General features: G+C 37.1%; 2 protein-coding genes across 2 annotated transcripts; one reads left to right on the forward strand and one right to left on the reverse strand.

Moving 5' to 3' along the window:
- The first annotated feature begins 12073 nt into the window (after positions 1–12073).
- On the forward strand, positions 12074–14487 carry LOC145807310 (uncharacterized). The gene is made up of 8 exons (XM_082905283.1): positions 12074–12145; positions 12308–12511; positions 12591–12683; positions 12993–13265; positions 13375–13461; positions 13676–13748; positions 14113–14348; positions 14443–14487. Exons 1-8 carry the CDS (start codon positions 12074–12076, stop codon positions 14485–14487), a joined length of 1083 nt encoding a protein of 360 aa, XP_082761409.1.
- Positions 14488–15566: 1079 nt separating this feature from the next.
- Positions 15567–39456, reverse strand: LOC114321757 (epoxide hydrolase 2). The gene is given in 3 exon segments (XM_082906159.1): positions 15567–15935; positions 28103–28344; positions 38607–39456. Coding segments are annotated over 3 exon segments (1026 nt in total). The 5' UTR covers positions 39147–39456; the 3' UTR covers positions 15567–15691.
- Positions 39457–72089: the final 32633 nt, after the last annotated feature.

Below are 72089 nucleotides of genomic sequence, written 5' to 3' on the forward strand. Positions count from 1 at the left end.
ATATCAGTCATTCAGTTTGTGGCTCATAATTCATGCCATATAGAAATTCGGAAACTATAATAGTCATATGTGGTATATCCAATAGCAAAACAGTACAGTAGGTCTTATCAGACCGAACAGTCAGTTGATGGCCATCATATCAGTAAACAGTAGTGGTTCCAACATGGGAACCGACAGAGATCTCTGTGACAGTAGCAGTAACAGTTCAGTAACAGTATATTGCTATGGATGCCACGAATACAGTTCACAAATAGGACATCATTCATTTAGTAACGGTATCATTTCAGAAAACAACATAGTTCAATTGTTCGGAAGATAATCATTATTGAACATATCTTTACAACATTGTTACTCACAGAGTTCTGGGCTACAGATAAGCTAGAGCGTCTCTGGAATGCCAACCCTACACAGTTACAGATTGAACACACACTAAGCTACACAATTGGGAAAAATAATAACTTAATCCCTAATTTGCCTCGGTGTGGTTCTACATCAATATCCTCATTAAGATGCCTTAAACTAGGCCTAGGAATGCCTAGAATGAAATGAGAATATAAAGATGCGCTTTAAAAACATTTTCAGAATTTTCAGAAAATAGAGGTCCCGCTTGAGCGGACATGCAACAAAAGGGTTCCGCTCGAGCGTATACTTCCCCGCTCGAGCGGACTGTAAAACAGTCAAAAGTGCTGGATGCACGAATTTCACGCTCGAGCGCCAGTCACCCCGCTCGATCGTGAGTCCAAAATCTGGAATTCCCAGATTTGAACCTCAAGCTCAAAATCAACTTCAAATGTGTCAAATTTGATCTTTTTGGGCTAATTTTCTGGAAAACACTTCAAAACTCATAACATTACATGTTTCAAAGATCCATTTAAGAAATCGAAGCCCAAAGGTAGTTTAATTAAACCCAATTTCAAACCAAATTTCATGAACATGACCTCAATGCAACATGCATGAGTTAAATCAACTTTAAAGCCTCAAATACATGCTCAAGTGAGTCAATTTCTTCAAAGACATGATGAATTCATGGATTTTAACACAAACATGGACATGCATGCAAGATTCCCATGAAATCCAACCTCCAAACTCAACAATGTAAACATGCATGCATGATTTGAGCTACAATACAACATACTAGAGCCAATTCTAGACTTAGCTCTCTAAACTACCATGATCCATGCTAGATACAACTTAGATACACAATTAAGAGAGTGATTTCTCTACCTTACGTCTTCAATTCAAGTGTAGAAGCACAAATATGCAAGAATCCCTTCAATTTCTCTCAATCTCCAAGCCAATTCTCAAGAACTCAAGATTTTCTCCTACCCTCTCTCTCTCTAGTCGGTTGTGACTCTCAAAATGGGTTGATGAAATTTTTAGTCAAGAGTGTATGAAGTGGAGAGGAGTTGCCTAGATTAATCCACTAGGTGACAAATTGGTAAATAGGGCCAACTCTTGTAATCTAGCTTATTTTAATCTAATTTAATCATACCAAATCGCATTTTAAATAAATATACCATTAAATCACATAATTTCTAATGATCATAAAACATTAATCAATTTCTGATTTGGCCGCCGATAAGGCCTTCAATTCGTAGTTTAAACACAAAACATGAACATATAATTTACCAGTCAAACAGAGGGAAATGCAATTAAACTCATATACTCAATCAATCAGTTCAGACTTTCAGTCAATTAGTCAATTAACATGCTTAGTCTCAGTTTAGCAGCAAACAATGGTGAGGTTTGTCACAATACTCTTCTAAGGAGTACAACATTGTATACCAAATAAATCAACAAAAAAGACAAAAAGAAAAGGAGGGACGAAACAAGGTACCAGAAAGCAACTTCACCACAATAGCTATCCCACTGCAAAAGCATATTCCTCTATGCCATAAAATATTTTATGGTACCAAATATATAGCAAAACTGGCCCGCGTGTAAGGACGAAGATTCCCTATTCAAAATAATTCAAACACATTTATTTTTCCGCCTTTGCTTTATGTCTATCATTCTGCAAAAATATTTGCTTTACAGCCACGCAAACCACCAGAAAAGCGACACGTGTATAGCACTATCTGGCAAAGGAATCAAAAGTACTCACACCTGGGCCCGGGTGTGACTTCCTTTTAACTACATCCATATACGTGTCCATAAGTACAGCAACGGACGGCTCAGATCAGCGGGATGGGAGGCGCTAACCATTCTCTCATTTTTGGAGACATTGCATCTAACCAGCTACTGTCATGATTAATGAAAATTTTTATTAATTTTATTTATGAAACCACTCAAAGTTTTATTTACTTATTACATTTCCCTTATTATCAACTATTACATCTTGAGTCACATCACTATTTTTTACACTAATGATTACATTTTGTAAAATATTAGAAAATTCTGCTAGATCCATAACAACTGATCCTCTACGATCAACTTCCTCTTTGCTAACACCAACCTCTGAAATTGACGAACCAGGATCAACATCACTAGTGTCATCACCATCTTTGCTCTCAAAGTTTTATTTACTTCTTACATTTCCCTTATCATCAACTATTACATCTTGAGTCACATCACTATTTTTTACACTGATGATTACATTTCGTAAAATATTAGAAAATTCTGCTGGATCCATATCAACTGATCCTCTACGATCAACTTCCTTTTTGCTAACACCAACCTCTGAAGTCGATGGACCAGGTTAACGATTATTATTTCTCTATAGATATTTGATTTCAAAGCAAGGCTAACTGCTTACGGTTTGAAGCAACTTCGCTAAAACCAATCTTGACAATTTTTCTATATTAAACAAATAATATTTATAATGCGCAAATCTGGGGTGAAGAACAAAAGGTTGAATCCCTTCCACGGAGAGTTAAATCATAAAATACTAATAATTTGTTTTTACTAGTATTGCTAGCATGTTTAACTGAAAAATAGGTTTTGAATTCTAAAAATGAAGCTTTAACTTAGCACACTAAACATACTTTATGAAAACAATTTGGAATTTGAAACCACAAATCACTCATAATGTAGCTCTCTATTAATTTGAAAATCACTTGAACACTACACAAATTTTCTTTTCTGTCTTCGTTTCTTTATTCTTATCAATAGGACTTTAATTCATTACCTTGCATACTTGTATGAATTAGTAATATGCTTTTCTGATGTTGTGTTTATTGGTGGGAAATTTTAAGTGTTCTAAAATAGCATAAAAGGTTGTACATTCTTTTTCTTTTGAAAAATTTGGCTATCTTTCATATTGGCTCAATGGATATCTGTACGTGTGTTTATTTGGTGGGTTTTGGTGGAAACGAATTGTTGTACTTAGTGGGCTTGGACATTAAATATCCTTGAGCACTTATCTTGAAAGGAAAATGTTCAAGTTCAATTTCAAAGCCTAAAGAATAGTAAAACAAAAAAAGGCCTTATTTTGGTGTAGCTAATGGGGGGTGCTTAGCTTTTTTATCTCGAAGTTTGTGCCAGAGTGTTTGTGTTGTTTCTATTTTCATTTTCAAAACCGTTGTTCTTTCATAATATAATCATCTTCTTGAGTGATACACTGACTACGAGAGATTGAGAGTAAGGTGAGGTAATGAGGCAATTAGTGATTACCTATAAGCAAGAAGCCACTTGGGAAAATAGAAGCTAAAGGCAAGATTTGAACTTAAAAGGCCTTGTGGAAGGTGTTCTTCATTAGAGTTCTATACTTAAGAGGAATAGCAAAGGCGAGGTGAGCTTATATTTAGATATAATTTCCTAGACATTATTAACTGTTAGTTGCTTGCTTACATGTTTTAAGCCCTGTAGATGTCTTTATCCATATCTAATCTTTAGAAATCAACCCGTTGCGCTTAAAGAACAGCAACCAGAAATAACTACACAAATTGAGTACAATTTGTTTCTTGAATCTTTAGCCACCTTAAACACACTTCCGCATTACCGTCTCTTTTTTTCCATTTGATGTTGTTTTCTCTCTTAATTAGTGGGGTTTACTAGGCTAGGGTCTATTTTTCTTTTGTTAATTAAGAGGGGTTTGAATGATGGTTGTATCTTTGGTGTTGTTTTGGATGGTTCTTCACCAACTTTGGTGTTGTGTTCTTCATTTAAGTATACATCCTACTACATCATTATTGATTCTGCAGCTGGACTGTACATTATTTTTCTAAGAAAATATATTTGTCTACAAAATGATTCCCTATTTTAAGCTTTGTGCAATTGGTAACAATTTTGGAAGAAAGTGGAAAAGAGAAAATATAGAATAGGTAAAGAAACAGTGATTTTGATGAGTTTTTAACAAGTGAAATGTAGAATCTTAATCATTGCATTGCTTCAGAAAGTATCTTTGACATCTTAATCTTAAGAAGAGGACAATTTGAAACAAATGGGAAACAAGCAAAGCATGAAAATAAAAGAAAACAGAGGAGAGAGAGAGAGATAGATAGAAAGGCAAGAAATGGGTAGGTTTTGGCCGCTGCTAAACCTTAATTTTCTTGCAGTGAATGTAAAGTATCAGCCAAAAAAATAAAATTCGTTAATAATTACTCCCTCTGTCCTATATTGTTACTCCTTATTTCCAATTTAGGATGTCCTATATGATTCCACAAGTGTTGCTTGTAAATTTGTTATTTGAAAGAAAAAGCATTCAAAGCATAACACAGAGCAAAATTCATTTCCCATTTGTTCCTAAAATGACAAACCAGTTGTGTCCCAAGAGAATTGTCCTCCTTATGCTTAATCACCATGGTGGCTATTTTAATTAGGAATATACACGATGCCTTTGATAGGTTTTGAATCCAGCTTATCTAAATACATATTTATACTCTCTCCAAATAATAATAACAAATAATAAAATAATAAAATAACACTTTAGGAAGATATGATGCATACTAACTACTGGATTTGGGTAATCATAATGTACTAACCATGGATATTTTGGGACTTAAAACACAAAACACTAAAAGATGGAGACCTTAGATTCTATTTTGGATAGATAGAGACCTTAAATAATGATATTGCATTGACTTCGTAATACTTAAATTCTTTTATATATTTTCTCTTGACATGAGTTGCCTTATAGTCATGCATCAATATATTGAATATATTATGTTCTTCATTGTTGTTAGTATCTTATAGTTCTTGCAAAATCAAGTTTAGTTTTTTTTTGTCAATCATAACTTACAAATACTTGTTATTGATATATGCATGTTTTAATGTTCTAGAAACACTTTGGACACTTATTTAATCGAGATTGTTTACTTATAGATAAGACATGGATGTATCGATCAAGATTAAGTGACGCATACCAGAAAAGAGTTACATGTTTCTCGATTTCGCATTTGCTAATGCAAGTTATGAGGACAAGATCATATGTCCATGCATCAAGTGTGGACATACACTTCCCGTCACTCGGTCAGTTGCATATGATCACTTAGTATGTGATGGCTTCACAAAGGGTTACACTAAATGGGTTTTCCATGGTGAAGCATCATCTGTTGTTATAATAGGTCTTGATACGCACATGCAGAATGGGCCACAATTAAATATTGATACACATGGATTAGTACACGAGGCATTTGGAATTTCAAATGACGATGACAGAGTCGATGGAGACAACCCTGAAGACCTGGGAGATAAACCAAATCCACAAGTAGAGAAGTTCTACAAGTTGATACATGATGGACAAAAGGAGCTTTATCCACAATGTAGAAATTTTACAAAGCTCTCATTCATCCTTTAGTTATTTCATATCAAGAATTTAGGCGGATGGAGTAATAATTCATTCACTATGTTATTAAAGATATTGAATGAGGCATTCCCAGAGGGTGTAACACTGCCTAATACTGTTTATGAAGTTGAGCAGATAGTAATGGAGTTAGGACTTAGTTATGAGAAGATTCATGCATGTCCCAATGATTGCATGTTGTATAGGAATGAGCACAAAACCGATTCTGAATGTTATGTTTGCCATACATCTAGGTATGTAACAGACCAAAATGATTCAGGCAACGAGGCATCCACTAAAAAAGGCAGCTATAAAACATCTTCTAAGGTTCTACATTACTTTCCTTTGATACCAAGGCTACAAAGGTTATTCATGTCATCCAAAACAGCATCATCTATGATATGGCATAAAGAAGGTTGCAGTAATAATGGTTGTATGAGATATCCTACTGATTCTCTAGCTTGGATGACTTTTGACCACCTACATCTTGGTTTTGCAGCAGATTGTAGAAATGTCAGACTTGGTTTGGCATGTGATGGTGTGAACCCTTTTAGAACATTGAGCAGCACGTATAGCACCTGGCCTGTAATTCTTATACCATATAATTTGCCTCCATGGATGTGTATGAAGCAGACCAATTTTCTATTATCATTGATTATCCCTGATCGTAGTGCACCTGGAAATAATATTGATGTGTATTTACAATCTTTAATGGATGAATTAAAGGAATTATAGGTGGATGGAGTAAAGACATATGATGCATCGATTAAACAAAATTTCCAATTGTGTGCAGCATTAATGTGGGCTATCAGCGACTTCCCTCCTTATGCTTATTTGTTAGGATGGAGTACTAAGGGGAAGTATGCATGCCCTTCATGCCACAAAAACACATGCTTCCAGTGGTTGAAGCATGGCCGAAAACATTGTTACATGGGTCATCGTCGATTCTTGGACAAACGTCATGCATTTCGAGATGATGAACGATCTTTCAATGGTACTAAAGAAAAAGAACTGCATCCAATCCTTTAACTGGTTCTATGGTATTGGATATGTTACATGGCTTCAATATCACTTATGAAAAGATAAGTACTAATTTAGAATTATCATATAATTGGAAGAAAAAAAGCATATTCTTTGAATTACCATATTGGAAGGATAATCTAGTGTGTCACAATCTTGATATGATGCACATTGAGAAAAATGTATGTGAGAGCGTGCTTGGAACACTACTGAATTTATAAGGGAAGACAAAGGGTAATCTAAATGCACGTCTTGACTTGAAACTTCAAGGTATAAGGCCTGAACTCCATCCAAAAGAAAATGCAGCAAATAAAACCATCTTGCCTCCTTGTTTCTCATTAAAGAAACAAGAAAAAGATGTTTTTTGTAAATTGTTGAAGACTGTTAAAGTTCCTGATGGTTATGCAGCGAATATTTCACGATGCATTGACTTAAAGCAACATAGAATCTTTGGACTTAAAAGTCATGATTGCCATATTTTGATACAACAATTACTCCCTTTAGCAATTCGAGGAATGTTGAGTTCACATGTGACTACACCTTTGATTGAGTTAAGTAATTTATGTCGGGAGTTATGTTCTAAAGTTGGTTTGGCACAAGACTTTATACGTCTTGAAAGGCAAATTCCGATAACACTTTGTAAGTTTGAAAAAATATTTCCCTCTAACTTTTTTGATATTATGGTGCATTTGGTGGTTCACTTAGCGTCTGAGGCTAGATTAGCAGGACTTGTGCATTATCGTTGGATGTATTCTATTGAGAGGTAAAGTTTATATTAAATTACATATTTCTTTACCATCATTATGATATTTTACTTTTGTTATTATCGAACATCATTCAAAATTTTATTTTTCGAACTTACCAAAACATAGGTACTTGAGTAAATTAAAGTCATATGTGCGAAATAGAAGTCGACCGGAGGGTAGTATGGCAAAAGGATATCTTGCAAATGAATGCTTGACATTTTGCTCGAGGTATATGGAAGGTGTTGAGACACGGTTTAACCGGATGTCTCGAAATTATGATGAGGGGGGTAATGGTATAGAAGGATTATCTATTTTCTCAATACCTGTCCGACCATTAGGTAAGGGCGTGATAGACACAATGGATGATGGCACAAAAGAAAAGACACATTGATATATGCTATTTAATTGTGAGACAGGCAACAAATTTATTGAGTAAGACACTCCACATATGTAATCAATTATTATTATTATTATTATTATTATTATTATTATTATTATTATTATTATTATTATTATTATTATTTTACATACTTTTTCCACACACTCACAAATCTTTTATATGGCATACAGACAACACCGTAGACTTGTTGCTTTACAAAATCCACGTCTTCGTGAAATGGCCATTGATCGCATTCATAATGAACATTTCCAACATGGTTTGATAAACATGTAAGTAGTGTTTTGAAGTTCCTTCAAATTTGACTTGATATTAACTTCAATTTCATTCCACACTTCCAAAAGTTATGTCATCAATTGTCTGAAAGCAGGTTGAGGAATTGCATAATGTAGGGGATAGTCAAATAACTGAAGAGCTTAGATGTTTGGCTTGTGGTCCAAATAGAATTTTCACAAAATATAAGTGATACTTGATAAATGGTTTTAGGTTCCATACTAAGGAGATCGAGTGAAAGAGAAAAACTCAAAATAGTGGGGTTATTGTCACGGCAAAAACATGAAACTTTGCAAGTGGTAGAGATGAAAATCCTGTCTCTGGAGATGTTACATTTTATGGTATGTTAATAGATATAATTGAGTTAGATTATTTGTTTGGGAAGAGGGTTGTGTTATTTAAAGGTAAATGGGTGTCACAGTCAGGAAAAAGACAAGATAAAGATTGCACATTAGTCAACTTTGCACGATTAATGAAAGATGTTGAGCCTTTTGTGTTGGCTTCTCAAGCAAAACAGGTAATGTATGTAGAAGATCTCAAACACAAAGATTGGCAAATTGCTATCAAAATAAATTCGAGAGATTTTTATGATATGAATGTGGGGTCTTCTGTGGACAATGTGGAGCCATACTTGCAGAGTGTTGTATGCAATACACAAAGTGGTGATGGAGACAATAATTTTCATTTGGTTAGGACGGACATGTCTACTGCAATTGTAGATGCACCACTTGTTCAGGTGTTGAGAGACAACGATGTTCATGATGATGGAGATGAGGAAAAATTAGATCTTATGTGACTGTTAAACTTGTTGAACATTGTTAGTTATTTATATTTGAAAACAATTTTATAGTTTTCTTTCCCTCTTTCTTTATCATCGTTTTTGTTAATTTAATTGGTTGTTTGAAGAATGAATAATGCATTTTTAATTTAACTATGTGTAATAACCCTCACCACTGATTACTGACAACCCCATTGATTACTGTTAAACTGAGACTGATTATGATAAGTAATTGAATTGACTAAAATACTGAACTGACTGATTGAATGCACTAGTTTAAATGCATGTCTATCTGTTTGACTGTTTAATTATCTGTCCATGTTTTATGTTATAAATTGCGAATTGAAGGCCTTATCGGCGGCCGAACCTGAAATTGATTGATGTTTTATGATCATTAGAATTTATGTGATTTTATGACATATTTAATTAAAAAGTGATTTGGTATGGTCAAATTAGACTAAATTAAGTTAAATTACATAAGTTGCCTTATTTACCTTTATGCCATGTTAGTGGACAATGCTAGGACTTATTGTATCTCATGTACCACACTTGACCAAAACATTTTCATCAGCCATTTTGAGTTCTTGACCGGGTAGAATGAGAGAAATAGGAGAATTATAGAATCAACTAGGAGATTGGCTTGAATTGTGGAAGAATTGAAGTATAGATTGCAAATTAAGCTCCCTTATCTTGCATTGGAGACCTAAGGTAGTGTAATTACCCTCTTGTTTATGATTTGAGCTTGTTCTTGCATGATTCTTGTTTAAATTAAGGGTTTGAGTCTAGAACTAGCTTAAGTTGTTGAATTGAAGCTTAATCATTGCATGCATGGCATACTCTTGCATTTTTGAGGTTGTTCTTCATAAATTTGCCACATGCATGTTCATATTTTTGCATTGGACCATGAACTTATCTTGGTTTTGAAGGAATTGGCTCATTTGAGCAAGTAATTGAAGCTTTGAATTGGTTTAAACCCATGCATGTCATGTTTGAGTTATGTTCTTGAGTTTTGGTTTGAAATTGGATTTATTTGAACTAACTTTGGGCTTTGATTTTTACAATTAAGCTTTGAATCATGTTAAACTATGAGTTTTGAAGTGTTTTCCAGGAAATGGGCCCAAAGGAATCGAATTTGATACATTTGAAGTTGAATTTGAGCTTGAGGTTCAAATCTGGGAATTCCAGATTTTGAACTCACGCTTGAGCGGGGTGACTGGCGCTCGAGCGTGAAATTCGTGCTCCCAGTACATTGCACTGTTTTGATGTCTTCTCGAGCAGGGTAATTGACGCTCAAGCGGGACCTTGTGTCTTAAGCTCAAGCGGGTGTCGAGCGCCCAATCGAGCATGAATTTCACCTATCCAGCACTTTTGACTGTTTTGCAGTATGCTCAATTGTCTAAGTATGAGCTCGAGCAGAAACCTTTGTCTGCATTTACGCTCGAGCGGAGTACCTACGCTCGGCGGGACCCCTGTTTTTTTGAAAATTCTGAAAATGCTTTTAAAGTGCATCTTTGCATCCTCATTTCATCCTAGGCATTCTTAGGCCTAGTTTAAGGCATCTTAATGAGGATATAGATGTAGAACCACACCGAGTCTAAGTAGGGACTAAGTCTTTGTTTCCCGAATGTGAACTTAGTGTGTGTTCATCCTATAAACCGTGTAGGGTTGGCATCTGAAGACGCACTCTAGCTTAACTGTAGCCCAGAAATCTGTGAGTAACAACTGTGTAAAGATATGTTCAAATATGATTACCTTTTGAACAATTAAACTGTACTGTTTTCTGAAATGATACTGTTACTGAATGAATGATGTCCTAATTGTGAACTGTATTGTGGCATCCTTAGCAACTACTGTTACTGTAACTGCTACTGCTACAGAGATCTCTGTCGGTTCCCATGTTGGAACCACTACTGTTTACTGATATGATGGCCATCAACTGGCTGTTCGGTCTGATAAGACCTACTGTACTGTTTTGCTACTAGATGTACCACATATGACTGTAATGACTGAATAACTGATATACTGATTAAATTGACTGCTTTCAATACTGTATGGACATTCATTCTTAACCTCTTTACGCATTATGTTATTCACTGGGGTTTAGCTCACTGCTCATATATATATGTAGGTGTTCAGGCACCGAACCGTTGCTAGAAGCGTCGGGGTAAACTCCAGTTTTGTCAAGCCAACCTATGTGCCTCACTGCGAGGTTTCGAGCCTGCCAAGCTATGGCTTAGGGGTGTTTTAATTTCCCCCGTCTGTCTCTGTATCTGTTTGTAATGTTGTATAGACTGATAACGCTGTACTGTACTGTCTTAATAGGGATTAAGTCCCTGGCCTGGATGATTGTAAATGTTGTACAAACTGTTTTGCACTGATTGTATATATGTATGAAAAGTCTTTTTACATACAGACTGTCACAGCTCATTGGACACTATTTACTTACTGTTTTAGCTTCCGCCATGCCCCTGTACTCTGTATTACTGTATTACTGTTAAGTAGGCCTTCGGTAATCTCGGATTATTGGCCGATTACGGTGCTAAACCCATAGGGGCGGGTTTAGGTCGTGACACTATGTTATTTTCATATCTGGCTACAAAATATTTATTAACTATATGTTACATTTAGTCACTATGAAGATAGCAACACAGTAAAAGTGAATACACAAATTTTCTTTGTTAATTTTCTTCAAGTATTTTGTTCATTTGTAAATAATTTATTTGGATCATTCTAAGTTTACAATTTGACTTGTCTATTTTGCTTGAATCATACTAGGATTAAGCTGTAAAGCAAAAAGCCTATGGACCCATATCTTCAGTTTCGCTCAGGCAATGTTGGTGAGTTTAGTGAGTCAACTCCATCCGAGATTCAGCCAAACTCTAGTTAGCCCAATGATAATGCCGGTATGCAAGTTCAAACCTTATAACAATGTCATATTACTTCTGCATATATACTGTATTAGTATTATTATGCTAGTGGGCAAAAGAAAACTAGAGGTCCTACTTAAATTCGTAATATTTGGGGTACTTGTGATGATGAGCGCCTAACAGTCAATTGGAACAAACTTGGCCAACCTGATGACAAATTGGCAACAAAGTTATCATCGTTTATTGGAACTATCGTGCGTGATGGGAAAAATGCACCTCATTTACAAGAATTGGCATAAAGTCCCAGAACATTACAAAGATCACATATGGGCACTTGTACAGGTAAATGACATAATATTGTGTGAAGATCGCATGTGAAAAGTAATAAACATGAGTGATATGATTAAAACAACACTCTTTATAATTTTTTGTATTTTTAATTTTGTATGTGGACAAATTAATTTTCTATTATTTTATTCTCTCTCTGTCTCTCTTTCTTTTCAGTCAAAGTTTGATATTCCAAGTCATGCTAGGACTTGGGTTATGAAGTGCTCTGGTAAGAAGTTAAAAGACTGGAAGGCAAACATAAAGAAAAAATATTATAAAAATCACTTGAGTTTTGACCAACAAAAGCATTATAAAGATAGGAGAGTATATGTTGATAAGTGGGAACACCTTATTAAGTATTGGGCCATCGAAGAAGTAAAGGTATATTTGATCTGATCATTATATGTTCTTTTACTTGCTATAGTTTGGGCACTATTAATTTGTGCATTTGTAATTTTAGGCACAAAGTGATAAAAACAAAACAAGTCGTGCAGAGCGAAAGTATAATCATACTACTAGATCAAAAAGTTTCCCACATGTTCGAAAGGAGCAGGTTAATTAATGTTTTCATGTTCTATATTTAATATGATAATGTATGCATGATGTGACAGAATGATACAATTTATATTTTGGAATATATTATTTTGTAGAAGAATAAGTTGGGAGACTCTCCAACACGTGCTCACATGTTTAAAGTATGTTATACAAAGGAGACTGGAACCCCTGAGGCAACGAAAGCAATGATACTATGTACCAAATAATTATCTGTCCATTTGAACTTGTAGATTAGTTAAAAATCCCACATTATAGTGTTAAGTGATTGAAATGTATATATTAAGTTATGTTTATTGGAACCTTATAGGATGAAATGAATGAGAGGACAACTTTAAATGCAAATTTATCAAATAAGGGTCCAAATGATACATTTGGACAAGTGATGAGCAAAGAAAAACATGGACGAGTTCGCATGTATAGATTAGGTGTCTCCCCGTCTAATTTATGGAGAGATACATCTGGTCATAAAGCAAACCAAGACATAACAATGAATGTTATGGAAGTTGAAAATTCAGAGCTAAGGTCCAAAGTTTCCCATGTTCAGCATGCTCCGAATAACTTGGCAAACACATCTAACCAGGTAATTTTGTTGATGGAATTTATAAGTTATTAATGTTTTCCTACACATATATATACATACATATATCTATGTGTGTGTTTGTAAAATTAATTAGTTCAAATTTGGTTAGGTCACAACAGCTTCTAGTCTTCTTGACATGGTAACTCGACATCAAACATGGTCCTTGTCATTGATACAAAATGCTTCTCTTACTCAGGTATCCACTAAGAGCTAATCATATATATATCACATTACTTCTAGCTTTATTTTAGAATAGCATGCAAAACGTGTCTTACAATTAACCAAGGAATGAATATTGCCGACCTAAATTCCATTGTTTAAATCTACAGAAATTGTGCTGCATAGTCAAAATCATGACATGACGAAGCTTGTGCTTTTTTTAAATTTTTTATTTGTATTTTCTTGTGAAGTTTCAACAAGACATCTCTCCATCATTTATTACCGCATGGGCACCTTTTGATTCTCTCAAAATATTGCTTGAAAGTAATTAGTTGATTGTCATTTTTTACAATTATATTTGATTTACATTGTTGAGGTTAGGGGATCCTGATATTAATAATGAGCATGGTTTTGATTGTTGTTGATTGGTGCCGTTGGTTGTTATTGATTTTTTAAGCTATTGTTTGATATGGTCTAAAGATTTACGGTTGTTACTTTTATATAATTTGTTGTAGTGTGGTGAACCAATTAAGTGATTAAATCATTTGATATCTACTAGAAAAATACATATTATTTTATGTTGTCATTATCTTCACTCTAGCACTTTGTACTAGTTTATTTTTTAAATATTATTTATTAATTATAACTATATAATTACTTAAGTAATTAAATCTTGATTTACAAGTAGGAGATATAGTTATTTTAAAAAGTATCATTAGGCCAACAGAAACAGTTGCAATCGGAGTACTTAAAAGTACAGACGCATCTAAAGAAGTAGAAAGGGAAGAACTAGGACCTGACTATTGGGAGGTACATGTTCAAGTGCCAGTCAAACCTAATGAGAGCTTGATCCGATCATATGGACTTGTCAAAACAATTGGACAAGCTATTGGAGCTCATGTTGCTTGGCCTACTCCATTTGTGGTATATTTCTTTCGTAAATACTAATTTCTTTAACAAATTTATATTAACTTAATATAGTTTTAATTACCTTTATAAGTTTATCTTTTGGATGCAGATTTCGCAACTTATGGATGTTAGCCGAGAATATTTATACAAGTGAGGTTGAGAGTTTGGAAACTGATTTTGTTTTGATAATTTGTCTCTCCGAAAGATGGATATCACCATGGCTTTTCAAAACTTAAGGTTGGAATAATTTTCTTTTAAATTTTTTTTTTGCTTTAACTTTGTTAATGTGGTAGAATATTTTATAATTTTGGCAAGGGATTTTTATTGCAATATAAATAAATTTATATTTCAATAATAAATAATTGGTTGTGTTTTGAATTTTTTTTTTTTTTTGATGTGATGATCCTATGGTGGTAATATTTGTTTATAATTATGAAATATTACAAGATGAATAGATCTCAAATTAATATAGGATTTGACAATTTATATTCAATTGTTTATAAAATTGATTCAATTTTTAAACTCATTTACACATGCTTAGTTGTAACTTTTAAAAGTGTCAATGAAGAGAACATATAAATGGCATTTTGTGATAGTGATAGTAGCTTTGCAAAGTGTCACTAAAATAAGTTCTAATGTTACTTATATCCATTTAGTGGCACAAATGAATTGGATTTAGTGACATTTATATTAATTGTAAGATAACAAGCGTCATTAAAAATTCATGTAATGACATTTTTTAGATTGCAATTCTTCTTTAATGGCACTTGATAGCGTCACGAATAGTGTCTACCATGACATTAAAGTGTCACTGAAAGTGTGTAACCTTGATGGTTTAATGACACTTAGAAGTGTCACTAACTCTATTTTTAATAGCGCTTGATAGTGTCACAAATGGTATCTATCATGACATCAAAATGTCATTAAAAGTTTTTAGCTATGATGGTGTAGTGGCACTTGCAAGTATCTACAGTGGCACGGATACAAATGGCACTTGTTCAAAATGCCACAAGACTAAAAAATGTCATTATAAGAATAGTTTTGTGACACTTTCAAATGTCACTAAATTAAGAAAATGTTGTAATGAGCTCTCTATCACACTAAATAATCTTCCATATACCATCCAAAAATATTATTTTATTTTATTTTTATAGTCAAACATTAAATTCGAGATTAAATTAGAAATCCATTGCCAATTAATAGACATACTTTTGAAAAAGTCGAACAACCATCAAAAAAAAAAAAAAAAAAAGGCCATCACTGTCGCCCACTTTAATTAGAAGTCGTTCACGAATTATTCAAACAAGTACATGAAATTTAACATGGTAGGTGGGGTGCACACTACACTCTCTTCATATTTAAAATTTGCAGATGAAGTCAACAATGTGAACGCTAATTTGCTCTGGCTTTTCTTGATTAAGAAAGTGAGCCACTCCTTCCATCACCACCACCTCTTCCAGATTCGGCACCTCCTTCTTCAACCCGCCATTTATATATTCTTTCGCTCCGGGAAGAGTATAAGTTATGTCCAGATCACCGATGATAAATTTCACTGGTACCTTTATTTGTACTCCGGTTCATGTCGCTGTCAACTCCCAATTTCTGTCGTCATGACGAAATACCATAAACAATATCATAGTAGAAACGAAAATATAGACACCAATTTTATTACAGTATTTCTCACCGTCCTCTCTCAGAAGGTGCCACATTTTCCAATTCTTCTTACAAGGCGATTGTGAACCTCACTGGTGAGTGAGGCAATCAGAAATGCAATGATAAAGTTGGTATCTTTTTAAGTGTAGCATTATTACTTCAAATTCTTAAAATAATTCACTACAACATTTTCTTAGTTTAGTGACATTTGAAAGTGTCACAAAACTATTGGTTTAACGACATTTTTTAGTCTTGTGGCATTCTAAACAAGTGCCATTTGTATCTATGCCACAGTAGATACTTGCAAGTGCCACTACACCATCATGGCTAAAAACTTTCAATGACATTTTGATGTCATGGTAGATATTATTTGTGGTACTATCAAGCGCCATTAAAAAAAGAGTTAGTGACACTTATAAGTGTCATCACATCATCAAGACCAAAACCTTTCAGTGACACTTTAATGTCATGGTAAGCACCATTCGTGACGCTATCAAGTGCCATTCGTGACGATAATTTGTTGTAGAACAATTTGATCCGCTCTTGCGGAGACTCGAACCGCCAACCTCCCGCACCATAAACCTTATACACCACACTCTTCCCACTTCACCTCTATAGCACCACATGATTATATATGCAACATATATTATTTATATAGTACATACATCCATATTAATATAAAAGTATATGTATGAACATAATTATTTTATTGAACATAATTGTCATGACCCGAACCCGCCCCTGTGGATTAAGGATATAACCGGCCAGTAATCATGAGATTACCTACGACCTCAAACCAAACCAAACGTATTTTAACAGAGTTAATGGGGGCCAAACGGAAGCAATTTAAAATTTTATCCATAGAGCTGTGCTTACATGGCACATCATAACAAACCATACATATGCATATTAATAACTCACAACAAAATATGTACTACATAAGGTTCTGTACATACAGGATCATATAAGTCTAAGTCAACCCATCACGCCTATATACAATAGATGCAAAGTCTTCACCAACATGACATAATATAAATACATAACAAAGGGGCGAAGACGGGTCTCGTGCGTGAGACACAAGGGCTAACTCTCCCAAAACCTTTGTTGTTCCACATAGACTTCACTGGGGCTGGGTTTGGACTTCCCTTGGCTCACCTACAAACACATGAATGAGCGTGAGCAAAAGCCCAGTGAATAATATCAATTAAAGAAGCTATACATACGATATGTAGAACAACATGCTTCAAATGGCCTTAGGCCCAATTCATTTTTCTATTTAACATATATACACAATTTAGGTCAAGTGACTGCAGTTCCAAACAAACTGGCCTTTGGCCCATTCAAACTTACATTTGTGTCAAAACGGCCTTTGGCCTATTCAGATGACAAAATGGCCTTCGGCCCATTCACTCATTCATGTCAAAAAGGCCTCTGGCCCATCCATTCATGTCAAAACGGCCTCTGGCCCACTCATTTGGTATAGCAAACATTGTCTGCCAATCGAATCAATGAACTTATAAAACTTATTTAGAAATAAGCAATTGGACAACAACATATTTCAGATATCTCTGTTAAGATATTACTCACAGTGATCGGTTGATTGGTTTGCCCTAGAGCTCGACCCTACACATTCCATAAACACAAAAGGGTCACAAACAATTCAATCCATTCTTTAATTCACATATTCCTCTTTAGGCTTTATTCTTATCCCTTTAATTCAATTACAATGCTCAATGTGTGCCTAAGAGTACTTAGAAGTGAAAGAGAACAGAAAACGAAACACAAAATGCCTTTTTAAAATTTCAGAAAACAGGGTCCCCGCTCGAGCGGACACATGAGGTCTGCAAAAGCACTAGTTATGTCAAATTTACGCTCGATCGTGAATTATGGCGCTCGAGCGTGAATTATGGCGCTCGAGCGGAAGGCCTCACTACATGGCTCCCCGCTCGAGCGTGAACTTCCACGCTCGAGTGGACGTCATGTCTGCAAAAATATACTAGGAGCACAAATTTCACGCTCGAGCGGCAGTTTCCCCGCTTGAGCGGACCTCAAAATTCTGGAAAATCCAGAACATGTTCTTGAGCTCGAATTTAACATTCAAATCAACATTTCTTGCACATTATAGCTCAAACTTCACATAATCATATACTAACATGGTACAAACACCGAATTACAACATTATGAAGCTCAATTTCATGAATCAAACACACGAATGTCCCAAATTACACCAAACTTGCTTTCATGATAACAATTCCATGTATCTCAAACTCATTTCCTCATAATTTGTACATGCATGTGGAATATAACTCCTATTTCAACTTAAATGGTGCAAATGGTGATCACAAGCATGAGTTCTAACCAAATTTCTACATGGATTATAATTTTCATACTCAACTATACAAATTCATGGCAATAACACACATGCATGCACATATGGACTTTCAATTCAACAAAATCAACTTAATTCCTTGCCATGAGCTACCATATCACTTGAATTCACAACATTACAACTCAGACTCATGAATTTACTTACCTAGAGGCTCAAACTTTTCAATATAAAGCAATTTCTTGAGTAATCTTCCAAAATCTCCAAGCCTCAAGACCAAAACCCCAATCTCCTAAACTCTCTCTCTCTAATTCGGCTTTCTCACACTCAAGAGCCCAAAATCAGCCAAAAATGAATCAAAAAGAGGGACGCTGAGTGTATATGGCCTCTTATATAGCCCCACTAAGTCAATTTACCAATATTAAATAATTGAGCACTTAATTAATCGTTCTGAATCTAATTATTTTTATTCGAATCAATTTTTAATTAAATTTCACCGTTGGCTCTAAAAATTACGCTAATCACAATGGCGTAATCGATTTCGGGTTCTGCGGCCGATAAGGCCTTCAATTAATTTCCAAGGCAGATAATCAAACAGATATTCCTACGGTGAATAGATAGAAATTCAAAACCACATATTTTTACATAATGGCACACAAAATCATATTAAACACATAATCACATTCATGTTAAGGGCCAATTAACATATTACGGAACAGGGATATCACAGTCTTCCCCCCTTTAGGAAGTTTGGTCCTCCAAACTTATTTTACTTTCGTCGGGAAACAAATATGGATAGCGTAGTCGCATTTCCTCCTCTTTTTCCCATGTAGCATCCATCCGATAGTGTTCTTTCCATTCCACTTTCACCATTGAGATGGACTTGCTCCTCAACCGTTTCACTTGCCGATCGACAATTCGTTCCGGCCATTCGACGTATTCTATATTTTCATCAATGGCTACCCGATGATAATCAATCACATGAAACGGGTCTCGGAAGTAACCCCTCAACATCGACACATGAAACACATTATGGATTTGTTCAAATCCCGATGGCAAAGTAACTCTATAGGCAACTGGGCCAAGTCTTTCCAAAATTTGAAATGGCCCAATGTAACGGGGCAACAACTTGCCCTTCTTTCCAAACCTGACTTGGCCTTTCATTGGAGACACACGGATGAACACATGGTCATCAACCTCATACTCAAGAGGTCTTCTTCGAACATCTGCATAGTTATTTTGTCGGTCCTGAGCTGTTTTGAGCCGTTGCCGAATAATTTTGATTTTCTTAGAAGTATCTTGCACAATTTCAGGCCCAAGCAAAGCTCTATCCCCGACCTCTGTCCAACAATTCGCTGATCTACATCTTCTACCATACAAAGCCTTGTATGGTGCCATACCGATGCTAGAGTGGAAGCTGTTATTATAAGCAAATTCCGCAAGTGGCAAATAGTCTTCCCAACTTCTCTGAAAGTCCAAAGCACACATCCGAAGCATATCTTCCAAAGTCTGTATTGTTCGTTCTGATTGCCCATCTGTCTGTGGGTGGAATGCAGTACTGAACCTTAGTTCTGTCCCCATAGCTTCCTACAAACTCTTCCACAATCTAGATACAAATTTTAGATCTCTATCCGACACAATAGATACCGGAACTCCGTGTAAATGGACAATCTCATCAACATAAATGGTAGCCAGTCTATAAGCATTAAACGTAGTTCTAACTGGTAGAAAATGTACAGATTTAGTCAGTCTATCAACTACAACCCAAATAGAATCCATACCTCGAGAAGTCCGAGGTAGGCCAACAACGAAATCCATAGTCACATGCTCCCACTTCCATTCAGGAATAGGGAGAGGTTGAAGTAGACCGCCTGGTTTTTGATGTTCAGCTTTGACTTGCTAACATTGAAGACACTTGGACACATATTCTACAATCTCTTTCTTCATTTTAGGCCACCAATAGGTCTGTTTCAAATCCCGATACATTTTATTGTTACCCGGATGCATAGCAAACACAGATCTGTGGGCTTCATCTAAAACCCTTTTCTTTAGTTCCGAAATATCTGGGACACACATTCTGTTCCGAAATCTCAACATTTCATTCTCATTGCCAAACTCTGTTTTCGGGCTTGTCTCAAATACATCTATCACCTTCTTGAGGAATTCATCCTCTTTTTGTTTCTGTTTGATTTCATCAATGATTGCCGGCTCGGCTATAATAGCGGCTATCAATCCGCCCTGTTCACACATTACCATTTTAATTTCAGACTTCTCAAAATCTTGCAATATCTCTTTCTGTTCAGTAAGCAAACAAGCCATACTCCCCGTTGATTTTCTGCTCTAGGCATCAGCAACTTTGTTAGCTTTCCCGGGGTGATACTGAATCTCTAAATCATAATCCTTTATCAGTTCCAGCCATCTCCTCTGTCGCATATTCAACTCCTTCTGCGTGAAGAAATATTTTAGACTTTTGTGATCCGTGTAGACTTCATACTTTGCTCCATACAGATAATACCACCAGATTTTCAAAGCAAAAACAACTGCGGCCAATTCTAGGTCATGTGTTGGATAATTCTTCTCGTGTGGCCTCAACTGTCGAGAGGTATAAGCAATAACCCTTTCGTTCTGCATTAACACATAACCAAAACCTTTATAAGACGCATCATTGAAAATTACAAAATTCTCCGTACCTGAAGGTAGTGTCAAAATTGGTGCAGTGGTCAATCTTGTTTTCAGTTCATGAAAGGCAGCTTCTCTATCGTCATTCCATTCAAATGATTGCCCTTTGCGTGTCAACTGGGTAAGAGGTACAACTATCTTTGAAAAGTTTTTCACAAACCTCCTGTAATACCCGACTAAGCCCATGAAGCTGCGGACTTCTGTCACATTTGTCGGTGTAGGTCAATTCACAATTGCCTCTATTTTCTGCGGGTCCACTGAAATTCCTTCCTTGTTGATTACATACCCTAAGAAAACAACTTCATCCAACCAAAACCCACATTTCTTTAGTTTAGCAAATAATTTTCTTTCCCGAAGTATTTATAGGACAGTTCTCAAATGATGTTCATGTTCAAGTCTATCTTTAGAATATATCAAAATGTCATCAATAAAAATCACAACAAATTCGTCAAGGTAGGTTTTAAAAATTCAGTTCATTAAGTCCATAAATGTTGCCGGAGCATTAGTCACTCCAAATGGCATGACAAGAAATTCAAAATGACCATACCTCGTTCTGAACGCGGTTTTCTCAACATCTTCTGCCTTTACTTTCAGCTAATGATACCAAATCTCAAATCAATCTTGGAAAACACTTGCGATCCCTGCAACAGGTCAAATAAGTCATCAATACGGGGTAGGGGATATTTGTTCTTTATTGTTACCTTGTTTAATTCCCGATAATCGATACACAGGCATAGGGTTCCATCCTTCTTTTTCACAAATAACACTGATGCACCCCAAGGCGAAGTGCTAGGTCGAATAAACCCCTTGTCAAGCAGGTCTTGCAACTGTTCTTTCAATTCTTTCATTTTAGCAGTAGCCATTCTACAGGGAGTTTTAGAAATGGGCTGGGTGCCTGGCACAGTTTCAATAGTAAACTCTATCTCCCCGTCTACTAATTCCCCTGGTAATTCATTTGGAAACACATCTGGAAATTCTCTAACAATAGGGATACTGTTCAATTCAACATTCACAGATTGTTCAGACAACACATAGCACAAATAACCCTGATACCTTTTCCTGATCAGTTTGCATGCTTTCATTGCAGATATCAAATAAGGTGGAGGCACTACCCCATTACCTACAAACACAATCTCTTTATGTTCTGGTGGTTTAAACACAACCCGTTTTGTCACACAATCAATGGTGGCATAATATTTGGTCAACCAATCCATGTCCAAAATTACATCAAAATGTCTAAAATTCAAGGACAACAAATCCACATATAGGATAGCATCCTCAACACGCATATCACAACACCAGTATATAGATTCACACAATACAGATTCCCCAGATGGAGTAGGCACACATAACAGATATGGCAGTAATTCTAAGAGTCTATTCAGTCTAGATACAAATGCATATGTCACAAAAGAGTGTGTGGATCCGGAGTCAATTAACACAAAAGCATCCTGATTACATATAGAAATAGTACCTGAGACAACTGCGTTGGCATTCCGCGTATTGCCCGAAACGAGCGCAAAAACTCTGCCTTGTCTCACGGTATCCCCGGTGATGGCAGGTCTCATAGTATTTCCCGACTTCGGGATTGATGCAGTTGAGCTAGCAGTTAGTTTCCCACTGTTCTGGTTGCAATCTCGGGCTATATGCCCATGTTTCTCACATTTGAAACAGGCTCCTGACACACGGTAACAAACTCCACGGTGCTTTCTGCTACAAATATTGCACATGAGAGCTGTTTTTCGAGAAGAATTTGAAGTATTTGAGGAGCCCGTATCTTGCTTTTTCAAAAATTTCTTCTTTGAGAGGAAGCCTTGCCTTTTGTTACTTTTCCAATCAGTTGTTGACTTAGTTTGTCTAGCTATGTTAGCCTCTGATATGATGGCCCTGTCTAGCACCCCAATGTAGGTCTCCAGCATCAAGACATTCACTCTTTCTAAAATGTCACTTCGGAGGCCACCTTCAAAATGTCTCGCCTTCTTATAGTCAGTGTCAATCACGTGTGGTGCAAACCTGGCCAATTCAGTGAATTTGGCCTCATACTCAGCTACAGTCATGCTGTCTTGCCTAAGTTCCATGAACTCTACTACTTTCCTATCTCAAACACATTGTGGGAAGTACTTGTCGTAGAAAATCTCTAGAAATTTCACCTAGTCAACATCCTTATAATTTTCTCGCATTAATATCCACTATCTTCTTACCTCGTCTTCTAGCATAAAAGTGGCTAGAAGTACTTTCCGTGTCTCTGAACACGGGAACACTTCAAACAGTTTCTCAATGCCGAGGACCCATGCTTCGGCTTTCAATGGATCTAATCCACCATGGAACTGTGGTGGTTTCATCTTTTTGAATTCCTTGGTGAGAGCTATTATCCGATCATCATTCTGATTATCTGGCACGGGAGGTGCCGGAGGTGGAGGTGGAGGGTGTGGTTGTTGCCACTGTTGTTGCCACTCCTGTTGTTGCCTCAACGTTTCTGCCATTTCCTGTATCAGTCTTTCCATTCTGTCTATTCTGGCAGTAGAGGACTCCTCTATCTCATCACCTCTTGTTCTCACTATCTGATTAAACTTACATTATACTTTATACAAAAGATACACAAGTATGCACATACTAGGAAGCACACATATTCAAACAATTGCAATGCAAGCAATTCACAAAATTATCGCACATAATCGTTCATATCAAAACAGTTAGGCATATTCTCGATGCTTCCAAATTCATACTTATCACATGAATGCATCCTAGATCATTTCTAGACGCTTATTGCTCTTTTGGACAAGTGTGTGAGTTATTAACTCGTGCTCTGATACCACTCTGTCATGACCCGCACCCGCCCCCATGGGTTAAGGACATAACCGACCAGTAATCATGAGATTACCTACGGCCTTAAACCAAACCAAACGTATTTTAACAAAGTTAATAAGGGCCAAACGGAAGCAATTTAAAATTTTATCCATAGAGCTGTGCTTACATGGCACATCATAACAAACCATACATATGCATATTAATAACTCACAACAAAATATGTACTACATAAGGTTCTGTACATACAGGATCATATAAGTCTAAGTCAACCCATCACGCCTATATACAACAGATGCAAAGTCTTTGCCAACATGACAGAATATAAATACATAACAAAAAGGTGAAGACGAGTCTCGTGCGTGAGACACAAGGGCTGACTCTCCCAAAACCTTTGTTGTTCCACATAGACTTCATTGGGGCTGGGTTTGGACTTCCCTTGGCTCATCTACAAACACATGAATGAGCGTGAGCAAAAGTCCAGTGAATAATATCAATTAAAGAAGCTATACATACAATATGTAGAACAACATTCTTCAAACGACCTTAGGCCCAATTCATTTTTCTATTTAACATATATACACAATTTAGGTCAAGTGACTGCGGTTCCAAACAAACTGGCCTTTGGCCCATTCAAACTTGCATTTGTGTCAAAACGGCCTTTGGCCCATTCACTCGTTCATGTCAAAACGGCCTCTAGCCCATCCATTCATGTCAAAACGGCCTCCGGCCCATTCATTCATGTCAAAACGGCCTCCGGCCCATCCATTCATGTCAAAACGGCCTATGGCCCATTCATTCTATTATTTAGATCAGATTGGCCTCTGGCCCACTCATTTGGTATAGCAAACATTGTCTGCCAATCAAATCAATGAACTTATAAAACTTACATAGATGTAAGCAATTGGACAACAACATATTTCAGATATCTCTGTTAAGATATTACTCACAGTGATCGGTTGGTTGGTTTGCCCTGGAGCTCGACCCTACACATTCCATGAACACAAAAGGGTCACAAACAATTCAATACGTTCTTTAATTCACATATTCCTCTTTAGGCTTTATTCTTATCCCTTTAATTCAATTACAATGCTCAATGTGTGCCTAAGAATACTTGGAAGTGAAAGAGAACAGAAAACGAAACACAGAATGCCTTTTTAAAATTTCAAAAAACAAGGTCCCCGCTCGAGCGTGTACTTCCCCGCTCGAGCGGACCCATGAGGTCTGCAAAAGTACTAGTTATGTCAAATTTACGCTCGATCGTGAATTATGGCGTTCGAGCGAAAGGCCTCACTACATGGCTCCCTGCTCGAGCGTGAACTTCCATGCTCGAGTGGATGTCATGTCTGCAAAAATATACTAGGAGCACAAATTTCACGCTCGAGCGGCAGTTTCCCCGCTTGAGCGGACCTCAAAATTATGGACCTCAAAATTATGAAAAATCCAGAACATGTTCTTGAGCTTGAATTTAACATTCAAATCAGCATTTCTTGCACATTATAGCTCAAACTTCACATAAACATATACTAACACGGTACAAACACCGAATTACAACATTATGAAGCTCAATTTCATGAATCAAACACATGAATGTCCCAAATTACACCAAACTTGCTTTCATGATAACAATTCCATGTATCTCAAACTCATTTCCTCATAATTTGTACATGCATGTGGAATATAACTCCCATTTCAATTTAAATAGTGCAAATGGTGATCACAAGCATGAGTTCTAACCAAATTTCTACATGGATCATATTTTTCATACTCAACTATACAAATTCATGGCAATTACACACATGCATGCACATATGGACTTTCAATTCAACAAAATCAACTTAATTTCTTGCCATGAGCTACCATATCACTTGAATTCACAACATTACAACTTAAACTCATAAATTTACTTACCTAGAGGCTCAAACTTTTCAATCTAAAGCAATTTCTTGAGTAATCTTCCAAAATCTCCAAGCCTCAAGACCAAAACCCCAATCTCCTACACTCTCTCTCTCTAATTCGGCTCTCTCACACTCACGAGCCCAAAATCAGCCAAAATGAATCAAAAAGAGAGAGGTTGAGTGTATATGGCTTCTTACATAGCCCCACTAAGTCAATTTACCAATATTAAATAATTGAGCACTTAATTAATCGTTCTGAATCTAATTATTTTTATTCGAATCAATTTTCAATTAAATTTCACCGTAGGCTCTAAAAATTACGCTAATTACAATGGCGTAATCGATTTCGGGTTCTGTGGCCGATAAGGCTTTTAATTAATTTCCAATGCAGATAATCAAATAGATATTCCTACGATGAACAGATAGAAATTCAAAACCACATATTTTCACATAATGGCACACAAAATAATATTAAACACATAATCACATTCATGTTAAGGACCAATTAACATATTACGGAACAGGGATATCACAATAATTTATGTATAATAAACTATTTACTAGAAAAATAAAAAGAAAGACCACTTTTTTTTAGTCGCCAATTCTATACTTTTGGCTACTAATTGTTTTTTAGTTGCTAAAAAACTTAACTTTTGCCGACCAAAATCGGATTTGGTCGCCGAAGATGCACTTTCAGCTTCAAAAATTTTGGTCGCCAAAAAATTTAATTCCCGCCTTAGAATTTTAGTTCTCCCGCGCTAAAAATGACCACTTTTGGCGACTAAACTTATTTTTTAGTTGCCAATTACTTTTGGCTACTATTTTTTTTTTTTTTGCACCAAAAAGCTTTACTTTTGGCTACTAAAATTTTTGTAGTCTGTAAAACCCATATAATCAGTGACCAAACTTATTTTTAGTCGCCAATTGTAGATTTTTGGCTATTAAATTTTTTTAGTCACCAAAAAGCTTTACTTTGGGCTACTAAAAAATTTTTAGTCACTAAAACCCATATAATCAGCGACCAAATTTAATTTTAGTCGCCAATTGTAGACTTTTGGCTACTAAAATTGTTTAGTCGCCAAAAAGCTTTACTTTTGACAACTAATGCTGTTTTGGTCGCTGAGCTGTCAGCGACCAAAATTTTTTTTTGTCAGGAAATTTAGTCGCCGAATGTGCTTTTTCCTGTAGTGTATATTAAGTTTAATTTATTTATTTTTAATCATTTACTGCCTTTTAAAAATTTCGAAAATATTTTGGCATTTTTTGTTTTTTCAAAAATGCCATTATAAGCTTAGAAAGTTTTTGGCTTTCTCAAAATGCTATAAAATATTTGTTTATGACGCTTTTCACCTAAGTGCCATAAAAAATAATTTGCACCTACCTAGTGTTCTGACATTTTTTAAAAAATGTTATTGCGACTAAAGTTTAGTTGCATCTGTTGGTAAATATCACGAACATAATTTTTTGTGTCATTATTTTATAAAATGCCATAAAATTGATGTGGCATTTCTTTATTGAAATGCCACTAGAGCCTTATATGTTTGTGGTTCTGTGGTATTTTTCTAAAACATTTAATGTCAATTTTTATTTTTGTGGCATTTTCTAAAAACATGCCACTAGTGTAGTGTCACTAAAGTGTAAATTTGCTGTAGTGACATTTTTATTGTAGTGAAGTGACACTTTTTTTAATTGAAATGCCACTAGAGCCTTTTATGTTTGTGGTTCTATGACATTTTTCTAAAAAATGCCACCAAATATTTTTTTTGTTACACTTTTTAAGAATATGCTACTAGTATGGTGTCACTAAAATGTGTTTGTGTTGCAGTGATTGTTCTTAAATTTATCTACAATAATGTTGAGATTGCCAAAAAAAAATAACACCCCATAGACATGACCAACTAAGAAATAAAAATGAATGTTAAACAAGCAATATAAACATAATATATAAATTTATACATCATTAAAAACCAATACAATGCCCATGGCAATTACCAAAACATGTCCTATCACAACTTTAGTTTTTAGTTCTCAACCAATCAAGATTCAACCTTATGTCACGTTGGAGTAAATGTGGGGTTTCTACATTTTTTTTTTTTTGAAAATAATAAAAAGTTCACAAACCAGTAAAAATCAATTTCAATTTTGTGTTCTAACAATATTTAGATTATATTCAGACTATGAATTTGAGAAATTTGTTTTAAAATTCATGATTCAAACACAGGCTTAAGATATGCCAGGAAAAAAAAGAAGAAAAAAAGTGAAAAAGATTGGATTTGTCGAATAATTTGAGAATGAAAAATAAAACGAACAAAAGAAAAGGAATTATAAACTTAAATCACAAATAAAAAAATCCACACACTCAAATTAAACTTGCAAACAAAATATTAAAAAAAAGTAGGCTTACGTACAGATCTAGAGCTCGATACTAGTTGAGTCCTCCAGTGAATCCTGTCTAGTTAAATTTTCCAGCATAGTAATTGATGTCTTCCTCAGTCAACCATGAAGGCAATGCAATCAGAGTTTGAAAAATGGCCTTGAAATCCAACTCTTTAGGCAAAACAGGGGGACGAGTATCCCGTGATGAAAGAAATGCACTTATTATCTTCCCAGTATCACAGCTAGCAAATTTCTCCTCCACCTCTCCAGGTTCCTAAAATGTCACGACCCCAAACCGCCCCTAGTAGTTTGTTGCCGTGATGGCCAGTAATCCGAGATTACCGAAGGCCAATCTTACAAAATTCACACACATACAGAGTATAGATACATGGGGCTCTCAAGTGCAGAAGCAAAATTTAGAATACAAGTGGTCCATAAGAGCTGTGCATAAGTCAAATGAGATAACAACCATTCACATATGGGTTATAACTTAATAACAAACAAGCAAAGTGCAAGTTATATTTTTCGTATTAGCAAAGGGCTCCACAAGCCGACATAAACAAATTGTACGAATTACAGGTTTAAGTACACAGTCTGCCAGGTTGCCGACATCTTCTTTGCCGACATAACAATCATACAAAAACATACATCTTGATCAAAAGGCTTCTTAGCCGACGTGTTCGAAATGCAAATATTACAAGTCGAGAAGCATGATTTTCAAGACTGCCGACATAAATGCAGGTTAAGCCGACATAATCAAGACCCAAAACAAGCTCCAGAAATCACATCTAGACGTCACCGCCTTCTTGTTCATCACCTACATATATATAGAGATGGTGAGCTTGAATACTCAGTGAATGGTATAAATAATAAAGGGGTTTGCATTAATAATAGCCGAAATCCTTTCAAAACAATACAAGACAAACTCTATATATAACAAGGAATGGACCTCGCCCATCAAAGAAATCTTCAAAGTTCCAAGGGATACTTGCTAGCATCATATATCACAAATGACAACATTTCGGCAACAGGTCCACGCGGTAAACCGTCTGTGGCAAATCAGGACAAAGCAAAAGAGGCATCTCAACCAAGGGTGCTACAAAAGTTTAGAGTCCTCTAGCACAAGGGACTTTCAAGACAAGATGTGCTGCGAAAGTTTAGAGTCCTCCAGCACGAGGGACCTATGTTACAAAGGCCCGTAGCCCTTTAACACTAGAGTACAAATCAAGGGTGCTACGAAAGTTTATAGTCCTCCAGCACAAGGGACTTTCAAAACAAGATGTGCTGCGAAAGTTTAGAGTCCTCTAGCACAAGGGACTTTCCAAGAAGGTCATCAAGACAAGGTCATACTTGGTATACAAAACAAGGACAATTATTCATGCTTAACAAACACTTTCAAAACAAAGCAAAGTAAAGTCTTTATCAAAACATATAACATAGCTTTATTAAAAATACCACTCACCTAGTTCTTCAAACGACGGGGTCAAGGCAAGTCCAAGTCCTGACAAACACATGGCAAAATCCATTGAATGCACTACTCAAAATAAGTCTAGCACACATGCAAATGACCTCGGCATTCTTCAAAAAAACTAAGTCAATCAAATCGAAACACAGTTTCTTATCTTTGGAAAAACACGCTGGGCAACTACCAGGACTTGGCCGAGGTCCCACACCTTCTCGCCGAGGTGTGGTCCCGACGGCCACATTCAAAAGCGTAGTCGGGAAAAATCTGGGTTTCCCTCTTCATAGACATGAAGAACAAGAGCATGAAGAACTTGAAGAACATGAACATGAGGGAGATGAATGCCAAGATCGAAACTTGCTATTACAACAGCTGAGACTTTATGCTATGAATTCAAAAACATGGACTGGGTACCCACACTCAAGGTTCTTATCAAAACAAACACAAAAACATGAGCTTTAATGCAAACTTTCGGATCAAACGAGGCTTTTCTTCAAAAATGCATGAAAACCGTTTTCTCTTTCTAAAACCAACTTTAAATCGATGAATGGCGTACGGAACAGGTTTGATCGTGCAATGCAGCTAGATGATCAATAAGAACAATAAGAACAGGTTACGATTCTAACCTCAAAACTCGAATCTAATGGTTCAAGCTCCAACGATCAAGCTTGGAAGCCCCCCTCTCTAGCTCAAACTTCTCCTCCTTCTAACTAGAGCTTCTCTCTCTAAAAAGGCAAGATTGATACAAATGATATGCCTTACACGACAAACACTGACTTAATCCCTCTGTCAGGACGCCCTCTGTCGGGACACGTGGCATCAGCCAATTCGCTCAACTCAAAAAGGTGACTGACTTGACAAGACAAGACCAAGACAAAGTGTACTCAACAAGCTAGGTGGCAAGAACACACCGGCAAGTAACGAGATCGGCTAACAACAAGACTCCGGCAATCAAGGGGCAAGGACATCGGCTTGGAAGGACAACACTTGACTAAACTGTGTCACAGCTTGGCCTAGATGTGCCACACCTCGGTCTAGGTCATACCATTCCAGGAACAAAATCACTCACGCGAGGATCAAGGATCTAGAACGCCTAGTTATTAACATCTCGTCCCAAATGATGCACATCTGGGCCTAGGCGACGCGCACCTCGGCCTAGAAGGTGACATCTCGGCCAATATGCCAGGGTGAAGATGGAGGTCAACCAAAGGGGTTCCAAGATAGTTCTAAGTGATAAAGGTTTCAAAGGTGTCTAGGCTCAAGATGACCTCGGCAACACACCAGACAAGAACAAAGCGTGCAAGCAATCATTCAAGCAAAACAAGACAAGATTTGCAAATGCACATATTAACACAAGATCATCTACAAATGTATACAAGTATGACTAAGTCAAAAATGAGGGTTGTTACATCCTACCCCCCTTAAGGAAGTTTGGTCCCCAAACTTGAGTTACCTTGTTCCAAAAACAATTCTGGATGTAGGACTTTCATTTCCTCTTCCATTTCCCATGTAGCATCCTCCCCGTAATGCTCCGTCCATTCAACTTTCACCATGGGTATCGACTTGTTTCTCAACTGCCTCACCTGTCTATCGACAATCCGTATCGGCTTCTCTTCGTAGCCTAAATCTTCATTAATTACAATTCTGAAATAGTCGATCACATGTAGCGGATCTCGAATATATTTCCTCAACATCGAAACATGAAATACATTATGGACTTGGCTCAATCCCGGCGGCAAAGCAAGTCTGTAGGCGACGAGGTTAATCTTCTCAAGGATTTCAAAAGGCCCGATGTAACGGGGTGCTAACTTACCCTTCTTCCCAAATCTTGTAACTCCTTTCGTCGGCGAAATTCTTAGGAACACGTGGTCCCCGACTTCAAATTCTAACTCTCTTCTTCTCTGGTCGGCATAACTCTTCTGTCGACTCTGTGCGGTTTTGATTCTTTGCTGAATGAGCTTAATCTTCTCGGTTGTTACTTGAATTAACTCGGGACCAAGCAGAGCTTTGTCTCCCACCTCGGTCCAACATATTGGTGACCTGCACTTTCTGCCATACAGTGCCTCATACGGCGCCATGCCAATGCTAGCTTGGTAGCTATTGTTGTAGGTAAATTCCACCAAAGGCAAATGTACTCCCCAACTTCCTTAGAGGTCCAATACACATAGTCTAAGCATATCTTCAAGTGTCTGAATCGTCCTCTCTGTTTGCCCATCAGTCTGGGGATGAAAAGCTGTGCTAAACCTCAACTCGGCTCCGAAAGCTCTTTGTAGGCTCTGCCAAAATCTGGAAACCAACTTCGGATCTCGGTCTGACACAATTGACATCGACATTCCATGAAGTCTAACAATCTCATTCACATACAACGAAGCAAGTCTATCGGCGTTGAAGGTGGTCTTGACAGGCAAAAAGTGCGCTGACTTAGTTAGTCTATCCACAACAACCCAAATCGAATCCATACCCTTTTGTGTCTTCGGCAAACCAACCACGAAGTCCATGGAGATGTGATCCCACTTCCACTCAGGAATCGGCAAAGGTTGAAGAAGTCCTGCTGGCCTTTGATGTTCCGCTTTTACTTGTTGACAATACAGACACTGGGACACGAACTCGGCTATCTCTCCTTTTATATTTGGCCACCAAAACGTCTGCTTCACATCCTGATACATCTTGGTGTTCCTGGGGTGGACAGCAAACTTGGAACCATGAGCCTCCTACAAAATTTTCTTTTTCAACTCTGGGACATCGGCCACACGCAACCTTCCTTCAAACTTAAGTATTTGATTTTCTAAAGTGTACCCGGATCTCGGCTTTGTGACAATCTCACCAGCTACCTTCTTGAAGAATTCATGCTCCATTTGCCTTGTCTTTACCTCCTCAACAATAGTCGGCTCCACTGAGATCGCGGTTAGGCATGCCAAATTTCCAACCACCTTTTTGCTCAGAGCATCGGCTACAGTGTTAGCTTTTCCTGGATGATATTGAATCCGCATGTCGTAATCTTTCAACAACTCAAGCCATCTTCTCTGCCTCATATTCAATTCCTTCTGAGTGAACAAGTACTTTAAACTTTTATGATCTGTAAAAATCTGACAAGAAGCTCCATACAAGTAGTGGCGGCAAATCTTCAAAGCAAATGCCACGGCAGCTAACTCTAGATCATGGGTGGGGTAGTTCTTTTCATGTGGCTTTAACTGGCGAGAGGCATATGCTATAACCCTACATTTTTGCATTAATACACAACCCAGACCTTTATGCGAAGTATCACTGTAGACATGGAACTCTTCATTACCTGATGGTAGTACAAGAATTGGTGCTGCGACTAACCTCGTCTTTAACTCCTGGAAGGCTGCTTCTCTATCCTTAGTCCATTCGTAAGCCACTCCCTTCTTAGTCAGTTGGGTCAACGGAATTGCAATCCTTGAGAAATCCTTTACGAACTTTCTGTAATAACCAGCCAATCCCAGAAAACTACGAACCTCGGACACATTAGTCGGTCTCGGCCAATTCACCACGGCTTCAATTTTACTAAGATCGACCGAAATACCCTCCTCATCAATTACATGCCCCAAAAATGAAACAGTGAAAAGCCAAAACTCACATTTGTTAAATTTAGCATACAATTTCCGATCCCTCAAAGTCTGTAAGGTAAGCCTCAAATGCTCCTCGTGTTCGGCTTTACTCTTAGAGTAGATCAATATGTCATCGATGAAGACTACCACAAACTCATCTAGGTATGGCTTAAAGACTCTATTCATCAAATCCATAAAGGCTGCAGGGGCATTGGTCACTCCAAAAGGCATCACTAAAAACTCGTAGTGGCCATACCTCGTCCGAAAAGCGGTCTTCTCAACATCCTCGGCTTTGACTTTAAGCTGATGGTAGCCCGATCTAAGGTCAATTTTGGAAAAGACTCGTGCTCCTTGCGACTAATCGAACAAATCGTCTATCCTCGGCAACGGATACTTATTCTTAATGGTTACCTTATTCAGTTCCCGGTAATCAATACAAAGACGAAGTGTGCCATCCTTCTTCTTAACAAACAAGACGGGTGCCCCCCAGGGTGAAGTGCTCGGCCTAATAAAACCCTTATCTAGCAACTCTTGTAGTTGAAGTTTCAATTCCTTAAGCTCGGCGGGAGCCATCCTATAGGGTGTTTTAGAGATGGGCTGGGTTCCCGGCATGCTGTCAACCGTAAACTCTACCTCTTTATCAACTAAGTGACCAGGCAAATCATTTGGAAAGATGTCGGGGAATTCACTAACCACTGGGACGTCGGCTAACTCAACGCTTCCATTCAAATTACTTAATATGCTACACAGATAACCTGGACACCCTTTTTGGATCAATCTATAGGCTTTCATGGATGAAATTAAGTAAGGTGGGGACACTACTCCTTTTCCCTGAAACGTGACCTCGGCTAGGTTTGGGGGTTTTAACGTAACACTCTTTGAAACACAATTTATGGACGCGTGATTTGCCACTAACCAATCCATTCCCAAAATAATATCAAAATGAGTTATGTCCAATGGCATTAAGTCAGCTAACAGTTCAACATTTCCAATCACAATAACACATGCTTGATAGATAAATGCAACATTCATAGATCTCCCGGATAGAGTAGATACAAATAATACATAATCAAGGGGTTCTAGTTTCCTATTAATCTTCTCGGCAAACTTAGCAGAAATGAATGAATGCGTAGAACCCGAATCAATCAATACATATGCATTTTGAGAGCAAATTGAAAGTGTACCTGACACCATCGCCTCAGCATTTTGAGTGTCCCCTGGTACCAGTGCAAAAACTCTACCTTGTCTCATCGGTCCTTTCCCAGCGTTACCTTTCTACACGGAGCCTGAAGTATTCTCATCTTTCTTACTTTCCCCAGCCTTCATTTTTGGACAAACCCTCACAAAATGACCTACTTCACCACATTTGTAACAAGCCCCAGACGCTTGACGACAGACCCCGAAATGTGGCTTCCCACAACTGGAACATATCGGCTTAGTACCACTCTCTTGTCTTGGGTTGCTTGAACTACCGACGTTCGCTTTCTTCTTGGTACCAAACTGCGCTCGGCGATTGTCATAACTCTGCCTTTTTCTCTGGTTCTCTCCCGAACCCTGGTATCTGTTCAAGTTGGCTTCGGCCAGAATAGCTTTGTCCAACACTCCGGCATAAGTCGGCATGTTGAGCATGTTGACCCGGTCTTGTATCGGTCCACGGTGTCCACTTTCGAACTTCTTAGCCTTCATATATTCTTCATTGACCATATGGGGTGCGTACCTTGCCGACTCTGTAAAGGCACGGTCATATTCAGCTACTGTTCTACTGCCTTACGTAAGAGTCTGAAATTCGATAGCCTTGCGATTCCGAACACTTAAGGGAAAATGCTTGGTGTAGAACAATTCTAAAAATCGGGTCCAGGTCAAGTCTAGATTGCTTTCTCGAACCATCATCCACCATCTGCGGGTGTCGTCATCTAGTGTAAAAGCTGCTAATGTCACCTTCTGGGTGTCAGTGCTGGGAAAGATCTCGAACAGCTTTTCTATCTCCAAAACCCAAGCTTCGGCCTTCATCGGTTCTATACCCCCTTGGAATCTTGGTGGCTTCATTTTCTTGAACTCCCTGATCAGAGCTATCGTGTCGTCCCCATATAAAGCTGCCTGTGGGGGCACTTGTGGTACTGGAGGAGGTGGAGGTGGAACTACATTCCGGCCGTTTGTCTGCTCGGCCTGAGTCGATGTAGCACTAGCATACTGCTGTCTTGTCTGCCTTAACTCGCGGGCCAAACCTTCAACTAGCCTCTCCAGCCTGTCTATTCTGTCCTCCAACTGATCTCGGCCAACTGGAGGTCTATCTCTCCTCATGATGCTAGTTGTATGCAAAAATGTGGCTTTTAAAACAAAATGAGCAAATAATCGCGTAGGCAAGTAACAGTTAAGCATGTCGGGACAATGTACAACTTGTTCACATAGCAAGCAATATGATGCAATTCTAACTTCCTTCTAAGGGGAAATCCTATGCTCTTTAGGACTCAAAGTGTGTGAACAACGTATACTAAGGAACATGTGCTCTGATACCATTCTGTCACGACTCCAAACCGCCCCTAGTAGTTTGGTGCTGTGATGGCCAGTAATCTGAGATTACCGAAGGCCAATCTTACAAAATTCACACACATACAGAGTATAGATACATGGGGCTCTCAAGTGCGGAAGCAAAATTTAGAATACAAGTGGTCCATAAGAGCTATGCATAAGTCAAATGAGATAACAACCATTCACATATGGGTTATAACTTAATAACAAACAAGCAAAGTGCAAGTTATATTTTTCATATTAGCAAAGGGCTCCACAAGCCGACATAAACAAATTGTACGAATTACAAGTTTAAGTACACAGTCTGCCAGGTTGCCGACATCTTCTTTGCCGACATAACAATCATACAAAAACATACATCTTGATCAAAAGGCTTCTCAGCCGACGTGTTCGAAATACAAATATTACAAGTCGAGAAGCATGATTTTCAAGACTACCGACATAAATGCAGGTTAAGCCGACATAATCAAGACCCAAAACAAGCTCCAGAAATCACATCTAGGCGTCACCGCCTTCTTGTTCATCACCTACATATATATAGAGATGGTGAGCTTGAATACTCAGTGAATGGTATAAATAATAAAGGGGTTTGCATGAATAATAGCCGAAATCCTTTCAAAACAATACAAGACAAACTCTATATATAACAAGGAATGGACCTCGCCCATCAAACAAATCTTCAAAGTTCCAAGGGATACTTGCTAGCATCATATACCACAAATGACAACATTTCGGCAACAGGTCCACGCGGTAAACCGTCTGTGGCAAATCATGACAAAGCAAAAGAGGCATCTCAACCAAGGGTGCTACAAAAGTTTAGAGTCCTCTAGCACAAGGGACTTTCAAGACAAGATGTGCTGCGAAAGTTTAGAGTCCTCCAGCACGAGGGACCTATGTTACAAAGGCCCGTAGCCCTTTAACACTAGAGTACAAATCAAGGGTGCTGCGAAAGTTTATAGTCCTCCAGCACAAGGGACTTTCAAAACAAGATGTGCTGCGAAAGTTTAGAGTCGTCTGGCACAAGGGACTTTCCAAGAAGGTCATCGAGACAAGGTCATACTTGGTATACAAAACAAGGACAATTATTCATGCTTAACAAACACTTTCAAAACAAAGCAAAGCAAAGCAAAGTCTTTATCAAAACATATAACATAGCTTTATTAAAAATACCACTCACCTAGTTCTTCAAATGACGGGGTCAAGGCAAGTCCAAGTCCTGATAAACACATGGCAAAGTCCATTGAATGCACTACTCAAAATAAGTCTAGCACACATGCAAATGACCTCGGCATTCTTCAAAAAAACTAAGTCAATCAAATCGAAACACAGTTTCTTATCTTTGGAAAAACACGCTGGGCAACTACCAGGACTTGGCCGAGGTCCCACACCTTCTCGCTGAGGTGTGATCCTAACGGCCACATTCAAAAGCGTAGTCGGGAAAAATCTGGGTTTCCCTCTTGATAGACATGAAGAACAAGAGCATGAAGAACTTGAAAAACATGAACATGAGGGAGATGAATGCAAAGATCGAAACTTGCTATTACAACAGCTGAGACTTCATGCTATGAATTCAAAAACATGGATCTGGGTACCCACACTAAAGGTTCTTATCAAAACAAACACAAAAACATGAGCTTTAATGCAAACTTTCGGATCAAACGAGGTTTTTCTTCAAAAACGCATGAAAACCATTTTCTCTTTCTAAAACCAACTTTAAATCGATGAATGGCGTGCGGAACAGGTTTGATCGTGCAATGCAGCTAGATGATTAATAAGCACAACAAGAATAGGTTACGATTCTAACCTCAAAACTCGAATCTAACGGTTCAAGCTCCAACGATCAAGCTTGGAAGCCCCCCTCTCTAGCTCAAACTTCTCCTCCTTCTAACTAGAGCTTCTCTCTCTAAAAAGGCAAGATTGATACAAATGATATGCCTCACACGACAAACACTGACTTAATCCCTCTGTCGGGACACGTGGCATCGGCCAATTCGCTCAACTCAAAAAGGTGACTGACTTGACAAGACAAGACCAAAACAAAGTGTACTCAACAAGCTAGGCGGCAAGAACACACCGGCAAGTAACGACATCGGCTAACAACAAGACTACGGCAATCAAGGGGCAAGGACATCGACTTGGAAGGACAACACTTGACTAAACTGTGCCAGACCTTGGCCTAGATGTGCCACACCTCGGTCTAGGTCATACCATTCCAGGAACAAAATCACTCACGCGAGGATCAAGGATCTAGAACGCCTAGATATTAACATCTCGGCCCAGATGATGCACATCTAGGCCTAGGCGACGCACACCTCGACCTAGAAGGTGACATCTCGGCCAATATGCCAGGGTGAAGATGGAGGCCAACCAAAGGGGTTCCAAGATAGTTTTAAGCGATAAAGATTTCAAAGGTGTCTAGGCTCAAGATGACCTCGGCAACACACCAGACAAGAACAAAGCGTGCAAGCAATCATTCAAGCAAAACAAGACAAGATTTGCAAATGCACATATTAACACAAGATCATCCACAAATGTATACAAGTATGACCAAGTCAAAAATGAGGATTGTTACATAAAATCACTGATCAATCCATCATTAATCAATACTCATCATCAACAATTTCACACAAACAATAATCATTACCAATTGTTAATCTATACTCAAATTCATCAACGATTTTACACAAAAAAAAAAATCATATAATAATCATCAGCAAACAGAGCTCGAGAGATTGGGGATGAAGTCAACACTCATTATCAACAATTGTACACAAAAAATTCATATAATAATCATCACCAAACAGAGCTCGCAAGATTGGAGATGAAGTCAACACTCATTATCAACAATTTTACACAAAAATTCATATGATAATCATATCACCAAACGGAGCTCGGAGAGATTAATGTCACTCATATATTACCAACGACTTTACACCAGAAAAAGAAAAAAGAAAAGAAGAAGCATATAACAATCACCTGAAATCTGCACATATAGTAATCGTCGCCAAACAGAGCTCGGAGAGATTGGAGAGGTTTAAAGGAAGGATGCCTGGGTTGAAAAGGAACGCTTATGTTGACAAGAGCTTTGGTTCGGTCAGGGCGGTGCAAGCAGAAGGCCTAGGCGATAATGGCGCCCCAATCGTGACCGACGAGGAAGATCTGGTGGAGATCCAAGGCGTCGAGGAGGGAGACGAGATCGCCGATGATGTGAAGGACGGTGTAGCTGGTGGCGGAAGGAGGAGTATCGGTGTCGCCGTAGCCACGGAGATCGGGGGCGATTGCTCGTTAACTGGAGGAGGAGAGAGAGAGCATCTGGTGGCGCCATGAGTACCATAGCTCAGGGAAGCCGTGAAGAAAAAGGACTGCTGGTCCTTCACCTGTCCCTGCTACGTGCATGTTTATGCCTTTCGCGCTTATGCTCTTATGCTCTATCTTCTCCACCTCTTCTTCTCTGTAATGCCAAGACTGTGAGGGTGCCTTTGTTTGGAGGGATTGTCGTGGGTGATTGGATTTCATGTCTATTTATTGAGGAGTTTATTGTTTGATCGAAAATTTAGTGGATTTGAAAAGAGATTTTGAAAGAAAATATATATATATATATATATATGTGTGTGTGAAATTAAGGAAAATCTAAATATATTTTATTCACATTTTATATATATATATATATATATTTTTAAATTTATTCTTAAATCTCTTAACTAAACAGGACTTAAGAATCCAATTGGATTTCATATCTTTCATATGTGAGATTGTTGTATCCTATTGGAGGAGGTGAGATACAAATGATGGAATTCGATTTACTTGTAAAAAGTCACTTTTGTTCCCAAAAGTACATGTATTTTGATTATTTTTTTTAATTGTATTTTTAAATGATAGGATAAAAATTTATTTTTTTGCAAAGGGTGGAATAAAGATTTAATTTATTATTATTATTATTACATAGACAAATTTTTTGGTTTTATTATGTATGGTACTTAGTAAAATAAAATAAAATTTAAAAGTCTCAACTAAAAAATAAAATAAATTTATTTAATTTTTATTGATATTTTATTTATTTAATTTTTTAAAAGTTCTAGTCAATAAATAAAATAAAATTTATAAGTCAGATTTTACTATTACCATTATTTAGTAAATAATTCAAAATAACAAAATAGTCTTTTTTATAATATTTCAAACAAACCTAAGATTGAAGAGAATAATTATTTCTTAATATCTAATCCCATAACTAATTAAATATGTAATACACATCATTTTTAACTAAATAATCTAAAGATTATACATCCCAAAATTAAAAGGCCGATAGATTATAATGTTTCCTTATCTAATCCGTTCAAATAAAGCATAATTGTTTTCTTTTAGATAGAGCAAGGCTTAGTTGTTGTCAACTCGGCTCCCATTTTTTCAGGATCTAAAAGCCAACTTTCAACCCAGGGAGGGTTTTCGTACATATTTAAAAAAAATAAATTTATGTGTCTAATTTTTTTTTTTTTTTATATTTGACAGTATTCATTATTTTCAATATATATGTATTAAAATTGGGAGCTTTTTTGATAAATCCATTTTCTAAGAGCTTTATTCCATCCAATCCATATTCTTTTTGACTATTCCATTAGGTCCAATTTGAGATAAGAAGACCAAAATATCCTTTTCATCTACTTATGTTCCATTTAGTTCACATTATTTTCTTATATTTCAATAAGTCCTATGGGTGACATAATTACCAAAATACCCTTAATGTGAATGTTCACACCGTCAACGTAAATGTTCATATCGTCAATGTGTAGGGGCCCGGCCCATGTCGATCCTCGTGGGTGCCAGAAAAAATTCGAGTCGGGCCGGGCCGGCCCACAGGCCAAAAAAATAGGCCCGGCTCGGCCTGTTGATAATATGAATATTCACGTTGACAAGTTAACATTCACATTGATAGGAGTGTAAAATTGGCCTGCGGCCCGTGGGCGGCCAGAAACTAGCCCGCCGCCCGGGGCGAGCCCAGACCGGCCCGTTCACAATGTGAATATTCACATTGACATATTAACATTAACAATAACATTGACAAGAGTGTAAAATTGGCCCATGACTCGTGGGCAGCCCGGGCCCGGGTCGGGGGCGGGCCCAGCCCAGCCCGGCCCGTTGACAATGTGAATATTCACATTGATATGTTAACATTCACATTGATAGGAGCGTAAAATTAGCCCGTGGCCTGTGGCCGACCCGAAACCCGCCCGCGACTCTTAGGCTGCCTTGGGCGGGCCCGGCCCGACCCGTTGATAATGTGAATATTCACATTGACATGTTAACATTCACATTGATAAGAGTATAAAATTAGCCCACGCCCCGTGGCTGCTCGAAACTAGCCCACGGCCCGTGGGCGGCCCGGGGTGGGCCCGGTCCGGCCTGTTGACAATGTGAATATTCACATTGACATGTTAACATTCACATTGATAAGAGTATAAAATTGACTCGCGTCCCATGGGTGGCACGAAGCCCGTGGACGGCGCGGGGCGAGCCCGGTCCGGCCCGTTGACAATGTGAATATTCAGATTGACATATTAACATTCACATTGATAGGAGTGTAAAATTGGCCCGTGGCTCGTGGGCGGCCCGAAACCCGCCCGCTGCCCAGGGCGGGCTCGGCCCGGCTCGTTGACAATGTGAATATTCACATTGACATATTAACATTAACATTGATAAGAGTGTAAAATTGGCCCGTGACCCGTGAGCAGCCCAAAGCCCGGCCCGTTGACAACGTGAATATTCACATTGACATATTAACATTCACATTGATAAGAGTGTAACATTAGCCCGTGCCCCGTGGCTGCCCGAAATACGCTCACGGCCCGTGGGCGGCCCGAGGCGGGCCCAGCCCGGCCTGTTGACAATGTGAATATTCACATTGACATGTTAACATTCACATTGATAAGAGTGTAAAATTGACTCGCGTCCCACGGGAGGCCCGGGTTTGGGTCCGGGCCTACCCCGGGCCGCGGGCGAGCTTTGGGCAGCGGACAAATTTTACACTCCTATCAATGTTAATGTTAACATGTCAATGTGAATATTCACATTGTCACGGGTCGGGCCAAGCCCGCCTCGGGCTGCGATCAGGCTTCGAGCCGCCCACAGGCTGCGGGCCAATTTTACACTCCTATCAATGTGAATGTTAACATGTCAATGTGAATATTCATATTGCCAACGAGCCGGGCCCGCCCCGGCCTGAGGTCAGGCTTCGGGCTGCACACGGGTCACGGGCCAATTGTACACACTTATCAATGTGAATGTTAACATGTCAATGTAAATATTCACATTGTCAACAGGCCGGGCCGGGCCCCCCCGGGCCACCCACGGGCCGTGGGCGGGTTTTGGGCAGCTACGGGGCGCGGGCTAATTTTACACTCCTATCATTGTGCATGTTAACATGTCAATATGAATATTCACATTGTCACGAGTCGGGCCAAGCCCACCTCGGGCTGCAGTCGGGCTTCGTGCCGCCCACGGGCTGCGGGCCAATTTTACACTCTTATCAATGTGAATGTTAACATGTCAATGTGAATATTCACATTGTCAACAGGCCGGGCCGGGCCCGCTCCGGGCAGTGGGCGGGCTTTTGGCCGTCCATGGGCCGCGGGCCAATTTTCTACACTTATCAATGTGAATGTTAACATGTCAATGTGAATATTCACATTGTCAACGGGCCGAACCGGGCCCGTCCCAGGCCGCCCATGGGCCGCGGGCGGGTTTCGCGCCACCACGGGACAGGGGCCAATTTTACACTCCTATTAATGTGAATGTTAACATGTCAATGTGAATATTCACATTGTCAACGGGCCGGGCCGGGTCGGTCCGCCCTGGACTGCTGTCCAGTTTTATACTCTTATCAATGTGAATGTTAACATGTCAATGTGAACATTCACATTGTCAACAGGCAGGGCCGGGCCCGCTCATGGCCCGTGGGCGGGTTTCGGGCAGCCATGAGGTGCGAGCTAATTTTACACTCCTATCAATGTGAATGTTAACATGTCAATGTGAATATTCACATTGTCAACGGGCCGGGCCGGGCCCGCCCCGGGCCGCGGGCGGGCTTTTGGCCGCCCATGGGCCGCGGCCCAATTTTATACTCTTATCAATGTAAATGTTAACATGTCAATGTGAATATTCACATTGTCAATGGGCCGGACCGGGCCCGCCCCGGGCCGCCCATGGGCCGCGGGCGAGTTTCGCGCCGTCACGGGACGGGGGCCAATTTTACACTCCTATTAATGTGAATGTTAACATGTCAATGTGAATATTCACATTGTCAACGGGCCGGGCCGGGTTGGGCCCGCCCTGGGCTACTGTCCAGTTTTATACTCTTATCAATGTGAATGTTAACATGTCAATGTGAACATTCACATTGTCAACAGGCCGGGCCGAGCCCGCCCACGGGCCGTGAGCCGGTTTTGGGCAGCCATGAGGCGCGGGCTAATTTTATACTCCTATCAATGTGAATGTTAACATGTCAATATGAATATTCACATTGTCAACGGGACGGCCCAGGCCCGCCCCGGGCGGCGGGCGGGCTTTTGGCCGCCCATGAGCCGCGGCCCAATTTTATGCTCTTATCAATGTGAATGTTAACATGTCAATGTGAATATTCACATTGTCGACGGGCCGGACCGGGACCGCTCCGGGCCGGCCATGGATCGCGTGCGGGTTTCGCGCCGCCACGGGACGGGGGTCAATTTTACACTTCTATTAATGTGAATGTTAATATGTCAATGTGAATATTCACATTGTCAACGGGTCGGGCCCGCCCCGGCTCGCGGCCGGGTTTCGATCCTCCCACGGGCCAATTTTACATTCCTACCAATGTGAATTTTAAAATATGAAAGTTCACATCATTAAATTGTTAATCGTTCAAAAAATATTTATAAGGGTATCAAAATTAAATATAAGGGCATAAGTGTCCAAGAAAATAGTTTAAATCAAGAAAATGGACTTTATGGAATAAAACTATACATACATGGGACTAAATGGGTTAAAAAATTCCTTCATGAACTTCTTAGGTTAAAACACTTCTAAATTGGACTTATCAATAAAATTCTCATTAAAATTTATATAAATATACATTAAAGTTTAATTTTAAGAAAATGATTAAAATAATCTAAATTAAAGTATCACACAAAAGTAAATAAACCATAACAAAAATACTTAAATATTGTTCTTCTAGCATTTTTAATTATAAAATTACTAATCTAATTCACATAATTCAACTTATAAGTTAAATCATTTTTGATAGATAAAATTGTTAATTCATATAATCTTTCATTTGACATAGTTAAAAAAGGTAAAATTTAATTAACTTTAATTTAAAAAGAGTAACAAGTAATATAATCAATCTTATTCTATATATAATCATACATTAAAATATAACTATTCAATAATTTCAAATAATTTATCATATCAATAAATTTTTTGATTTCTTTTGATAAAAAATAATTATAGATTAGTTTTAAATAATTTATTATATCAACCATCTATTAATTTTAAATTATAATCAAATTTTATTGAGACTTTTTAAATTTTAATAAGATATTTTTTTTATTTATAATCTAATGTAATAATTAAAAAAAATTGAAATTTATTTTTAATTAATTTTTTTTGGGACCAAAGCGACGAATTTGGTGAGTTGTACCCAAAGCCTGCTCTGGTTGTTGTATTGTTTCTCTTGCAATTTGTTCGGTGTTTGGAAAGTTTAAGACTTGGGTGTTTTTTGATTTTTTTCACAAAAAGATAAATTTTTTGTAAAATCAAAAAAAATACATCTAAACAAAATATCACATCCAATCTCATAATCATTTCATTTTTTCTCTTACAAACATCACATCCTGTTGGGGTATATCTCCTTATTGGAGAGTGGGACCCAATTGATTTATTAAAAGAGTTTAATTTAGTTTGGTATTAGTTATAATATATTTTTATATATTATATCTAATTTTGTAAAAATCCAATTCAATTTGAAAACAATTAAGATTTTAATAAAAATTCCTAAATTCACATTATATTATTGGTATTGTTTTTCTAAGGAAAAAAAAAATGATTGGTTTACTTTTCCCGTGGGTGTGCGTGCCGCTACCATGCTACAAGATTGATTTCAATGTTCGGTGGGCCTTTGTCCCTGAAGCACTGTTTGAAGTTTTTGTTCACAACTTCCGATTTGTTTCGTTATTTTTAGTTTTTTCTTTAACGGTTTTGAAGATTTTAGTTCATCTATTTTGTGAGATCTTTTCTCTTTGTTTATTTATGATTATTTAAAATTTACCTAAGGGTGATTTTGTGAGATCATTCGTGTCTCGTTTATAATCGTTTGGAAACTTTTTGGTTGATAGTGGAATCGGATTTCGATCCCGTGGACATACCTTACATTGAGGAAACCACGTAAAAATTCACGTGTTGCTTTTGATTTAATTTTTTCGCATTAGTTTTTATTCCCATTGATTGATTTACTTGTGGGAATCACATATTTTTCCTAACAACTGGTATCAAAACTTACGGTTTATTGGGGTTTATTTATTTGTGTAAATCAATGGAGGGGAATGTGGGTCGTATGTCTAGTTTCAATGGAAACAATTGGGTAACTTGGAAAACTAAAATAGAGGACCTATTATTTTGTAAAGATTTGTATGGACCCATTGAGGGTGATAGTGGCAAACCTGAGGATATGAAAGATGATAAATGGAATAGGCTTAATCGAAAAGCTGTTGGTGTTATCCGTCAATGGATTGATGATAGTGTGTTTCATCATGTTGCTACTGAAACTTCAGCACATGATTTATGGAAAAAATTAGAAGGCCTTTATGATAGAAAATCAGCCACAAATAAAGCTTTTCTGTTTCGTAAATTGGTTAATTTAAAATATAAAGAGGGCAGCCCTATTCCGCAACAAGTGAATGAAATAAAGAGTATTGTTAACCAACTTGCTTTTAAGAAAATTATTTTTTATGATGAGTTTCAGGCTTTGATGCTACTTAGTTCTTTACCCGAAAGTTGGGAGACTTTAGTTGTGACAGTTAGTAATTTGGCGCCCAATGGAGTTGTCACAATTGGCTAAGTCACTAGTAGCTTGTTGAATGAAGAAACTAGAAGAAAATCAGCGGGTTCCTCTCATTCAGAAGCATTTGTTGTGAGAGGCCGAAGTAAAATAAGGGGGAGGAGTAAGACTCCTCATGGTCGTGATCAAAGCCGTGAAAAATCAAGAGATGGTTCTTTTTCAAAGAAAGACATTGAGTGCTATTATTGCCATGAGAAAGGGCATATGAAGCGAGAATGCCGAAAGCTCAAGAATCAGGAGAAAATACGTGATAAAAGAGTGGATAAGAATCAAGAAGATACAACGGCAGTTACTACCGATGATCTCATGGTCGTTTGTGAAGATGTATCAATTTTGTGGGCCAAGAGAGCAATTGGGTGATTGATTCCGGTGCTTCTTTTCATGTGACTTCTCGAGTTGATTTCTTCATTAACTACACCGAAGGAGATTATGGTTCTGTTCGAATGAGTAATGAAGGTTTGTCCAAGATTATTGGTATGGGTGATGTTTGCTTGGAAATAAATTTGGGCTGCAAGTTGTTGCTTGAAGATGTGAGGCATGTTCCCGACATTTGCCTCAATTTGATCTCTACTGAAAAGCTAGATGATGAAGGCTTCAATAACAAATTTGGTGATGGAATATGGAAGCTCACAAAGGATTCTTTGGTGGTGGCTAAGCGCAAGAAGACTTATACAGTTTATTCGATGCAAGGAAAAATTTGTAAAGGTGTTGTCAATACACTTGAAGATGATACTTCTACCGAATTATGGCACAAGCGGCTTGGCCATGTGAGTGAAAAGGGGCTATAAGTTTTGTTCAAGAAAGAGCTTCTACCCGGTTTGAAAGGTACACATCTCAAAACTTCTGTTCATTGTTTGGCGGGTAAACAACATAGAGTTTTTTTTCATAAAAATATTGCCTCTAGAAAAGAAAATATTTTGGAGTTGATTCATTTGTATGTTTGTGGTCCTTTAAAAGTTAGAACACATAGCGGTGCACTTTATTTTGTTACTTTCATTGATGATTATTCAAGGAAAGTTTGGGCTTTTCTACTAAAAACTAAAGATCAAGTTGTAGAAGTATTTAAGCATTTTCAGGCCATGGTTGAAAGAGAAACAGGGCAGAAATTGAAGTGCATCCGATCAGACAATGGTGGTGAATACATTGGGCCATTTGATGAGTATTGTCGCAGCCAAGGTATTCAGCACCAAAAGACAGTTAAGAAGACCCCTCAACAAAATGGCGTTGCCGAGAGGATGAACCGCACCATTGTGGAAAGAACAAGGTGTTTGCTTTCAGAAGCTAAATTGCCAAGATCCTTTTGGGGTGAGGCAATGAAGACAGTGGTTGACGTGATCAATTTGTCTGCTTCCTATCCTTTAAATGGTGATGTTCCAGAAAGAGTTTGGACCGGCAAAGATGTGTCTTATGAGCACTTGAGAGTGTTTGGTTGTCGAGCTTTTGTTCACATTCCAAAGGATGGGAGGTCCAAGCGTGATAGCAAGTCAAGACAATGTATTTTTCTTGGCTATGGGCGTGATGAATTTGGTTATAGATTGTGGGATCCAGTCGACAAGAAAGTCATTCGAAGTCGTGATCTTATGTTTCTTGAAGACCAAACAATTGAAGACTTTGGCAAAGGTGATCAACCGAAGCCAAAAAGTAATGATCTCATTGACATGGATCCATCTCCTTCATCTTCAGTTGATGATGAAAATGAGGGAGATATGCAGCCACCCATTGAAGATGTAGAGGATGATGCTAATCATAATGAAGTTGAGCTAGAAATTGAGGAAGAGCATCCAACTCAAGAACCATCACCACAACTTGAGTTGAGGAAATCTACAAGGGACGGACAACCTTCAAGAAAGTATCCTCCCAATGAATTTGTGTTGATTTCCTATCAAGAGGAGCCTGAGAGCTACCAAGAAGCAATTGAGCATACAAAGAAAGATGATTGGAAAAAGGCAATGAAAGAGGAGATGAATTCCTTACTTGAAAATCACACCTATGATTTAGTGAAGTTGCCTAAGGGGAGGAAAATTCTGAAAAATAAGTGGGTCTTTAAATTGAAGAATGATAGTAAGAATCTGAGGTACAAAGCACGTCTTATTGTGAAAGGTTTTGGGCAAAAGAAAGGCATTGACTTTGATGAGATTTTATTGCCAGTTGTGAAGATGTCTTCTATTCGGGTTATACTTGACATGGCTGAAAGTATGAACCTTGAAGTTGAGCAACTTGATGTGAAAACCGCATTTCTTCATGGTGACCTTGAAGAAGAAATTTACATGGAGCAACAGGAAGGTTTTGTGGAAAAAGGGAAAGAGAAATTTGTTTGCAAATTGAAGAAAAGTTTATATGGCCTCAAGCAAGCTCTGCGGCAATGGTACAAAAAATTTGACTCTTTCATGATGAATAATGGTTTTTCTAAAACCACTTCAGACCATTGTGTGTATGTGAAAAATTTCCTGAATGGTAAATTTATTATTCTTTTGCTTTATGTTGATGATATGTTAATTGTGGTCAAGATTCTACCATGATTAACAAGTTGAAGTTAGAGTTGAGTAAATCTTTTGCTATGAAAGATTTGGAACCGGCAAAGCAAATTCTTGGTATGAAAATTGTTCGTGATCGCAAAAAGGAGCTGATTTGGTTGTCTTAAGAAAGCTACATTGAGAAAGTTCTTGAGAGATTCAACATGAATAAAGCAAAGCCGGTTGGTTGTCCACTTGCAGGTCACTTCAAGCTTAGTTCGAATCAATGTCCTACAAGTGAAAAAGACAAGGAAGAGATGTTGAAAGTTCCTTATGCTTCAGCAGTTGGTTCTTTGATGTACGCCATAGTTTGTACAAGGCCGGATATTGCTCGTGTCGTTGGTGTGGTGAGTCGGTTTCTCTCTAATCTGGGTAAAGAACATTGGGCAACGGTAAAATGGATTCTAAGGTATCTTCGAGGGATTTCGAAGGTGTGTTTGTGTTTTAGGGATGGTAAGCCGATGCTTGATGGATTCATAGATTCTAACATGGCCGGTGATATTGATTCTAGGAAATCTACTTCGGGGTATTTGATGACTTTTGCAGGGGGAGCTGTGACATGACAATCTAAATTACAAAAATGTGTTGCTCTCTCAACTACTGAAGCTGAATTTATTGCTATTACGGAAGCTTGCAAAGAAGAGTTATGGTTGAAGAAATTTTTGCAAGAGTTGGGTTTGAAGCAAGAAAAGTATGTGCTTTATTATGATAGTCAAAGTGCTATTCACTTGAGTAAAAATTCTACTTTTCATTCGAGATCGAAACACATTGATGTAAGATACCACTGGATTCGTGATGTGTTAGATTCGAAGTTATTGCAACTCGAAAAGGTTTACACAGATGATAATATTTCAGATATGTTGACAAAAACTTTGTCGAGAGACAAACAATTGAAGTGTCGAACTTTGGCGGGTATGGTTGATGTCTCTACCTAAGTCGATAGGGGGAGAATTGCTGGGGTATATCTCCTTATTGGAGTGTGGGACCCAATTGGTTTATTAAAAGAGTTTAATTTGATTTGGTATTAGTTATAATATATTTTTATATATTATATCTAATTTTGTGGAGACCCAATTCAGTTTGGAAACAACTAAGATTTTAATAAAAAAAACCCTAGATTCACAATATATTATTGGTATTGTTTTCCCAAGGAAAAAAAAGGATTGGTTTACTTTTCCCGTGGGTGTGCGTGCGGCTACCATGCTACAAGATTGATTTCAATGTTCGGTGGGCCTCTGTTCCTGAAGCACTGTTTGAAGTTTTTGTTGACAACTTCCGCATTGAAGAAGTTGATTTGGTTTGTTATTTTTGGGTTTTTCTTCAACTCTAGTTTTGAAGATTTTGGTTCATCTATTTGGTAAGGTCTTTCCTCTTTGTTTATTTGTGATTATTTGGATTTCACCTAAGGGTGGTTTTGTGAGACCATTCGTGTCTCATTTGTAATCGTTTGGAAACTTTTTGGTTGATAGTGGAATCGGATTTCGATCCCGTGGACGTATCTCATATTGAGGGAATCACGTAAAAATTCTTGTGTTGCTTTTGATTTAATTTTTCTGCATTAGTTTTTATTCCCATTAATTGATTTACTTGTGGGAATCACATATTTTTCCTAGCAACACATCCAACCACAAAAAAATCCAACTATTTTTCCAAACACCAAATTTTTTTTCTCTAATAATATCCTACAACTAAAAAAATATACATAAAAACTCACTTCCCAAACACTCACACAGTGCATCACTGACAGTCTGACAATGAGTTTATCCAGGGAATAGTTCAACCGTCAAAAAAAAAATTATAAAAATATCAATTTGAACTCTAAAAAGAGTTCTATATATGTAATAAGGGAGGGGGAAAAAAAAAAACACAGGTATACCCATCACGGGAAATGTTGGAGACCCCCAGCTCCAAGGCACCCCAGCACTCCCCACCTCCACGTGGGGGGGCTGCCAGTGGCTGGAAAAAAAAAAAAAAAATCAATTTTTTGGGCCAATTAGAAGGAACCCCCAGTACCCCTACTGGGGGTCTCATGCATTTTCCTACCCATCACCGTCACGTTATAAGTGGTTCCACTCATTTAGAATTTTTTAAAGTTTTTTTTAGAGTTTTCAATCATTTTTTTAAAAATATATAAAAAATAAGTAATTGTATAATAAAGTGTAAATAAAAAATAATGTGAGTTTTTCTATATTTGTGTAAAAATTAATTTTTTATTTTATTGACATGTAATTTTTTCTATATTTATCTTAACTTTTTTTGAAATTTTTTATCCATAATTTACTCAAAAATAGCAATTAATATTCTAAATACATTTTACTTCTAATTCGTCATTTTAATTCCTCCACGTAAATTGTACCTAACTTTTTTTTGATTCAACTCGCCTTCTTCCCGAGCAGTTAAAAAATTAAAAATTAAAAAAACAACTTTGATAGAGACCCCCTTAATCACCAACCCCACCCCCCACACGTGGAGGTTGGTGATTGGAGGAAGAGATTTAAAAAAAAAAAAAAAAAAAAAAATCTGGCCAATCACAAACTAAGGGGGTCGTGGGGGTCACTATTTAGAGGGGGTCCGGAACATTTTTGTTAAAAAAAAGGCACTCGCCTTCTTCAAGAAGGTCTTAGTGTACATTTTTAATTAACTATCTTGTAATACATAAACTAAACATAGATATCTCGCAAATGATGAGTCTCACATGTGAGTCATGAGACATTTATGTCTAATTTTGTTTTTGGTCTTCGGTACCCTTATTATTAATTGAATAATGTTATTGGTGGTGTTATATACATTAATTAATGTAATATATATACTAGTATACTAACTAATATTATGTCATTATTACTGACCCCACCTATTATACAAATTACAAATTCTTAAAACTTCTAAAATTATGTTACATCATCAATTGTTATACTAGTTAGTATACTAATTGGTGTATATAGCATATGATTAATAAGTGAGGTAAATAATAAGAATAATATTATATGTACCAATTAGTGTACTAATTGATGATGTGACATAATTTAAGAGGCTTTTGATATTTATAATGTGATTAATGAGTAGGGTCAATATTAATGTCATAACACTAGTTTATACATTAATTGGTGCATGTAGCATCACTAAAATAGTAATGTCATTACTAGTGTTGGTACACTAGTTAGTACATTAATTGGTGCATATAGCACCACTCTTATTAATTAGTTAAATACTAATTTTATTTATTAATTAATAAAACTTGAATATGCTCAAGAAAATTAACATGATGTGATATGATTATTAGATGAGCTTTTATTATTATTATTATTATTATTATTATTATTATTATTATATTTTTTTGTGTGCAAATAATCAATATAAGGGAAATAAACCAATAATCAATCTCTGATTTGGGTGTGTAAACCATATATACACATTTTGATTAGTTTAGAATATTGTGAGCCATTCATTTTGCATGAAGTTATTATTACACTTTTTAGATATAGAGTTCATATATTTGCACTAATTATATTTTGTTTTTTGTTCACAAGCAAAAATAGTGTGTGACCATTGTCTATTTTAAATTTATCTTTACACTTATAAATTATTTATTTTATAAAATAGATTAAATTATTTATGTAAAAAGTAAAGTTGATCATATATTTGTATTTACATGATTGGATTGATGCAATTATATAAAATATTCAATCAATTTAATTTATTACATAAATAATTTACTCAACAAGGCAATAAATGATTTAGATAATGATTTTCTTTTTTTGGTGGTATTACATGCACCAATTAGTCTATACACTAGCATACCAACTAGTATTATGATATTATTAATGATTTATTATACAAATTACAAATACCTAAAACCTCTAAAATTATGCTACATCATCTGTTGGTACACTAGTGTGTACACTAATTAGTGCATATAGCATTATTCTTTTTTTTTTTTCCAATACAAACGGTAAGAATTTAAAAGGCCAGGTAATACCAGATATGCAGGCATGAAAAATAGGATTAAATTGAAAGTCCAATTTTTATACTAAACGTGTTTATAATTTAATGTGATACCCTATATATTATTCGGAAATGAGCCGTAGCTCGAATCCAATGGCTCAAATTGGCTCGAAAGAGGGAGAGAAGAGAGAAGGAAGAAGTAGAGGAGAAAGACGGAGAGAAGAGAGGATGAAGAGAGGAGGAAGAACAGAGGAGAAAAAGGAAGAGAAGATCGTCGCTGCTCGCCTCGCCACCGCCACCGCCGTCGCCTCGCTGCCGCCGATCGTCGCAGCACCAGCGATTGTCGGCTCTGCCTCGCCTCCGCCCCCCAGCCCCCGCTTCCAGCCCCAAATGTTGGGCCCCCTCCAGTCCCTCCTCCTCCTCCCCCTCCAGTCCCTCCTCCTCCTCCCCTCCTCCCCTCCCCTCCTCCCTCCCCTGCTTCTACTTCTGCTTCATCTTCATCTAAAAAACGAGGCCGTTTTTGAATTCGAGCCATTTCGAGCCGCTCGGTTTCGAGCTACCTATCACTGCCGTATATTATTTTTGTATTGTACCAATTTCAGAAGGGGAGTCATCACATTAATACAATCATAATTTGTCAAAATAAAAGCAAATTTTGTATAAAATTGACATCACAACATTACCATGAATTTTGTATTAGTTGAGTTGGCCACTCCTTAATAAAGAATATCTGTTTGACTGTATATATTTTTTTCTATTATATATATTTTTTCACTTGTATCGATTGTTAGTGTTGGATGGACTTAAAATTTATAGAAATGATACATCCTTCTAATTTTGAATAGAGCTCTAATGACTTGGCAATGAAAAAAAAAAATACAAGACAAACATTACATCATTGTGGGACCCAAACACCATTAGAGTTCTCTAGAGCTCTACAATTAGAGCTCCCAATCTTTTTTCTAAAATTTATGTTATTGAATTTTTTAATATATTTTAATTTTTTAATTTAACGTTAGGGCAAGCTGATCCAAAAAGCAAAACCAATACCATTAAAAACTCCTATTGGGCCTAAATGTGCATGACCTATTTTATAATGCAGTCTGAAATTGTGGTTATCTGAAGTAAATGTTCTTTTTTTATTTTTTGGGTCCAAGTAGCTGTTCGGCCTTATGTTTGTTTCACCATTGCAAGTCCACATTTAACTTGTAACAAAAAGCCCATTCAATGATTAGTATCGGGTACAACACCTTCTGAAATAGGCCCAAAAACAATCTATTTTTGTTTTGGCAAGAGGGCTAGTGTACCCCTGCTATCCTTCAAACTTTTTTTTTTTTTTTTTAACCCTTGAAAATAGTTTTTTCTTTTACTGGACAAGGTTTAAACTTAGGACTTTATTATTATTCGAATCCTATTGTTTTGTACATCAAGTATTTTATGGGGAGGCATAGATTTGAAGAGGAAATTACATATGGTGAGATGGAAGGAGGTAACTATGAACAAAATACAGGGTGGGTTGGGTATTACGAGAATTAGGGATGTAAATGTTTGCCTATTGCTTAAGTGGTGGTGGAGGTTTGCAAATGAAAGGGAAGCTTTATGGAAGAAGGTGATATGCAACAAATATAATCTTGAAGGGGGAAAATGGTTTCCTTTTCTGAATCAAGGTAATCGGATTTCAAAATTATGGAGTGACATCTTAGCTGTAGCAGAGCATAGAGCTAATTTGGTCCATTTCTATGTAAGTCACTTTAAGATTGCAGTGGGTAATGGACTTAGAGTGAAGTTTTGGTATGACAAATGGTGTGGTAATGTATGTCTTAAAGAGGAATTCCCTAGATTGTTCAGGATATCTACTGGGCAAAGGGACTCATTAAGGCTCTTTGTTGAAAAGAAAGGAAATTCAGAAAATTGGGTGTTCAGCTTCAGAAGGCAGCTGTTTGTGTGGGAGAAGGAGGAACTTCTCAAACTCAGAGATGTGTTGAGATTGGCCCTATCTATTAATTTGGTTGGAGTGGATAAACTAGTTGGTTGGCTGCCAAATCAGGTTAGTCTTTTGTCTCAACCCTCTATAATCATACAGTTGTAGATGTTGCTGAGTTGGAGTTTATTAGTAGATCAATTTGGGTGAATTATCTTCCACCAAAAGTGCAATTCTTTGGGTGGCTTTCTTGGAAACATAAGGTAAAGACCTATATGTTTTTGCAGAGGCTTGGGATACTGGATAGGAGTGTATCTTTTGAATGTGTGTTCTGCAATAATGAACCCGAGACAGTAGAGCATGTGCTTATTTTGTGCCTTAAGGTTTGGAGGGTGTAGACAGGTCTGTTACAGTGGTGGGGTGTGCTTTGGGTTGTGCCTAGATCAGTCGAATGTCTGCTGTAATGGTGGGCTGGCATCTGGTTTAACAAAACAGAGTGGAGAATCTGGAAGGCTATTCCTCTTGTTGCTCTTTGGTCCATATGGAAGTATAGAAATGATTGCGTGTTCAATGGTGTTCAACCAAAGATGGGAGAGTTGCAGGAATCAATTATCATCAGAATAGTTATTTGGCTCTAAGCTTCATCCAAAGATTTCCATTACTCTATTAATGATTTCTTGTTTAATATTTATCAGATTAGGAAATGTATTGGTGGAAGTGTGTGAAATGTCTTGGTGTTTTCTACTCAGTAGTGGGCTGATTTGTTGGACTGCTATGCTCAGCAATGGCTGCAACTCTTGGGTGTGTTTTGCTAGTTGGAGCTTGTGCTATCTGTTGCTATTATGTTGTGTGTTGATAGCCTTGTTTGGTAGGGCTTATTTCCAGCTTATTTTAGCTTTTAGCTTAATTTAAGCTATTTTGATATGTTTGGTTCAGCTTAACAATACAGCTTATAGTTTTTTGTAAGTCAAAAATCGACTTATTCTTTGAGTGGGGGAGGAGAAGCTTAATTTATAAGTCAAAAATCAGCTTATGTTCACAGTTATAAGCTTTAAGTTGTTAAGGTATAAGCTATAATCACTTTCTCACAGCTCTACCAAACGGGGCCGATGTTGATGGATGCAGATAGGTTCTAGTGTATAAAGCAGAGGAGATATCATTGATTGAAGTGTTGGGTGACTTCTGGTTTTTCTGCTGTGAAGTTTTTAAGGCTGTATTAGTTTTGATGACTATTAAGAGGGGTGATGGTTGAGACATGTTTTAGTCTTCTTTGCCCTGCTTGTTGTTATGCTGCTAGAAGCTGGATGTTAAAGGATTGTTTAGCTGTTTTGTTGGTCTGCTTTTGTTTGGTTTGCTTTGCTCAATAGTGGCTGCAACTTTTGGTTATTTTTGTTTGATGGTTATTGCTGTTTGTTACTATTGTTTTTGCTTTTGCTCTGTTTGTTGGTATCTCATCAACTAGGAGCTTGGAGCTTGAGTTAGCTCCAAGCTCCTCTTTATTGATGTACTTCATCATACTTTGTATGTGTTTCATCAATAAAGTTTTCTTTTGCTGATAAAAAAAAAAGTATTTTCCTATTGAGACACAATACTGTGTAATATTTTTTACTTTGCTCATCTCCTTGCTATATAACTATTTCTCATTAACATGTAATATTTGATGCAAACATTAGGCTTAAGTTAAAAGTTGATCATTAGAAATTAGAAGTTTAAAGCATTCATTTTCTAACTCCTAAATAATCAAATTTAAAATAAAATAAAAAAATCAATTAAGGTATTCCTATCTAATAAGTTATGAGCGAAAGTTGAATTATACAGGTGTAACACATACTCCCAAAATAAAATTTTAAAAAATTAAAAGCAACCTCAATAAGATATTTCAAACCACCACATTCTTTTCTAGATCCATTTACAAAATATAATTACGCTGTGTTTGGTTGGAGAATTTAGGAAGGAATTTGAAAATGGAAAGGGAAAGGGAAAAGGAAAGGGAAAATGAAAAGATAGGTGCAATGTGAATAAAATATACTTGCATTTCACCTAATTTCACACACTTTTTAAATTACTCTTTTCAAATCCCTTCTCAAATCTCCTAATCAAATACAGTATTAGGGATTTTTTGTTTCCAAAATTTATGTTTTCTTGTTCCTAATACACTTTAATTGTATGATTGTGCATCTACAAACGCATTAGACACATAGGTGCCGTTTGGAAACACTTACGTTTTCAGTTTTCTATTTATATTTACAAAAATTTTAAAAACTCAAATAAAAACTTGTTTAATAAAATTTTTGATTTATAAATCAGTGGTCTCAGTTTATAAATTTGGTCAAAAAATGAAAACACAAAAAATGTGTTTCCTTTTTGAGTTTTGAGTTTTTTTTTTTTTTACCACCCAACACTAGCCACCCCCGCCACCATTTTCCACCACCGTCTTTCGCCACCACCACCCACTACCCATCCCCACCCCCCACCACCATCTGCCACCACCACCCACCTGTCACCCACTTGCCACCACCACCCACCCCTCGCCACCACCACCACCACCACCACCACCCACCACCCACCTGCCATCCACTCTTCACCACCCACCACCCGTCACTACCATCCATCGCCCACCACCTACTTGCCACCACCACTCACTATCCACCTGCCACCACCATCCATCACTTGCCACCACCAGCCACCCACCACCACCAGCCACCTACCACCCATCCACCACCCACCACCACCACCACCACCGCCACCGCCACCGCCACCACCACCATCACCCACCACCCACTCGCCACCCACCTGCCGCCACCATCCATCACCCGCCACCACCACCACCCACTTGCTACCACCTACCACCCGCCACCGTCACCCACCCATCCACCACTACCACCACCGCCACCCATTCACTACTACCCACCACCCGCCACCGTCACCCACCCACCCACCATCACCACCTACCACCCACCCGCCACCACCCGCCATCCGCTACCCACCTGCCACCACCACCCACTACTTGCCGCGTCACCCACCCACCCACCATCACCACCCACCACCCGTTATCCGCCACCCACCTGCCACCACCACCGCCACCACCCACTTGCTACCACTCGCCACCGTCACCCACCCACCTACCTACTACCACCACCCGCCACCTACCTGCCACCACCACCCACCCGCCACCACCTGCCACTACCACCCAGCACCTGCCACCACCACCACCACCCACCCACTCGCTACCACCCACTACCTGTCACCGCCACCCACCCACCACCCACCGTCACCACTTTTTACCACCGTCTTCCGCCGCCACTTGCCACCACTTGCCATTTCTAACTCTTTTTTATGTTTTTAATTTTTTTAAAACATTTTGTCAATTATCAAACGCATTTGTAGTTTATGTTTTTCTAAAAATAAACAAAAAATAAACAAAAACCAGTTTATAAAATTTTTGTAAATGTAAACTCAAAACGTAAATGTTACCAAACACACCAATAATCTATACTATATATATAACCAAATGTAGTTGTTTTGTCAAAAGCCTCTAAATATTTAATCCTAAATTCTCATAATTTTAAAACACTCTCTTTCCTACGTGGCAACCTTCTTTGATTGCCTTTCATGTTTTCTATTTTTCTTCATTTTTTATTTGTTTGATTAATTAAAATTAAAATTAATTTCATTACTTATGGATAAAGATTTGAATTTCAAAATTCCTCCATATAGATGAACATATAAAAACTGAAAATTAATTTTATAATCTACAGATAAAGATAAAAAATAAACAATTAATTTAAAAATAATAATTTCATAACTTATAGATAATTTAAAATTTCTTCCCATAAATAAACAAATAAAAATTGATAAATAACTTATAAAAATTAATTTCATGGCCTACAAATATAGATAAAGATTAAATAATTGATTTTTTTTTATAAAAAAAACAAAATTACTCTCTCTCTTTTTTTTCCCCCTCATTTCGTACTTTAATTAATTTCATTATAGATAAACATATAAAATTCATAAATAATTTATGAAAATTTATTTCATGACCTATAGATAAAGATAAAAATTTTAAAAATTATTTAAAAAAAATAATTTCATGACTTATAGATAAATAAACATATAAAAATTGATAAATAATTTATTTGTTATATTTTTTTCAAGAACAATTCAAATAATTTTTTATCATTTTTTTATAAATAAAATAGATTAAAACTATTCTTTTATATAATTTTTATAAAACTATGACATTCTTATCTTGATTAATTTTTTTTAAAATGACGTAGGAACTATGCAAGTATTATTCAAACTATGGAAAATAATTTATACTTTGATATGATATGAGTGTGTCATTGATAGAGGAAATCAAAGATAGAGAGTTGCTAATATAATCAATTAATGATTTGTTTGAGAAGTTATTTTTATAAGCAAGGCAACAAACTTAGATTAAACTTTTTTAAAAACTACTTATAAATTATAATTAAAAGTTGATATTTATTCATAATTTGATCCCACAATAATAATATAAACCACTGATTTAAAAGTCCAAGTAAATTTATGATAACTTTTCTGAGTTTATAGAATTTATCTCTTTTAATGTTTTGTTTAGTTTGATACAAGTTATTTATGTTGTCAAGTGATTGTGATAGTATTATTCTCAACAATTTTTATAATTAATAATTTTTTATGCATATCAAATTTTATTTTAAAATTTTGTGAGTTAATTATTGTTAACATCTATCTAGATGGCTTAATATTATGGCTTGTCACTATTAAGATATAATTTAAGATTAAGATAATTTATTTATCACATAAAATATATATAGTCTATTTTCCCATGCATCGGGCGGATTACTGCTAATTTGAGTATAGTGGATTGTATTAGGAGGGGATTGAAATTTTGGATACCGAGAATTCTGTATCCAAAATACAGTTAACTATCATTTGGGAAAAAAGATGCAGAAAGAAACAAAATTGGAAGTCCAAATTCCAACTATGTTCACACACAACAGTTTCAGTTCGCTTGCATTGTCATGAATTGAGCATGACAAGCTTTCAAAGGGATAAGCAAGCGTTTTTTCCGAAGAAACTCAAACCTCAATATGTGAGAATGCAAAGCGAGATAGCTCTCAAATCCATATTAATCCTATGTTTGGCAACAATTTTAAAAAGTTGTTTTCTTCTTTTGAATTTTTGTTCTTTTAGTATTTTTTTTTAAAAAAAGTTTGTGTCAAAAACAATTTACTTTTCAAGTTTGTAAGATTCTAAAATGTAAAAATAATTCAAAAAAAAAAAAATCTTAGTAATTAGAATTTTTTTTTTTTTTACTTTTTAGTTCGGTCTAATTTAGTGGGACTTAAAATTGGACTTTTTAATTAAAACAAAATCAACAGAAATGTTATTAAAAAAAAACAATTGCTATACCCACTCCAAAAATACTAGAGTAATCAACCTGCCTGGAGGCAGGATGAGATAAGTGGCCCCTCTCATTTTCTTTTACGAATAATTGTATAAAATAAATCAGTTTTAGGTCTGTCTATTTGTACAACGCCGTTTTAAAAATTAATAAAGAATAATTTTGTGATAGTATTAATTATATTTAGCCTCTCTACATTTTTATTAAAATTTGACTTTAATTCTCAATATTTTTATATTTTTATTAAAGTCTCACTCGTCAATTTTCAAAACAACATTTTATGATTGAGCCTAATTATAACTTCACAAATATTATGTTTAGTTGTGGATGTTGAGATTTGTATTTATGATTTCATTAATGCTTTGTGTATAATCTGAGACTAGATTACGTTAGACATTCAACTCTTTCATTAATGACTTCAAGACATGCACAAAAAGCCACAGCTCATTAGGGAAGTCATAACAACAGTGAGGTGGAGCATCCAAAAATAATAATAATAATAATGCTATATGTACTAATTGATATATTAATTAGTATATTAACAGAAGATGTGACATAATTTTAGACATTTTGGATATTTATAACTTATGTAATGAGTGAGGTCAGTAATAATGTCATAACATATGTTGGTACATTAGTTGATATATTAATTAGTGCATGTAGCACTACTGGAAAAAAAAAAAAAAAAAAAAAAAAAGGGAAGAGAAGAAGACAATTTCAAAAAACTTTTAATAATTTTGAAACACTTTTTACTAAAATTGAGATACCCTTTCAATAATTACAAAATGTTTTTTTCGGATTTCAAAAATTTTAAACCTTCTTATTTGTGCGTGCAAAAAAAAAAAAAAAAACACAAACAAACGGAGAGAGTAAAATAAGATGATTGCTACTAATTTTAAATAAATTTTAATATTAAACAATGTCTTAAAGGCACTTATTAGTATTTCTCTTTAGTATTTTTCAAAACAATATAAAAAGTTTTGAATAAGAAAAAAAAGTGCTATACAAATTTTAAATGACACTATCCACATATGTGGAATGCAATAATAAACTAAGGATATCTGAAACTACACACACTAAAAAAACATGATTGGAATAATTTAGTTGTCATAATTTAATAATAATTTGTCAAATTAGTAGGTTTGAATAACATTATTAAAAAAGGAAGAAGAAAGGTGAAAAAGTATTAATTGTCATTAGTTACCACCATGAATATTGAGATAGCATGTTCTAGATAAGCAAAATTTTTGCATTTGTATCATTATATTACAACTTTTAATTTGGTAGAATTTTCTCTAATTTTTATAAAAAAGAGTATCTGGTATGCATTTGTTAATCAATTGTTACTAAATAGAATTTTTTTTAAATTTAATTGAGAGAATTACCGGGATACCTTCAAAAGAATATTATAGATTCATTGAAAATTTTAAAATTTTAATTATTCATATTAATAAAATTTACTATTAAATTGTAATTTATTTAAAAACATACATTGATTTTTTGTTTTCTCATTTATATAAATAAATATATCAATTAAACATAATATTAAGCAGATAGATTTCACATACGTATATGTTTGCTAGTAGATTAATGATATTGCTAAAATTTTAAATATGTAATATAATAATCGTAGTAAAAAGTTGTCTATAATTTTAGGAGCAAACTACTTTACAAAACAAGAAAAGTGCCCGCCACTTTCCAAACGTTACACATACACTGGGACAGAACTAGGAGGACTATAGGGCCGTTTGTTTTTGGTGAAAGAGAGGGTATTGGGATTGTTAATACTAAGGTATTAATAATAATTTTATTTATTTTGAGAGAAGGCCTTGACGGTATGTTTGATTGAGTGGATTAGAGCATGGGATTAGGATTATTAATCCGTGGGCCCAATTATCCTATGTTTGTTTTAACATTTTGGTTTAGAATTACTAATCCAATAGATAATTAATCCAATAAATTTGTAGGATTATTAGTAATGGGGTAGGGGTGGGATTATTAATCCAATGGATATTAATCCAATTGGATAGTGAATACCACACTAATTTAATAGGATTATTAATCCTTCACTATTAATCTTGTGAATCAAACATGACCTGAGACTATTAGTCCCTTGGTATTACTAATACCCTTGGAGAGGGGATTGGTAAGGAGGAGGTAGAGATGGTATTAGAAAAATAGTGAGGGGATTAGAAATTTTTTTATTTTTTTATTTTTTATATATGGGAAATTTTTTTTAAAATATAATTTTTAATTTTTTATATTTTTTTATTTATTTTATTATTTTATATAAAAATAATTTAACAATGCCTCACTACTAATGCCCTCACTATCAAATCCCTTACTACTAATCCCCTCACTATTAATCCCCTCAGTAATAATCCCTTCACTATCAATCCCTTCTATTCTATCTCCCAAAACAAACGGGGCCCATGACCTTTTTATTTTTTTGAATATTATTGTTTATTATAAAATATTATATATATATATATATATATATATATATCATATATAAAACCACCTTCAATATAAATATATATATGTCATTCTTTTTTCATTTTAAATTCTCTTTCTATTTTATATAAAAAAAAAATTATTCATTTTATTAGACATTACATCTATAGTATTCAATTTTATTTTTTATTTTTTATTTTATATATATATATATATAATTTATATATCATATATATATACTTGTGTGTTTCGTGTAAATGGTGAAAAATTTATTTATTTTTTAATTTTTTTAATAATAAAATTCTGATCCCGTCCATACGTACAGCTAAAAAGACAAAATACACATAAATTTTTCATAAATTCTATATCCAGCCAAACCTCAGCCTTCCTTTGTCCTTTATCCTTTATCCTTTATCCGTTATCCCTTCCCAAATCTGGAAATTAAATTTATTCGCATATTTTTTTTAAAAAATATATATAAATACTCCTACATAAAATATAATTGATTTAAAAATGTAAATTTTATATTCAAAAAAATGTAATGACGTCATCTCGAATTCTCTCGCCCGGCTCGTATTTAATCCCCGCCATCGCTCCTCCTCCGCCGTGTATTTCTTTCCAACACTCCTCATTCTCTCTAAAACAGATCTCTCTCTCTCTCTTTCTCTCTCTCTCATTCATGGGTGACAAATCAGCAAATGTAGTAAGCGAGTGTTGTGACACAACTGACTACAATAAATTCAGTGGAAAGCTAATGCTGATTTCACTGCTTTATGTTGTGGCTGTTTGCATCCTCATCGCCTTCTTCCATTTTTATTGTCGATGGCTCCAACAGCAACACCGCAACCGCGATCTCCGCCTCAATCACAACCTCACACGCCACCACCCCAACCCAAGGCCCAACTACCTCGTCTTCAACTTCCGACCCACCATCGCCGCCTCCGCAGCCGGCACCACCGCTTCCAGTCCTCATCGGAGAGGCCTTGAAAGGGTCGTCCTCAAGACCCTCCCTACCTTCTTCTACAACTCCGTAGTCCATCCCTCTCCGCTAGAATGCTCCGTGTGCTTAGCCGAATTCGGAGACAACGATCTCTGTCGTGTTCTACCCAAGTGCAACCACTGCTTTCACATCGATTGCGTTGACATGTGGTTCTATTCTCACACCAATTGTCCGCTCTGTAGAACCCGGGTTAAACCCATTGAAAATCCGGTCGAAGCAAAGAATTCGGCGGTTGAGCCGGCTGCTCGGGAGGCCGGTTCGAGTTCTGGGTCGGGTTCAGGGGATGGTGGCGGCGCGCCGTATTCTCTGCCGCCGGCCGAGATGGTTGTGATAACGGTGGAGGAGACTCTGGGAGAACCGAAATAGGTGGGCAGTGGGTTTAAATATCCGGGTTGCCGGGTCAGGTGTATCGAGAGAATAAAAGCTGATGATAGGATGGTAGTAATGGCCTTGTTTAGTTGGTGTTTCTCAAAAAATTTTAGAAAAAATTCTCTATAAATAAATTTTCAAAAGTAATTAAATCAAACAAATTTTTTCAATTTTTTTTTCCAAAATGGAACTGGTTTTGGGACTCTGGGTATGGGTCGGATCGATGAATAGTTTCATCGAAAATTGAATCGCCGATACAAACTCTAGGTGATAAAAGGGTTTGGGTCTTAAATGTCGGGTCATAGTAGTAGTCGTGTCAGGAGAGAGAGAGGTAATAGAGTGGCTTCACTTGAGTGTGTGGCAGATACATGTAAATCTTTCTCTTATTTTTAGTCTGACAATAAATAAAAAAAAAAATTTGATATTTTTTATTTTCTCTTTTATTTTTATTTTCTTTGTTTTGATGATTTATTCAATATATATTTCTTTATTCATATTTTTAAAGAATGCAATATACTTCTTTTACTAAGAAAAATAGAATTAAAATCCGAGCATTAATGAAAACTCTTAAAATTGAAATATTAGCTTTACCTTGAAACATCAAATAAAAATAGTGTTTAGAGTCATTTACAAGTCACCGGGGAATACACTTTAAATATAAAATTTTATTGTGTACAAATTATACTATAAATGTAATTTTTTAAATAAGCGAGCATAATTGTGTTCAGATACTCTACAGTTTTCGTGGAGTGCACAAAACGACAACGACATCGTTTTACTTTTGGCAAAAAAAAAAAGAAAAAAAAAGAAGAAGAAGAAGAATAAAAAGAAGAAGAAGGAAAGAACGTAAAGAGAGTAGAACGCCGATAGCTTGGCAGCCATCCCTCCAACTACCTCTGACGGTTACTCTTTATTTGCCTTTTGTTTTTTGTTTTTTGTTTTTTGTTTTTTTTTTTGCCTTAAGTAAAATGATGTCGTTTTGTGCACCTCACAAAAATTGCAAAGAAATCACACTGTAAAGGATTCGAACGCGAAATAATTACATTTGTGCTAGTTACAACCGTTTAATGTGACACTTTCTTGAATTAATTACATTCATATCTATAAAAAGCTACATTAATTTAATGTACAAGTGAGGCTTTTTGACAAAACTCCCAAAATTTAAGGATGATAAATGAACCAAACAATTTGAGCTCGACTTGTCAAAAGTTCGTTGGAACTTAGTTTGTTAAGTAAATAAGCCAAGTTTAAACGTATTTTGGAATTTGTTAGAGTTTTCAAACCAAGCTTGAATAGTTAATTGTTTGATTGATTCGGTTCAATAAATCTAAAACTATATAAAAAATACCAAATTACTTGAACTCAGTTCGACAAAATCTCGTTTGAGATCGACTCGAAAGTTTAACAAACCAAGTTTGAACAAATTTTTAAGCTTGTTTAAGTTTTCAAATTAAACTTGAATAGTTAACTGTTCGGCTCGTTTATCTCGTTTATCACTCTTATCTAAATTCAAAATTAGTTCAATCTGGTTTATACTATAAATATAATTTTTCAGGAAAACGAATATAATTACTTGTGTAATGGTTGTAACTGTTTTATGAAACGCTTTCTCGAATTAATTAAATTTATATCTATAAAAATTTATATTCATTTAATACGTAAGAGAGGTCTTTTGGCATTATTTGTGTTGAAATGTGATAATGCAGTCTTGTTAGCAGGATATGGGTCGGATTAATCCAAGCGCTCTGTGGGATGGCTGTCATTCGCCTTCCTGATCACACCTGCAACAAGTCTAGTAGGAAGGTTCCGAAATGGGGGTGGTTCCTTCCCACAGACGGCGCCAACTGATAATGTAGTCTGGTCGACAGGATATGGGTCAAACTGATCCAAGCGCTTCACAGGATGGCTGCCCTTTGTCTTCCTAACCGCATCTGCAACAAGTCCAGTAGGAATTAATCATTTCCTTGTCTATTCATAATGTTCCATTGGCCGAAAGTTTGCCATTGGCTTGCCGTCAGCCATGGCCATTTCACCATGCATTAGAGTGAGAGGTCTTATTGCATTTAATGCCTTGACAGTCACATTTAATGCTTGGTGCATGGGTTCAACATTTTTGTAGAATCTTTGTCAATCGCGTAACTAGGCTTTTGCTTGACAAATGTCCAGCTGGTGCCTGGGCTTGACTATTGTGAGTTCTTTATTAGGTTTGGTGTTGGGCCTGTTCTGCTAGGTTTTATGATAACTAATCAAATATTTGTTTGGAAAACCTATAACAACCATGGGTTGGACTCTATTGGACCATGTCCTATCAAAATGTAAGAAATTATCAATAATTTTTAATTTTTAACTTTTAAATTAATTTTTTTTGATTAATTATTATGGTAACAATGATTTTACCCAAAGGCAACTGACAAAGTATAAAATAAAGATGAGTTCAAAGGAAGTACATTCTTTAGGAATACATGTAAATGTTTTCTATGAAGCATGAACACTTTCAGTGCCCCGTCCTTGATGCCAAGCATCTCAAACATCTTACTCATTTGTTCCAACCACTCGTCAGCCTTCAGTGGCTCCTTTGGATCCCCAACAAACTCATCTGGGTTAGACCGGAAGAACTCCCTCTTCAAGAAAGAAGGCCCTGCCTCAGCTGCCTGATTCCCAGCTCTGAGAATACCCAAAGCTCCTGCTATCTCTCGTGCCAAGGCACTCATAGTCTGCTGACCCGCTGGCTCGGCCACATTGGCCTGACCAACTCCCTCCTGCACTGCTGGAACCTCCTCCGGTAAAGGCATCTCCTGCCTACTACGTCTGCCACGCCTACCGCGTCCTCGTCCTGACATCCTAAAAAAGGTAACTCAGAACATTAGCACATTCATAAATGTGCCGAAACTAAACACTCACGTCCTAATGCATGGACAACTGTAATTCATTCCACGTAAGCATATAAACACATAAGCATTTACGAATTTCATTTCCGGATAATGATAGTCCCGAGACGTTACTAGAGTTCCGGTTAGAAACAGCATTGATCAAGTGCTTTTCTAACAAGACTCCCAGAAACCCAATGATCCAATCAACATCCTAGAAACTACATTCCATACCCACATAGTCACATAAGCATGTTATCAATTAAGCACATAGTATATGACACTACATCTAAGTCTCTATCAAGCGAGACAAACCCATTGTGATCCTAATCACTCCCCACGTACCCAAAGTATTCGAACCCGATACGCTCTGATACCAAGTTGTAACGTCCTCAAAATAATAATAATAAACCCATCAATATAGATATACATCGATATATATAAAAGTCCCACATTCTGCTATTCATTAGAGTTTCATTACAAAAAGTATTACATGTTAACAACAAAAGCGAATGCCCTAGGGGCTTACAGTTTTTCCAAGTTAACACTTGGATACAAAAAGGGAGCACTAGCTTAATTACACCTTAAGCCCTCGGCTTGAATTTACATGTAATACATCAAAAGAGAAAAGACAACAAAAGACCATCAGCCTCAAGCCTCCCAAGCTATGTCCTTGGAGGTGGCATGCTACTTGTACCTGAAAATGATGTTCCCATATAGGGTGAGCCACAGCCCAGTAGAAATACACTAAACCAAATATGAACAATGACTAAAAGGTTAGCAGTTGATAGATGGCCAACACTGATACTTTCACTTATAACACTTTACAGTTTCATGACATACAAGTCCATGTTACAGTCCATTTTCCAATTCCATTAAATTCTCAATTTAAAACCATGGCTCAGAACCTGGCCCAACAACTGATATGATACAGTAATTCATATTAAACACTTTCCCATTTCATAATAGATAAGCATACTAGCTATATCAAACACCAACAGATAAGCATACAAGCTATACCATCACTTCCATAGATATGCATAAGAGCACTATCACTCTTCCAAGGACAAGCATATGAGTTGTGTCAACGCATTACTAGATAAGCATATGAGCTCTATCTATGGTGTCCATCCTCTATCTTCTTCCAATAACATCCGGTTTAGAGGTCCATCCCCTATCTTCCCCTAAACCGTGGAGTACATCCCCTATCTCCTCCAACACGACACGATGCATATAAACAATAATTATACACATTATCACACAATACATAAATTTAATGTATTCTTTCAACCGTCATACTCAATGACACATTCCAGTGATTAGTTTCAGTTTGCCTAATCATCATGCATTGTCTACAACAATCAAGACTATCCTCCACCGATAGCCCAAAGCAGTTATTTCTATACAGAAAATAAATGCAACAATGGATATATAATCAACAGTTCAACTAGGAGAGCGATAAATGGCCCAACCACACCCTTTAATCCCATACCTTTCCAAATCAATTCCTCATTTCTCATAATTAATTATACGAATTAATTAACCAATGTAATTAGGGCATATTCCATAATTTACATTACAACCCTTAGGTTCCATTTTCATTAATGTTTTAACATTAATTTCACTTTTCCATGCCAAACATGCATCTAGGTTTTATATAGTTAAAACCCCAACTTTTGTAAATTTACACAAAAACCCCAAACTTTCACAAAATTACCAAACCAACCCCAACATCTCAAAATACTAAAATTTAAAGACAAAGCCCATAGTGAGGAGTAGGTTATCCGTACTTCAAAAGATGACTCCCAACCAAGAAGGTGAAGAAAATGAAAATGCTCCAAACCACGAATTTCTCGGATCAAAAGATAGCCCTCGACGATCAACAACTCTTTTGTAAAGGCCAAAGGTAAAGAAAACACCCTAGCTAGATCAATACATAGAGAGAAGTTAAGGTTTTAGAGAGAGGAGCTCTCAAATGGCTTTTTTTGGAAAAGTAAGAGAGAGAAAGAATGAGAAAAAGTGATTTAAAACTGTCCCACAGCCAACTGATATACGACATTCCCGCTCGAGCGGAAACACACAACGCTCGATCGTCAAGAACAAAAGCTAGGTCCGCTCGAGCGCAAAAAGCCCCGCTCGAGCGCCAAGACACAAGAATAAAGCACATCCGCTTGAGCGCGAAAACCAGTCCGCTCGAGCGTAGATTTCCCCCTCCCAGAACTTACACCAAAAAGGTACTACCCGCTCGAGCGCCAAAGTACCCGCTCGAGCGCCACCGCTCGAGCGTAAACAAACCCGTTCGAGCGTAAAAACCACACCTACAGAAGTTTTGCAGGGACACGAAAAACTGGGAACACGTAATCTCCGCTCGAGCGCAAGAAGACCCGCTCGAGCGGACCTCCTAAAAACTGGGCAACAAAGAATTGAAACCAAAGCCTAACCAACCTGTAACAACTCTGCTCCATACATCCTAAAACTCAATCAAGTGGAATTAAAGGATGACAACAAGGTGTACCACCACCAACATCACGGAACCGAGTCCGAAATACAACTGAACAGTAAAGGGACAACCGGGATCGCTATAACCTCCCCCCCTTAAAGAATTTCGTCCCCGAAATTAAACACGAGTTTTTCAAAAACAGGTTTTCTCCATTTTCAACAATTTTACCACATAATATTAAATAACCCGACCCATTACCGGTCAATCCCATCTCTTTTCAAGAGGCATTACACATTATTCATAACAACCTGTATTATCAACATGCATTCTTTTGAAATTTACCAATTTCAACTCATTTTCCCCTATTCCATAACACATGCAACATTATCATCATGCTTGAATTTCCACAATATACTTAACATGCACAATGTTAAAACAAACTTCCATTAACTAAAACATTCACAATGTTTTACAACGTAAGACACATACAATGCTCTTAACGTTCAACAATATTACAAAAAATTCCATTACATGGTCATACATCAACAAACAAGTCCAAATATTTCTCGCGGACTTCCAACTCACGTTCCCAAGTGGCTTCCTCTACTCCGTGATGCTTCCACAAAACCTTCACCAAAGGAATGGTCTTACCACGCAGGACTTGATCCTGCCTATCCAAGACTCGAACCGGTCTCTCCTCATACGAGGCATCCTCGTCTACCTCCAAGTCGGTCCAATCCAACATGTGGGATGGATCCGGCTCATACTTCCGAAGCATACTCACATGAAACACGTCATGCACTCCGAACAACTGCGGCGGCAAAGCCAAACGATAAGCCACTTCCCCAATCCTCTCGAGGATCTCAAAGGGACCAATAAACCGAGGGGATAACTTCCCACTCTTCCCGAACCTCATCAGACCTCGCCTAGGTGATATTTTCAAAAAGACATGATCACCTACCTCAAACACTAAAGGTCTCCTCCTACGGTCGGCATAAGACTTCTGACGACTCTGGGCTGTAACCAGCCTCCTACGGATAAGTTCAACTTTCTCCGTCATTTCCCTCACCAATTCCGGACCCAACAAAGGTGCATCACCCACCTCGGCCCAACAAACTGGAGACCTACACGGTCAGCCGTAAAAGGCCTCAAACGGTGCCATACCAATACTAGACTGAAAGTTGTTGTTGTAGGCAAACTCTACCAATGGCAAGTGCCTCTCCCACGTCCCACTGAAGTCTAGGACACAACCTCGAAGCATATCCTCAAGGATCTGAATAGTACGCTCGGATTGCCTGTCAGTCTGAGGATGATAGGCCGTACTAAAGGTCAACTTAGTGCCTGGTGGGTCGTTGAACACACCAAAATTAAATACTAAACTATACCAAATTCAATCAGAATAATGGCAAGTCCAGGTATCGATCCACAGGGACTATTATGAAATTAAACTAATTTAATTGTCAAATTCCTAAATTAATTTTGATAAAAAGATTGGTTGTTTATAACCTAATTTAATAACGAGTAAATTAAACTAATGAATTAAATTATCAAGAATAATTGAATTTAGGTTTACTGAATTGGGGAAAAATCCTAGGGTAAAGAATTCACCACTAACCACATAATTAGGGTTTCCAATTGAAATCAATTATGATATGGTTTGAACGGATTAATGCTTCGCAACTACAAGTTCAAAGCATTTAACAAGAAGATCATCACATTCAATGTACGAGCACGAACCATCTCAAGTAATACGAACCGTTCACTCTAAACTAAGGTAGTGATACGACTCGTTCCTCGTAGTATGGTTCGTCCCATACCTTGAATGTGAAGGAAAAGAAAACAATTGTATGGATAACATTTAACAATCACAGAAAGTCAAATATTCGAAAGAATAATGAAAATTATATAAAACAAACTTCTAAATCACCATACAAATGTTCAAACCTTTACATAATTAAAAATCAAAAAGAAAACTACATAATTACATGGCTAGGGTTTCATCAAAACCCTAGAAAAGAAGACTAGCCACTCATAGAGGAGTGGAAGGAGGTAGAAGGAGAAGGAACCACCATGGGAGACATCTTAGAGCTTTTGTTTCTCTTCCTTTCCAAACCCTAACCTCTCCATTTAGGTCAAAACAACTTCCGAACCCTAATCCAGCCTTTTACTTGCCTTTTTATACTTCCAATCTCGTCCAAACAGGTTTAAAACGTCGGTTTGACTTTCCCAGAAAAAGTCAACGCACGTGCGGAAAAAGTCAACGCACGTGCGGGAAAGCTACTCTACCCAAATTCTGTCTTTTTGCTCATTTTATGCTCCAACGATGTACAACCTGATTGACACTCAACACACATAAAATATACAGTTTGACTAACAAGTGAAATTAAGAGATTCTAATTAACGGCCTCAATGATGTACATTTCGGCCTTAATCAGTGCCCAAGGCACTCTGCAAACTCTGCCACAACCTAGCAGTAAAACGAGGATCTCTATCTGAGACGATCGCCACTAGGACCCCATGCAATCTCACTATGTCCCGAATATATAAGTCGGCGAGATGATCTACCGAATCTCTCACGCGCATAGGAATGAAGCACGCCGACTTAGTCAACCGGTCTACAACCACCCAAATGGCATCACAACCCCGCTGAGTCCTCGGAAGACCTACAACGAAGTCCATAGTGATATGCTCCCACTTCCACTCGGCAATAGGCAAGGGTTGCAACAGACCCGCTGGCCTCTGATGCTCGGCCTTCACTTGCTGGCAAGTAAGGCACTTCGATACGAAAACAGCCACATCTCTTTTCATACCTCGCCACCAAAACTGGCGACCCAAATCTCGATACATCTTAGTGCCTCCCGGATGCACCGCAAGGCGTAAATGATGGAACTCTCGGAGTACTTCCTCTCGGCAAGACTCCGGCACAAACAGGCGGTCTCAGTATCTCACACTCAGGTCGGGATACACCGTCAAACCCTTCTCAACTTTCCCATTTGAGATTTTCTCTCGGAGGGATTCTACCTCAAGGTCACCTCTCTGTGCCTCTAACACTCGAGTCACAAGTGTAGGCTACGCAACAATAGAAAATAAGGCCGCAGCCTCAACAGATTCGCCCAAATGCAAATCAAACTCGCCAAGTGCACCCAACATCTCCCATTCTCGGATGGTTATACAAGCTACATCACTAATAGATTTCCTACTAAGGGCATCGGCCACAACATTGGCCTTCCCCGGGTGATAATGCAACTCAAAATCATAGTCCTCAATGAACTCCATCCATCTCCTCTGCCTCAAATTCAAGTCTCTCTATGTAAACAGATACTTCAAACTCTTGTGGTCTGAGAACACCTCGAACCTCTCACCATAAAGGTAGTGTCTCCAAATCTTCAAGGCAAAGATCACTGCTGCTAACTCTAGGTCATGTGTAAGGTAGTTCTTCTCGTGTATTTTCAACTG

The sequence above is a fragment of the Camellia sinensis genome, chromosome 14 (assembly GCF_055761805.1).
Source record: "Camellia sinensis isolate YWXY chromosome 14, ASM5576180v1, whole genome shotgun sequence".
Classification (NCBI taxonomy): domain Eukaryota; kingdom Viridiplantae; phylum Streptophyta; class Magnoliopsida; order Ericales; family Theaceae; genus Camellia; species Camellia sinensis.

What these genes read in the sequence shown, in the direction of transcription:
- LOC145807310 (XM_082905283.1), top strand. Translation starts at nt 12,074, where the DNA reads ATGCACCTCATTTACAAGAATTGGCATAAAGTCCCAGAACATTACAAA. An exon ending in AAAATGCTTCTCTTACTCAG is followed by an intron (nt 13,462 to 13,675) that starts GTATCCACTAAG and finishes TTTCTTGTGAAG; the next exon opens with TTTCAACAAGACATCTCTCC. An exon ending in TCTCAAAATATTGCTTGAAA is followed by an intron (nt 13,749 to 14,112) that starts GTAATTAGTTGA and finishes ATTTACAAGTAG; the next exon opens with GAGATATAGTTATTTTAAAA.